The sequence below is a fragment of the Ranitomeya variabilis genome, chromosome 6, assembly GCF_051348905.1.
Source record: "Ranitomeya variabilis isolate aRanVar5 chromosome 6, aRanVar5.hap1, whole genome shotgun sequence".
NCBI lineage: Eukaryota > Metazoa > Chordata > Amphibia > Anura > Dendrobatidae > Ranitomeya > Ranitomeya variabilis.
The window spans coordinates 248640065-248712153 of record NC_135237.1 but is presented as its reverse complement, the minus strand read 5'-3'; the positions used below and the strand labels follow the sequence as shown (position 1 = coordinate 248712153).

The window sequence follows — 72089 nt, the reverse complement described above, 5'->3', positions numbered from 1 at the left end:
GTGTGCCGGTGGACATGGCAGACTGAGAGACGGTTGGAGACGGTATTGTTTCCGCCGGTGCCCTACATGCAATATTTCCTCCTACAAAACTGGTGATTCCCTGACCCTGACTGCTTTTGGCTGGCAAAGAAACCTGCACAGATACTGCCGGTGGTGCGGAAAATGGTGGCCTTACAGTGACGGAAGGGATGTTGCGTTGCTGACTAGCTTCATTGGCCGAGGGTGCTACAACCTTGAGGGACGTTTGGTAGTTAGTCCAGGCTTGAGAATGCATGGTGGTTAAGTGTCTATGCATGCAACTAGTATTTAGACTTTTCAGATTCTGACCTCTGCTTAAGCTAGTTGAACATTTTTGACAGATGACTTTGCGCTGATCAGTTGGATGTTGTTTAAAAAAATGCCAGACTGCACTCTTCCTAGACTCTGATCCCTTTTCAGGGATTGCAGACTGAGCTTTAACCGGATGGCAACGCTGTGCTCCAACAGGTTTTGGCTTTGACACGCGTTTTGGTCCAGATACGGGCCCGGCAGATGGAACCTGTTGCGATGTTGATGCCTGCTGCGGCCCCTCCTCCACCTCCGCTTCTGAACTACTGCCGCCTGCACCCTGTTCCCCCAATGGCTGCCAATCGGGGTCAATAACTGGGTCATCTATTACCTCCTCTTCGAGCTCGTGTGCAACTTCGTCTGTGTCACTGTGTCGGTCGGTGGTATAGCGTTCGTGGCGGGGCAACATAGTCTCATCAGGGTCTGATTGTGGATCTGTACCCTGAGAGGGCAATGTGGTGGTCTGAGTCAAAGGAGCAGCATAGTACTCTGGCTGTGGCTGTGCATCAGTGCACTCCATGTCAGAATATACTTGTAATGGGCATGGCCTGTTAAATGTTTCACTTTCTAAGCCAGGGACGGTATGTGTAAAGAGCTCCATGGAGTGACCCGTTGTGTCGCCTGCTGCATCCTTCTCTCTTGTTGTAGTTTTTGCTGAGGAGGACAAGGAAGCGACTTGTCCCTGACCGTGAACATCCACAAGCGACGCGCTGCTTTTACATTTACCAGTTTCGGAAGAGGAGGCAAAAGAGCTAGAGGCTGAGTCTGCAATGTAAGCCAAAACTTGCTGTTGCTGCTCCGCCTTTAAAAGCGGTTTTCCTACTCCCAGAAAAGAGAGCGTTCGAGGCCTTGTGTAGCCTGACGACGAAACTGGCTCCACAGCTCCAGACTTAGGTGGAATATTTTTATCCCCACGACCACCTGATGCTCCACTACCACTACCATCATTACCAGCTGACAATGAACGCCCACGACGACCTCTTGCACCAGACTTCCTCATTGTTTTAAAATCTTAACCAAAGTAACTTTATTTGTTGCTATCAAACAACTTACACGGTGAGCTATAACTTCAGTATGATTTCAATATCCCTTAACAGGTTGGTGAGACCACAAGGAAAATCAGGCACAATGTTACACACTCTGTTTTCTGTGGCACAAAATCACAGAGATGACACACACGCAGGACTGTCACTCAAGCACTAATGTCAATATTAATCTCCCACCTAATTTATTTATTTTTTTTTCTCAGGGAGACTTTAGAAACCAAATAATATTAAAAAAAAAAAAAAAAAGGCTTTCTATGGCCCACAATTAGAGAGAGAGAGGTGGCACAACCAGGAGTCAAGACTGGCGCACAAGCTGAAAGGGCAATATTACTCTCCCACTGTTTTTTATGTTTTTTTTGTTTTTTTCAGGGAGACTTTAGAAACCAAATAATATTAAAAAAACCAAAAAAAAAAAAGGCTTTCTATGGCCCACTGAATGAAAGGGAGAGAGGTGGCACACCCAGGAGTCAAGACTGGCACACAAGCTGAAAGGGCAATATTACTCTCCCACTGTTTTTTTAGGTTTTTTTTTTTTTTTCAGGGAGAATTAGAAACCAAATAATATTAAAAAAAAAAAAAATAGGCTTTCTATGGCCCACTGAATGAAAGGGAGAGAGGTGGCACACCCAGGAGTCAAGACTGGCACACAAGCTGAAAGGGCAATATTACTCTCCCACTGTTTTTTTATGTATTTTTTGTTTTTTCAGGGAGACTTTAGAAACCCAATAATATTTAAAAAAAAAAATAAATAGGCTTTCTATGGCCCACTGAATGAGAGGGAGAGAGGTGGCACACCCAGGAGTCAAGACTGGCACACAAGCTGAAAGGGCAATATTACTCTCCCACTGTTTTTTTATGTATTTTTTGTTTTTTTCAGGGAGACTTTAGAAACCCAATAATATTTAAAAAAAAAAATAAATAGGCTTTCTATGGCCCACTGAATGAGAGGGAGAGAGGTGGCACACCCAGGAGTCAAGACTGGCACACAAGCTGAAAGGGCAATATTACTCTCCCACTGTTTTTTTAGGTTTTTTTTTTTTTTCAGGGAGACTTTAGAAACCAAATAATATTAAAAAAAAAAAAAAAAAAAAAAAAAATAGGCTTGCTATAGCCCACTGAATGAGAGATAGCACACACAGCAGTGGCACACAAGCCCTTACTGAGGCCAATATTTTTCTCCCACTGATTGATGTAGTGTTTTTGTGTTGAGGTAGAATTTAGAACACAAATCACGGAAAAAATAAATAGGCTTTCTATGGCCCACTGAATGAAAGGGAGAGAGGTGGCACACCCAGGAGTCAAGACTGGCACACAAGCTGAAAGGGCAATATTACTCTCCCACTGTTTTTTTATGTATTTTTTGTTTTTTCAGGGAGACTTTAGAAACCCAATAATATTTAAAAAAAAAAATAAATAGGCTTTCTATGGCCCACTGAATGAGAGGGAGAGAGGTGGCACACCCAGGAGTCAAGACTGGCACACAAGCTGAAAGGGCAATATTACTCTCCCACTGTTTTTTTAGGTTTTTTTTTTTTTTTCAGGGAGAATTAGAAACCAAATAATATTAAAAAAAAAAAAATAGGCTTTCTATGGCCCACTGAATGAAAGGGAGAGAGGTGGCACACCCAGGAGTCAAGACTGGCACACAAGCTGAAAGGGCAATATTACTCTCCCACTGTTTTTTTATGTATTTTTTGTTTTTTTCAGGGAGACTTTAGAAACCCAATAATATTTAAAAAAAAAATAAATAGGCTTTCTATGGCCCACTGAATGAGAGGGAGAGAGGTGGCACACCCAGGAGTCAAGACTGGCACACAAGCTGAAAGGGCAATATTACTCTCCCACTGTTTTTTTAGGTTTTTTTTTTTTTTCAGGGAGACTTTTGAAACCAAATAATATTAAAAAAAAAAAAAAAAAAAAAATATAGGCTTGCTATAGCCCACTGAATGATAGCGCACACACAGCAGTGGCACACAAGCCCTGACTGAGGCCAATATTTTTCTCCCACTGATTGATGTAGTGTTTCTGTGTTGAGGTAGATTTTAGAACACAAATCACGGAAAAAATAAATAGGCTTTCTATGGCCCACTCAGTGAGAGATGGCACACACAGGGATGGCACTGTAGCAGAAATGCCAATCTTAATCTCCCACAAAAAAAAAACAAAAAAAAAAAAAAACTGTCCTACAATTACTATCTCCCTGCAGTAATGTAAGCCAGGTATGGCAGGCAGCAATAGGAGTGGACTGATGCACAAATTAAATAAAAAGTGTGGACAAACAAAAAAGATAGCTGTGCAGAAAGGAAGGAACAAGAGGATATGTGCTTTGAAAAAAGCAGTTGGTTTCCACAGTGGCGTACACACAGCAATACAGCTATCACGGAGCCTTCTAGGGCAGCCCAATGAGCTACAGCGCTGAGGGGAAAAAAAAAAAAAAATAGCTTCCACTGTTCCTGCACACCGAAGGTGGTGTTGGACAGTGGAAATCGCTGCAGCACAAGCGGTTTGGTGGTTAGTGGACCCTGCCTAACGCTCTCCCTGCTTCTGACGAAGCGGCAGCAACCTGTCCCTAAGCTCAGATCAGCAGCAGTAAGATGGCGGTCGGCGGGAACGCCCCTTTATAGCCCCTGTGACGCCGCAGACAGCAAGCCAATCACTGCAATGCCCTTCTCTAAGATGGTGGGGACCAGGATCTATGTCATCACGCTGCCCACACTCTGCGTTCACCTTCATTGGCTGAGAAATGGCGCTTTTCGCGTCATTGAAACGCGACTTTGGCGCGAAAGTCGCGTACCGCATGGCCGACAAGCACAGGGGTCGGATCGGGTTTCATGAGACGCCGACTTAGCCAAAAGTCGGCGACTTTTGAAAATGATCGACCCGTTTCGCTCAACCCTAGTCGTCGCCAATGTGCCGTGTCCTTTCTTGGAAGCGGTACATTGACGACATTTTACTGATCTGGCAGGGATCTGAAAAAGATCTCCGTGACTTCATGGTGTCACTTAATGACAATACATTGAACATCTATGTCACTTTTAAATATGATAGTGACACCGTGGAGTTTCTTGATGTCACACTAAAACGGGATGTACATGGGGAGATACAGACAGATATCTTCCGGAAACCCACTTCCACTAATATGCTCCTGCATGCAACTTCCTCCCACCCTGGTCACATGGTTTAGTCCATCCCCACCGGACAATTTTTGCACCTTCGCAGGTTGTGCTCAACTGATGATGACTTTTTCAGACAGGCGGAGGATCTTAAAGGCCGGCTAATTGAGCGTGGTTATAGCAATCGCAAGATAAAGAAAGCCTATAATAGGGCAAGATTTGCGTCTCAGCATTCATTGCTATATGAAGCTAGGACGGACAGAAATAATAAGGATGTGGTTCGGTTTATTACTAAATTCCATTCCCATTTCCCTCATATGAGAAGGGCATTGGAGAGGTCTTGGCACATCCTTAAAGCAGATCTGATAATTTCCAGATTCCTTCCTAAGAGGGCATCCGTCACAGTGAGGCAATCCAGAAACTTACGGGACCTTTTGGTCCACAGTCATTATGTAAGCGAAACAACTACCACCTTTTTGGATAAAATGGCGGGGAAGTATGGCTGTCCCCCTGTGGCCGCTGTGTTGCGTTCTCCAGTATTGATCGCTGCAATACATTCAGTAATGCTGATGGTTCACATCAATTTAATATCAGAAAATGGATCACGTGTATTGACAGAAATGTAATATATTATGCCGTATGCCCATGTGGTAAAATCTACGTGGGTATGATGACACGACAATTCAAAATACGGGTTAGGGAGCACGTACGCGGCATTATGGCAGCAGCTACAGAATTGGACACATCCATGTTGAAAACACCCGCCATTTTAAGGATCACCATAACTGTGATGGTGCCCTCCTTAGATTCCATGGTATTGACAAAATAGATGCCGGTATCCGCGGTGGGGGGGTCTTGAAACGCTTGGCCCAGTTGGATTTGGACATTGAACACGGTCCATCCATCTGGGCTCAACGAAAACATTAGCTTTGCTCCATTTCTATGATCATTTATCTATGCGTATCATTCACCTGTCTGCATAGTGACTATCTGTGGTTTTGGCCTTGTGGATGTTGTGATTGTTACCCTGCATTTTTATTCTAATATGTTTTTACCCATATATTATAGTCCCCTGTGTGTTATCCTCACATCTACATACGACTGGTGATCGAGTGTCAAGGTGCTAAGGGACAGATGATGGAGAAGACTTCAATAAAATTAATGACATTATGAAGACAAAATAGTCACTCCTTATCCTAACTGAATTCCATGCTCTTGACATCTATTGTGATATCTTTGATACAGTCGTGCTGTTGTCCCTTGTTTTTAATTGAAGTTGTGGTCCCATGCCTGCACACGCGGGCCCCCCTGTGTTCTGCGCCCCTGGGTGGCCTTCCGCATCATTTGCGGCGAGCGGTGTCCCTCAGGACCTGCCGTCACGTGACGCCGACGCCAGCCGGCGTCGCTGTTGCTAGGGGAATACGCGCGTCACTTCCGGTCGGGCCCGTGACTTCCGGTTCGCGGCAACGCTCTGCTAGCCGGTGCTCTGCGATAAAGGTATAAAAGGTGGGATATCATATGGGAATGCAGGCCCCCTTGGAAGAAGGAAGATCCGAAACGCCATTGGTGTGTTGGTGCCGAGAATCGCCTGCACTTTGGTAATTATGGCTATATATTTACTCTAAGGCGGTCACCCTATATTATGTATGGTGCTGTATGTATCCACTGCGGCACTGAGGGAAGGCACGTGAAGGGCTCTAATTCTTGTTAACCCCTTGTTTGTTTGGGTTTTACATGGTTGAGTAGATACTTATTTTGCCCTGGTATGAGGTTATACTATTTGCTTCGTTCATTTCCAATGTCCTGGTGCGTTCCTACTCTTACAACTTTCCATAATGTATATTCAATCTGTTGCACATCTTTCTTTTGCACTTTGAAGTTTGGCCTAATTTGGCTTTTTTAATTAATAGAATTTGTATTTTTCTACATACTTTTTGGACCCTTTTGTCATTTTCTTGTGTAGATTTTTATATAATAGACTATGGCAAACTGTATATTGTACCCAAGTAAGTATATAAAAATATAAATACAAATACAGAAGCCCCAAATACAGAGCAGCTAATATAGAATACAGCATATATCAATCATTGCATAATATCAATAACATATTTACAAGATTATACATATTATTTATTAAGTCCAAAATCAAATGCATATCCATACATACAGTACAGACCAAAAGTTTGGACACACCTTCTCATTTAAAGATTTTTCTGTATTTCCATGACAATGAAAATTGTAAATTCACGCTGAAGGCATCAAAACTATGAATTAACACATGTGGAATTATATTCTTAACAAAAAAGTGTGAAACAACTGAAAATATGTCTTATATTCTAGGTTCTTCAAAGTAGCCACCTTTTGCTTTGATGACTGCTTTGCACACTCTTGGCATTCTCTTGTTGAGCTTCAAGAGGTAGTCACCGGAAATGGTTTTCACTTCACAGGTGTGCCATGCCTGGTTTAAGAAGTGGGATTTCTTGCCTTATAAATGGGGTTGGGACCATCAGTTGTGTTGAGCAGAAGTCTGGTGGATACACAGCTGATAGTCCTACTGAATAGACTGTTAGAATTTGTATTATGGCAATAAAAAAGCAGTTAAGTAAAGAAAAACGAGTGGCCATCATTACTTTAAGAAATTAAGGTAGTCAGTCCGAAAAATTGGGAAAACTTTGAAAGTGTCCCCAAGTGCAGTTGCAAACACCATCAAGCGCTACAAAGAAACTGGCTCACATGAGGACCGCCCCAGGAAAGGGAGACCAAGAGTCACCTCTGCTTCTGAGGATAAGTTTATCCAAGTCACCAGCCTCAGAAATCGCATGTTAACAGCAGCTCAGATTAGAGACCAGGTCAATGACACACAGAGTTCTAGCAGCAGACACATCTCTACAACAACTGTTAAGAGGAGACTTTGTGCAGCAGGCCTTTATGGTAAAATAGCTGTGAGGAAACCACTGCTAAGGACAGGCAACAAGCAGAAGAGACTTGTTTGGGCTAAAGAACACAAGGAATGGACATTAGACCAGTGGAAATCTGTGCTTTGGTGTGATGAGTCCAAATTTGAGATCTTTGGTTCCAACCACTGGGTCTTTGTGCGACGCAGAAAAGGTGAACGGATGGACTCTACATGCCTGGTTCGCACCATGAAGCATGGAGGAGGAGGTGTGATGGTGTGGGGGTGCTTTGCTGGTGACACTGTTGGAGATTTATTCAAAATTGAAGACATACTGAACCAGCATGGCTACCACAGCATCTTGCAGCGGCATGCTATTCCATCCGCTTTGCGTTTAGTTGGACCATCATTTATTTTTCAACAGGACAATGACCCCAAACACACCTCCAGGCTGTGTAAGGGCTATTTGACCAAGAAGGAGAGTGATGGAGTGCTACGCCAGATGACCTGGCCTCCACTGTCAGCAGACCTGAACCCAATCGAGATGGTTTGAGGTGAGCTGGACCGCAGAGTGAAGGCAAAAGGGCCAACAAGTGCTAAGCATTTCTGGGAACTCCTTCAAGATTGTTGGAAGACTATTTCCGGTGACTACCTCTTGAAGCTCATCAAGAGAATGCCAAGAGTGTGCAAAGCAGTCATCAAAGCAAAAGGTGGCTGCTTTGAAGAACCTAGAATATAAGACATATTTTCAGTTGTTTCACACTTTTTTGTTACGTATATAATTCCACATGTGTTAATTCATAGTTTTGATGCCTTCAGTGTAAATTTGCAATTTTCATAGTCCTGAAAATACCGAAAAATCTTTAAATGAGAAGGTGTGTCCAAACTTTTGGTCTGTACTGTACATAGCGGTAAATGCCCTGAAGTTAGCCTAATATTATACAAATCAACAAACTAGAACTCAGAATGATATAATCATACATATAACTTATATAGGGTTCTCATCATAAATCAGTATATCCAGCTCACATATAGAGGCCACATACGTAGTTGAAAAAAATAAGGAGGTAGAATTCTATAACCATGGTGATCCTTCTTCCCAAAGAGCTCGTCACATGCATCAAAGTCAACAGATGTCACTAGAATACAAATATATAAAAATTAAAACACTGCATAAAAGAAATATGCAGAATGGGCGGCACAAATTGGCACACATCAACCCGGGGACTCCAGAAAAGGGGCAAACGACAAACACTCGTTCAGACCAAAGGGATGAACCATGTTCAAAGCCCAGATCCACCTTGTCTCCAGCCTAGCCAGGCGTTTAGATAAACCACCAACTCTGATGTTAATTTTTAGGGCATAGATACCACGTGCTCTTAAGAGAGTACTATCACAATCGTGAAAATATTTAAAATGCCATGGTATCGTTTTAAGGGTGGAAGCGTCCGTGTGGCCTATTGCCACCTAAATCCCTGAGATGTGCTCCCTAGTGCGGACCTTCAGTTGGCGTGTTGTAAGTCCAACATAAATGAGGTCACACGGGCACGTAGCATAATATTATTATTATTATTATTTATTGTTATAGCACCATTTATATCACGTACCTGGTGGTACACGTGATGCATTGACAAATTTTGAAGGACCTTGTGCCATCAAAGTTGGTAAAACTATCGCACCGATCAATATTAGGGCAGGCAACACATCTGCCACACGGAACGCAACCACCCCTCATTCTGAAATTATCCATAAATGTAGGCATCACCTGTTTAGGATAGTGGCTGGAGACAAGGTGGTCCCTCAAATTTTTAGCACGTCTAAAAGACATGGAGGGTTCAGATGGAATACATTTCTTTATAATCGGATCGACCCTAAGAATTGGCCATGCTTTCTCTAGAATGGAACGAACCCTACTGGACTGGGAGCTGACAACGCATCACGTGTACCACCAGGTACGTGATATATTATGCTACGTGCCCGTGTGAATTCATTTATGTTGGACTTACAACACGCCAACTGAAGGTCCGCACTAGGGAGCACATCTTCAGGCAGCGATAGGCCACATGGACGCTTCCACCCTTAAAACGATACCATGGCATTTTAAATATTTCCACGATTGTGATAGTACCCTCTTAAGGGTACGTGGTATCGATGCCCTGAAAATTAACATCAGAGTTGGTGGTTTATCTAAACGCCTGGCTAGGCTGGAGACAAGGTGAATCTGGGCTTTGAACACGGTTCATCCGTTTGGTCTGAACGAGTGTTTGTCGTTCGCCCCTTTTCTGGAGACCCGGGTAAACCTATAAAGCACTGCGCTGTGGAGTAGTGACAAATGTCAACAAAACCGGTTATCCATAATAGATAGTAAGATAATTTTAACCAGAAATCCACGCCGAAAAATAGAGGTATCAGCAAGTAATCAATACACGTTTATTAAGATACCAAATGTACATCAATACTATATATATAAACACATAATATGTGAACACAAAATATGGTGGATAGAAAGCAACAGTTAAAAAATGGCCAGCACACAAAGATGGTAAAAGGCGAGAAGATCTGTGCACCCTTGCTACAGCATCGTACTAGCATGTGCTATATGGTCATTGTAGAGTAGGTAATTTATGGGTATCACAGGTAAAGAAAAAACTCTATGAGACGAACCCAGACAAATGATCAATCAATCAAAGGTTCCTAAGGGTTAAGCTCCGATTTTTCCACAAGACCAAAAGCATATAATATAGCCCAGGCAACTGAAACGTGTGTTTACCGCTCATGATAATGCCATATTACCTTGGGACATGTTGGTCGTAAAATGTCGACGTGCTATGAGCAGAAAAGGCCTCGACGTGCGTTTCACCGTCGTGGCTTCGTCAGGAGGCGTGGCTAATAAGAGGAAGGACTGGGGTATAAATGGGAAGAGGAGAAAGCTCTCAGACGAATCGGCGCACATCCCATCATGATGTAACTATTCGCAGCCGCAGTATCACAGTTTTTTCTTTACCTGTGATACCCATAAATTACCTACTCTACAATGACCATATAGCACATGCTAGTACGATGCTGTAGCAAGGGTGCACGGATCTTCTTGTGTCTTTAGCCAGCATTACTTTTACCATCTTTGTGTGCTGGCCGTTTTTTAACTGTTGCTTTCTATCCACCATATTTTGTGTTCACATATTATGTGTTTATATATATAGTATTGATGTACATTTGATATCTTAATAAACGTGTATTGATTACTTGTTGATACCTCTATTTTTCGGCGTGGATTTCTGGTTAAAATTATCTTACTATCTATTATGGATAACCGGTTTTGTTGACGTTTGTCACTACTCCACAGCCCAGTGCTTTATAGGTTTACATGTTGTGGCCTAGAGGTATGCCCTCTGCTGGCCGAGAGGGCACCATTGTTTAGGTGTTTTTGCTGATTTTTTATTGTGTCTATAGACCCCCCTACAAGTTACATGGACTATAAGAAACGGGACAAAACCTGGGTAACACAACTCGGGACGGTGTTTGGTGAGAAACGGTTGAATGACAAAGACACACATGATATAAAAGACTTGAAACTGAAAATCAGGGATCTTCTTAAAAAAAGAACAAAAATTTGGTGGAACAAGGCCGCCCTAGAAAATTACCTACAAAAAGACATTATTCCTAGGTGCTTGCATGTCCAACTATTTCCCACATTGGATGTGGAGGATTCTTCCTTCACATCAAAGTGGGAGGAATCCCTCACTAAGTGCTCAAGGACTTTGTTGGAGCTATTGGTGGGAGTTAATAAAAGATCCCTTGAGACCCTTGAAAAAGAAATTGAGATTACACAGGAGCATATTCAAAGTACTATTTCTGGTGACGAGTGTAAAAAATTTGACCTATCCCTGGAAGAAGAATTGTCAAAGTGGGAATTGGAAATACAGAATAATAAAACTAAAAAAATATTTACGTGATTTAGAAGATTACCAAGTTAACTGAGTATATCAGTGGCGTCAGAAACAACCTAAAAAACAAGATCACAATCAATCTCCAGACGCTCTACCACCTCAAGGGGAACATGTGGAGATCATTTTTTAGACAAGGGACCAATCTCAATCAATGGCGGATCGGGAACAGGTCTTCACCCCAGTACTCTCTTACGCCAGCAACCAAAAAGAAAAAGCATTCATACAACATGAGAGACAAGAAAGTCAAGAGATTCTAAAGGTAATCAATTTATCACAATATTCATTGAGTAAAGCACAATTGGAGGTACTTTCCAAAGGCCTCTCCTTTTCACCGGTGGAGGGTTCTGACAGCTTTACTTTGATTAAGGATCTAGAGCTCTTTTCTAGAAAATTAATCATTAAAAAATATTTTGCCCCGAAATCTGACACCTCTCTATCTCTAACTGACTTACAGGTGTTAAATGATTTGGAATCTTTAGAAGCAGAGAATTCGTATGCTGAGCCTTCTCTAGTCCCAGTACATTTACACCGGCGATCACGTGCCTTCCCACCCTTGTCTGCCTGTCCTCTAGTTGAAATCTTTGTAAAACTGGTCAGGGAAGAGATCAACCAATTAAATCCGGATATTAATTATGACAATCTTACCCCTCCATTAAGGAGAGCCATCAAAGAATTGAAAACCATGAAGGATGTGGTCATAAAACAGGCAGACAAGGGTGGTAATGTCGTGGTTTGGCCTGTATCACTTTATGAGGCAGAGGCCTTTAGGCAGCTTCATAGATCCGAACATTATAAAAAACTTGACACCATACCATTACCTTCGTTCCAGCAGAGATTAAAATATCTCTTGGATGAAGGAGTAGAATGCTCAGCAATTACCCATAAAATGAGAGAGGCTCTTCTACCCGAGTTTCCTATTGATCTGACGTTTTATTTGTAGCCTAAGTTTCACAAGGACCCCTCGTGCCCCCCTGGCAGACCCATTGTTTCTTGCGTGGGGGGTCTTTGTGAACCTTTGTGCCAATTCATCGATTTTTATTTACAAAAATGTGTGGAGACCCTTCCATCAGGGGCGTAACGACCGCGGTCGCAGCGGTCGCCATTGCGACCGGGCCCCGCAGGTCAGGGGCCCCGGGCCGGCAGGTCAGAGCAGGGCCGGGCTGGCCATCGGGCACTTCTGGCAAATGCCAGAAGAGCCGATGCCAGTAGTGGGCCGCTGCACTGTTCCTCCCCCCGCCGCCGCCGCATTTAACTATACCGGCGTCTATGACACCGGTATAGTTCAATGCAATGATGGAGGAGAGCGTCATCTGATGCTTCCTCTCCCATCATTCCCCGCTCTGCCTCTGACAGTACACTGCGGGTGCGCGATGACGTCATATCATCGTGCACCTGCAGTGTCCTGGGCAGACTTCAGCCGCCAGGAGCAGCGCGGGCAAAAGGAAAGGTGAGGAGTTTTTTTTTTTCTTTTTAACCGGACTGTGGGGCCATTATCGGGGGGGGGGGGGGAGATGAGATGCGGGCTGTGCTCTATATACCCCTGTGCCGGCTGTGCTGTATGTACCCCTGTGCCGGCTGTGCTGTATGTACCCCTGTGCCGGCTGTGCTGTATATACCACTGTGCGGGCTGTGCTGTATATACCCCTGTGCGGGCTGTGCTCTATATACCCCTGTGCGGGCTGTGCTCTATATACCCCTGTGCGGGCTGTGCTGTATATACCCCTGTGCGGGCTGTGCTGTATATACCCCTGTGCGGGCTGTGCTGTATATACCCCTGTGCGGGCTGTGCTGTATATACCCCTGTGCGGGCTGTGCTGTATATACCCCTGTGCGGGCTGTGCTGTATATACCACTGTGCGGGCTGTGCTGTACATACCACTGTGCGGGCTGTGCTGTATATACCACTGTGCGGGCTGTGCTGGATATACCACTGTGCGGGCTGTGCTGGATATACCACTGTGCAGGCTGTGCTGGCACCCAACACCATGTTGCAGTGCAGGAGATTCCTGCAACAGTCCGAGGCGTATTTAGGAGAAGGGGGTGGGGGGGTGGGGGGGCGTCGCAGGGGAAGGTTGTCGCGGGGGTAGGGGGGGGGGCCCGTTTGGAAGTTCGCACCGGGGCCCATAACTTTGTAGTTACGCCACTGCCTTCCATCATTCGTGAAGGACACTACTGATGTCCTAAGAAGATTGGATGGCCTTACCCTTGAGGAGGACATGTGGTTTTTCACTTGCGACGTGGAGTCCCTGTACACGTCGATAGGCCATGACCACGGGATATGGGCTGCTAAATTTTTTCTTGATATGACTAATCTAGGACCGTAACTCATTAATTTTATTTTGGATTTATTACAATTCATATTGACTCATACATTCTTTGTGTTCAAGGACTGCCCCTTCCTACAACTCCAGGGCACTGCAATGGGGTGTCTTGTGCGCCCTCATATGCTAATTTGTTCCTGTGGCTGTGGGAGAGGGATGCGGTCCTTGACACACCCGGTCACAGCTCTGTTATCTTCTGTTATCTTCTGTTATCTGTTATTTTCTTCATATGGCAGGGCTCCACGTCGCAACTAGACACCTTTCTGAACCATCTTAATGCCAACATGTTAAATATCAGACTTACCTGGAAATATAGTCAAAAGTCCATTGATTTTCTAGATTTGGCCATTTCAAAATCATCCGATGGTACCATTATCACCGATGTCTTCCGCAAGAGTACGGCCACCAACGCACTCTTGCATTTTACTTCGTCCCACCCGCCTAGGCTTAAAAGCTCTATACCGGTGGGACAGTTTTTGTGGGTGCGTCAAATTTGTTCCGATGATGGCACTTTTCGTAAACAGGCAAGAGATTTAACACGCCGCTTCAGAGATGGGGGTTACAAATATGTAGATATCCGCAAGGGTTACTCACGGGCATTATATTCGGACAGGCCCTCTCTGCTGGCGGGACCGCCCAGGAGGTCCCTCAAAAAATAGACTCAGCACCACGATTTATCACCCAATTTAATTCTAACTGGTCTGAGATCAATAAAATCTTTAGGAGGCACTGCTCGGTCCTGCAGACAGACAGGGATCTGTCTGGTCAATTAACCCCATATCCTCTTATCACTTGGCGCAGATCTCGCACATTAGGTGATATATTATGCAATAGCCACTATGTTCCCCCGAGAAGTAACCCCTTCGGCATTAGCCAGAGGGGTCCTCCCAGGGGCTGTTTCCCTTGTGGAAACTGTTCATCCTGCAAATATATCCCAAGAACAAAAGAATTTACCAACTCTGCCGGGGATAAAATCTATAAGATTGTACACCATATCTCATGTAACACGGAAGCAGTCGTGTACTATGCTCAATGTCCCTGTAACCGTATCTATATCGGTATGACGAGACCTTTTAAAATCCGTGTCCAAGAACATATCAGGGACATCAACAATTCAGTTAATTGCCTTGAACCATTCTTGTTAAAATCCATCCCCAAGCTTTTCTTTGAGGCCCATCATAGCAACCCAAAAGGCCTCAGATTCTGCGGGATTGACCATGTATACATGGAGATTCGAGGTGGGAATATAAAACAAAAACTTCTCCAAAAAGAGACACGCTGGATGGTCACTTTGGATACACTCTCACCGAATGGCCTTAATGAGGCCATCAGTTTCAAGTCTTTTCTATAAATCCGCGCTTATTTTAATTATTCTAATTGGACTGGGGTTTTTTAACTTGTCATGTTTTCTCATTAGGTTGTCTTGTTGTTTTCTGTTTATTTATATAAGTACTTTTGGTTTTTGATCTAGACGTTGTCTCGCTCTCATCTCTCATCTCCATCTACCAGAGGGAATTCGTGGAGGATACTTCACATCTAAAGACGACAGTACTATCACATCTAAAGACGACAGTACTTGCAGTAACCTGAACATTTTCGACACTGTTGCAAGAATCTCCTTTTTTTTATGCACTGCATATTATGCACTTTGATTATTTACTACTCTTATGATATATGGGATTATTCTGTCTAAATTTGTACCTATATAATATACTGACAGATCATTTTCCCATGTGTCCAGTTTGCATTTTTCTAATTATGTTTGGAGGTGCATTCTCTTGGTCATATTTTTTTTTAATTACGGTAGGTCAATACTATTCCCTATGTTGGGTGACCCCCTGCACTTTACATATATTCGTGTATATCTACTATAATGTGGCGACCCTATAATGTAGTACATGTATGTCATTTTTATTTTGTAGTTAGATTTTGACAATTGCACATTATATTTTCTCTTATGTTTCATTTTTGGTACATATGCTGCATCTAGATGTTGGATTTATCGATTTTTTGTAATTACAGTCTAAAACATTTGATTATGTCTAAATTTGGATTACACCATATATTGTTGTGGGTAATCCCTCTAACCCCGGAGATTTAGGCTTATTGATTAGGGAATAGTTACGTCTGCAGGCGATGCTAGATCACAGTCGCCTTAAGGCATTTCCATTTATTTACTACCAATCTCAGATCATCCCTGTTTGCACGCACCCCCCGGGGCACTATCTCTGCACTTACATCAGTAATGTGTCAGTCTCCTCTCCACAACCGCTCTGAAATGAGCGCACCTCACGCATGTGCTGTGGTGGTCCTGGCGGCGTTGTGGGCTGGCCGCGTTGCCATGGGGATGGGCGGTGATGACGCACGTGCTCCTACCGATGTTCCGTGGTGCGCGGCCGCTCTCGCCGGCTGCGAATAGTTACATCATGATGGGATGTGCGCCGATTCGTCTGAGAGCTTTCTCCTCTTCCCATTTATACCCCAGTCCTTCCTCTTATTAGCCACGCCTCCTGATGAAGCCACGACGGTGAAACATGCGTCGAAGCCTTCCCTGCTCACAGCACATCAGCATTTTATGACCAACATGTCCCAAGGTAATATGGCATTATCATGAGCGGTATATACACATGTTTCAGTTGCCTGGGCTATATTATATGCTTTTGGTCTTGTGAAAAAATCGGAGCTTAACCCTTAGGAACTAACTTTTGATTGATTGATCATTTGTCTGGGTTCGTATCAGAGTTTTTTCTTTACCTGTGATACCCATAAATTACCTACTCTACAATGACCATATAGCACATGCTAGTACGATGCTGTAGCAAGAGTGCACGGATCTTGTTGTGTCTTTAGCCAGCATTACTTTTACCATCTTTGTGTGCTGGCCGTTTTTTAACTGTTGCTTTCTATCCACCATATTTTGTGTTCACATATTATGTGTTTATATATATAGTATTGATGTACATTTGATATCTTAATAAACGTGTATTGATTACTTGTTGATACCTCTTTTTCGGCGTGGATTTCTGGTTAAAATTATCTTACTATCTATTATGGATAACCGGTTTTGTTGACATTTGTCACTACTCCACAGCCCAGTGCTTTATAGGTTTACATGTTGTGGCCTAGAAGTATGCCCTCTGCTGGCCAAGAGGGCGCCATTGTTTAGGTGTTTTTACGGTTCATCCCTTTGGTCTGAATGAGAGTTTGTCGTTCGCCCCTGATGTGTGCCAATTTGTGCGGCCCATTCCGCATATTTCTTTTATGCAGTGTTTTAATTTTTATATATTTGTATTCTAGTGACATCTGTTGACTTTGATGCATGTGCCGAGCTCTTTGGGAAGAAGATCACCATGGTTATAGAATTCTACCTCCTTATTTTTTTCAACTACGTATGTGGCCTCTATATGTGAGCTGGATATACTGATTTATGACGAGAATCCTATATACTGTAAGTTATATGCATGATTATATCATTCTGAGTTCTAGTTTGTTGATTTGTGTAATGTAAGGCTAACTTCAGGGCATTTACCGCTATGTACAGTATTTATGGATATACATTTGATTTTGGACTTAATAAATAATATGTATGATCTTGTAAATATGTTATTGATATTATCCAATGATTGATATATGCTGTATTCTATATTAGCTGCTGTGTATTTGGGGCTTCTGTATTTGTATTTATATTTTTGTATACTTACTTGGGTACAATATACAGTTTGCCATAGTCTATTATATGTCTATTATACTTGTATTGGTAATTGACATCACTAAATGTGTGTTATCTACATGCATGCTGCTCCTGTATATTTCTGGCTTTTGCCCATAACTAAGATGGCCACAATTGGTGTGGTGTGTGTTGCTCAGCTGTGCCCTGCCTTTCCCTCTGGCGCCACCCACTGTCTGATGTTCCGATTACAAGGGGCCCCATGTGTTCCTGCGTCAGCGGCCAGGGTCTCGCTGATGTGTGGGTGGGACGTGTTCTCTCTTTGCTGGCCGACACACACTTCCGGACAGGCGATCTATAAAAAACCATTAGTGCTAAACTTGGGCACGCCCCCTGAGGAAGGAAGGAAACTTCCGAAACGCGCGTCGGGGAGGGTGGGAGATTGTGTGTACCCCTGCTGTATACCACTAGGTATGTGTCTTACATGATGACGCTAATGTACAAATTAATGTTATTACTATGTGGGGATCTATATGCCTGTATCCATTAAATATTCCGGGGATATCATGCTGTCTATCACCGCCTATATATATGCGGCATTGTCTGTCACTTTTAAGCCATATTTGTTGTCAGCTAACCTTTGTGTATTAATAAATGTATCTTTTGCAATATTTTTATGATTTATTCTGGACATTTTACTGAATCCTTTTTGTGGTTGCTACAATAAAATGCCGCCTGGCTCCCTCAGCTGTGAAATGGACAATCCAGTGAATGTGCCCAGTTCCACAGCTGAGGCACGGTGTAGGAAATATAATAGGACACGTCATCATGTATTCGCAGGGACTGCTGTATTTGCAGTGTGCAAGTGTTGTGCTGAGACAACCGCAAATAAAATGGCAGCTCAAGGGCTGCAGAAAAAAATGTTAAAACATATTTCATATTATAAAAATAATTATTATTTACATCAATAATTATTAAGGCTATGCGCACACGCTGAGGATTTGCCTCTGGAATTTTTTGCGTGGATTCTGCATCTTCTGGCAGAAAACACAGGCGCTGATTTAATGCGTTTTTTTATGCAGATTTTGTGTGGATTTCATGCGTTTTTACCCCTGCAGATTTCTATAATGGAATGGGTACAAAAACGCTGCAGATCCGCACAAATAAACGACATGCTCCTTCTTTTAATCCTCAGCGTTTTCCGTGCGGAATTTTCCGCACCATTAGCACGGCATTTTTTTTCCATTGATTTACATTGTACTGTAATTCACTTGCGGATCTGCAGCGTTTCTGCGTGGAAAAAACGCTGCAGATCCGCAGTAAATCCGCAAAGTGTGCACATAGCCTAATAGAGGAATAAAAATCCCAACATTCCTTTTTATTGTATGGGTTAGACCTACACAATAAGACACCTAACGTGTAATAAAGGTGTTACCCACTTTTGCACCTGTCTCATGCTACTGACTTGATATGATCAGGAAGCAGCATTACTGTGTACACTGTGTTCCAAATTATTTTGCACATAGAGTTTAGGAGTAGTGTTGAGCGATACCGTCCGATACTTGAAAGTATCGGTATCGGAAAGTATCGTCCGATACCGGCAAAGTATCGGATCTGATCCGATACCGATACCCGATACCAATACAAGTCAATGGGACTCAAGTATCGGAAGGTATCCCTGATGGTTCCCAGGGTCTGAAGGAGAGGAAACTCTCCTTCAGGCCCTGGGATCCATATTAATGTGTAAAATAAATAATTAAAATAAAAAATATTGATATACTCACCTCTCCGACGCAGCCTGGACCTTACCGCTGGTAACCGGCAGCCTTCTTTGCTTAAAATGAGCGCGTTCAGGGCCTTCCATGACGTCACGGCTTCTGATTGGTCGCGGCCGCCCATGTGACCGCCACGCGACCAATCACAAGCCGTGACGTAATTCTCAGGTCCTAAATTCCTAAATTTAGGACCTGAGAATTACGTCACGGCTTGTGATTGGTCGCGTGGCGGTCACATGGGCGGCCGTGACCAATCACAAGCCGTGACGTCATCTAAGGCCCTGAACGCGCTCATTCTTAGGAAGGAAGGCTGCCGGAAAGAAGCCGAGGGTGAGTATATTCCTATTAGGTATATACTCACCCTCGGACGCGCCCTGCTTCTTTCCGGCAGCCTTCCTTCTTAAGAATGAGCGCGTTCAGGGCCTTAGATGATGTCACGGCTTGTGATTGGTCGCGGCCGCCCATGTGACCGCTCACGCGACCAATCACAAGCCGTGACGTCATCCCTCAGGTCCTAAATTCCTAGAAGGGAATTTAGGACCTGAGGGATGACGTCGCGGCTTGTGATTGGTCGCGTGGCGGTCACATGAGCGGCACGCGACCAATCAGAAGCCGTGACGTCATGGAAGGTGCTGAACGCGCTCATTTTAAACAAAGAAGGCTGCCGGTTACCAGTGGTGATGTCCAGGGGCCTCCGGACAGGTGAGTATATCAATATTTTTTATTTTAATTCTTTATTTTACACATTCATATGGATCCCAGGGCCTGAAGGAGAGTTTCCTCTCCTTCAGACCCTGGGAACCATACACTGGAAACTTCCGATTCCTGATACCACAAAAGTATCGGATCTCGGTATCGGAATTCCGATACCGCAAGTATCGGCCGATACCCGATACTTGCGGTATCGGAATGCTCAACACTATTTAGGAGTGATAAGGTTAGAATTTTTTTGTTTGTCATTTAAACTCATTGATGGTGATGTGTGTCAGGGCTCTTTATATCACTGAAAGCAATTGCAGATACCTGTGCAAATTAGTTTGGCAGGTGTGTCCAAATAAAGGCAAGACTACTTAAGAAGGCTGTTCCACATTATTAAGCAGCCTACATTTTTGGCCAAAATGGGAAAGAAAAAAGATGTGTCGGCTGCTGAGAAGCAACAAATTGTGCAGTATTTAGGTCAAGGCATGACTACAATCAACATTGCCAAGACACTTCATCGTGATCATCGCACAATCAAGAAGTATGTAGCTGATTCCCAGCACACACGTGTGCGTGCTGATAGGAAGGATTGAGGACCCTTTCCAACAGGCAATTGCGTAAGGTTAAAAGAGCAGCTGCAAAAATGCCTTGTCATAGCAGCAGACAAGTTTTTGAAGCTGCTGGTGCCTCCAACGTCCCCAGAACAACAAGATGCAGGGTCCTTCAGAGGTGCGTAAGCCATCCTGTCGACCACCTCTATCCACTGCACACAAGCAGAAACAGCTCCAGTTGGCCAAACGATACATGAAGACTGACTTCCAAACTGTTTTGTTCACCGATGAGTGCCGTGCAATGCTCGACGGTCCAGATGGATGGAGTGGAGGATGGCTGGTTGATGAACACCTCATAAAAACACGGCTAAGGCACCAACAAGGAGGAGGTAGAGTAATGTTTTGGGCTGGAATCATAGGGAGAGAGATTGTCGGCCCCTTTATGATCCCTGAAGGGGTAAAGATGAACTCCATAATCTATGTGGAGTCTCTAAAAGCACTTCCTGCCATGGTTCAAGAGGAAGAACTGTGCTTTCCGCAGCAAGATCATTTTCATGCATGATAATGCACCGTCTCATGCTGCAAAAAACACATCTGCATCTCTGGCGGCCATAAAAGAGGACAAACTTATGGTGTGGCCACCATCTTCCCCTGACCTCAACCCCATTGAGAACCTCTGGAGCATCATCAAAAGGAGTGTCTATGATGGCGGGATGCAGTTCACATCAAGCAACAGCTCTGGGAGGGTATTCTGCCCACATGCAAAACAATTGAAGCAGAAACCATCCAAAAACTGACAAATTCAATGGACGAGAGTGTTCAGAAGCTTCTTTCGAACAAGGGGTCCTATGTGCAAATGTAACATCACCTAGAATAAAGTTTTCACTTGAAAACTGTTTGATTTCATCTAATATATAATTGCCTAGAATACTACTTCCTGCAATTTGTGCCAACTTCCGTGGCTTTGTCCGGAGCTAATGTCCGGAGCTAATGTCCGGAGATAATGTCCGGAGCTAATGTCCGGAGCTAATGTCCGGAGATAAGTGACGTCACCAGTGTCCTACACCCAGGCAGAGCACAGGGGCCCCAGGCAGCATATGGGGCCCCAGGCAGAGCACAGGGGCCCCAGGCAGAGCACAGGGGCCCCAGGCAGCATATGGGGCCCCAGGCAGAGCACAGGGGCCCCAGGCAGAGCACAGGGGCCCCAGGCAGCATATGGGGCCCCAGGCAGAGCACAGTGGTCCCATCTAATAAATAATTGCCTAGAATACTACTTCCTGCAATTTGTGCCAACTTCCGTGGCTTTGTCCGGAGCTATTGTCCGGAGATAATGTCCGGAGCTAATGTCCGGAGCTAATGTCCTTAGCTAATGTCTGGAGCTAATGTCCGGAGATAAGTGACGTCACCAGTGTCCTACACCCAGGCAGAGCACAGTGGCCCCAGGCAGAGCACAGGGGCCCCAGGCAGAACATGGGGCCCCAGGCAGAGCACAGGGGCCCCAGGCAGAGCACAGGGGCCCCAGGCAGCATATGGGGCCCCAGGCAGAGCACACACCAAATCGGAGGCCGAGGGGCCCCGCCAACCAAATCGGAGGCCGAGGAGCCCCGCCCACCAAATCGAAGGCCGAGCGGCCCCGCCCACCAAAGCGGAGGCCGAGGGGCCTGGCCCACCAAATCGGAGGCCGAGGGGCCCCGCCCACCAAATCGGAGGCCGAGGGGCCCCGCCCACCAAATCGGAGGCCGAGGGGCCCCGCCCACCAAATCGGAGGCCGAGGGTCCCCGCCCACCAAATCGGAGGCCGAGGGGCCCCGCCCACCAAATCGGAGGCCGAGGGGCACCGCCCACCAAATCGGAGGCCGAGGGTCCCCGCCCACCAAATCGGAGGCCGTGGGTCCCCGCCCACCAAATCGGAGGCCGAGAGTCCCCGCCCACCAAATCGGAGGATAAGGGGCCCCGCCAACCAAATCGGAGGCCGAGGGGCCCCGCCAACTAAATCGAAGGCCGAGGAGCCCCGCCCAACAAATCGGAGGCCGAGGGGCCCCGCCCACCAAATCGGAGGCCGGGGGTCCCCGCCCACCAAATCGGAGGCCGAGGGGCCCCGCCCACCAAATCGGAGGCCGATGGGCCCCGCCCACCAAATCGGAGGCTGAGGGTCCCCGCCCACCAAATCGGAGGCCGAGGGGCCCCGCCCACCAAATCGGAGGCCGAGGGTCCCCGCCCACCAAATCGGAGGCCAAGGGGCCCCGCCCACCAAATAGGAGGCCGAGGGGCCCCACCAACCAAATCGGAGGCCGAGGGGCCCCGCCCACCAAATCGAAGGCCGAGCGGCCCCGCCCACCAAAGCGGAGGCAGAGGGACCCCGCCCACCAAATCGGAGGCCGTGGGGCCCCGCCAACCAAAACGGAGGCCGAGGGTCCCCGCCCACCAAATCGGAGGCCGAGGGTCCCCGCCCACCAAATCGGAGGCCGAGGGTCCCCGCCCACCAAATCGGAGGCCGGTCCCCGCCCACCAAATCGGAGGCCGAGGGTCCCCACCCACCAAATCGGAGGACGAGGAGCCCCGCCCACCAAAAGTAAGTGCGGCCCCAAAAGTAAGTGCGCCCCCGGGTGCAAAAGTAAGTGCGCCCCCGGGTGCAAAAGTAAGTGCGCCCCCGGGTGCAAAAGTAAGTGCGCCCCCGGGTGCAAAAGTAAGTGCGCCCCCGGGTGCAAAAGTAAGTGCGCCCCCGGGTGCAAAAGTAAGTGCGCCCCCGGGTGCAAAAGTAAGTGCGCCTCCGGGTGCAAAAGTAAGTGCGCCCCCGGGTGCAAAAGTAAGCGCGCCCCCGGCCCCGGGTGCAAAAGTAAGCGCGCCCCCCAGTCCCGTGTGTGAAAAGTGCTGCTGTAAAGCTGGTAGCGCTGTTCAAGCACCATGTATTTCCTTCAGGAAATGCCCATCTAATATATAATTGCCTAGAATACTACTTCCTGCAATTTGTGCCAACTTCCGTGGCTTTGTCCGGAGCTAATGTCCGGAGCTAATGTCCGGAGATAATGTCCGGAGCTAATGTCCGGAGCTAATGTCCGGAGATAAGTGACGTCACCAGTGTCCTACACCCAGGCAGAGCACAGGGGCCCCAGGCAGCATATGGGGCCCCAGGCAGAGCACAGTGGCCACAGGCAGAGCACAGGGGCCCCAGGCAGCATATGGGGCCCCAGGCAGAGCACAGTGGTCCCAGGCAGAGCACAGGGGCCCCAGGCAGCCTATGGGGCCCCAGGCAGAGCACAGTGGCCCCAGGCAGAGCACAGGGGCCCCAGGCAGCATATGGGGCCCCAGGCAGAGCACAGGGGCCCCAGGCAGCATATGGGGCCCCAGGCAGAGCACAGTGGCCCCAGGCAGAGCACAGGGGCCTCAGGCAGAACATGGGGCCCCAGGCAGAGCACAGGGGCCCCAGGCAGAGCACAGGGGCCCCAGGCAGCATATGGGGCCCCAGGCAGAGCACAGGGGCCCCAGGCAGAGCACATGGGCCCCAGGCAGCATATGGGGCCCCAGGCAGAGCACAGGGGCCCCAGGCAGCATATGGGGCCCCAGGCAGAGCACAGTGGCCCCAGGCAGAGCACAGGGGCCCCAGGCAGAACATGGGGCCCCAGGCAGAACACAGGGGCCCCAGGCAGAGCACAGGGGCCCCAGGCAGCATATGGGGCCCCAGGCAGAGCACAGGGGCCCCAGGTAGCATATGGGGCCCCAGGCAGAGCACAGTGGCCCCAGGCAGAACATGGGGCCCCAGGCAGAGCACAGTGGCCCCAGGCAGAGCACAGGGGCCCCAGGCAGAACATGGGGCCCCAGGCAGAGCACAGGGGCCCCAGGCAGAGCACAGGGGCCCCAGGCAGCATATGGGGCCCCAGGCAGAGCACAGGGGCCCCAGGCAGCATATGGGGCCCCAGGCAGAGCACAGTGGCCCCAGGCAGAGCACAGGGGCCCCAGGCAGCATATGGGGCCCCAGACAGAGCACAGTGGTCCCAGGCAGAGCACAGGGGCCCCAGGCAGCCTGTGGGGCCCCAGGCAGAGCACAGTGGCCCCAGGCAGAACATGGGGCCCCAGGCAGAGCACAGGGGCCCCAGGCAGAGCACAGGGGCCCCAGGCAGCATATGGGGCCCCAGGCAGAGCACAGTGGTCCCAGGTAGAGCACAGGGGCCCCAGGCAGCCTATGGGGCCCCAGGCAGAGCACAGGGGCCCCAGGCAGCATATGGGCCCCAGGCAGAGCACAGGGGCCCCAGGCAGCATATGGGGCCCCAGGCAGAGCACAGTGGCCCCAGGCAGAGCACAGGGGCCCCAGGCAGAACATGGGGCCCCAGGCAGAGCACAGGGGCCCCAGGCAGCATATGGGGCCCCAGGCAGAGCACAGGGGCCCCAGGCAGCATATGGGGCCCCAGGCAGAGCACAGCGATATTTTGGACCACTGTGCGGTGTTTCAGACCCCCTGTGTGATGTCTGGGGCCCTGTTCTTAAGTATATTAAAGATTAAAGTAACGTATATTAAAGTATATTATAGATCAAATTTGACACGTTTATGAGCACCATTGAGTGATATACTCAAGAATGACATAATTTTTCAACATTTTATGGTTTCAAACTGTAAACACTCAGAGTTTTTTTTACTTCAACCAGAAAACCTTAACGGTTCATAAAAAACTTGACTGTTCAGGATATGATAAAATTCATAGTATTCTGAATCTTTAACTTATAAAGATTCCTTTACATGGGGTGATTATTGGTTCCAGAGAGGCTTTCGGCCGATAATCGTACACATGGCTGGTGACAGGACAATACAATATAAACGTTCAAAGGTAAACACTGATAACATTAAAATCTAATATATAATTGCCTAGAATACTACTTCCGGCAATTTGTGCCAACTTCCGTGGCTTTGTCCGGAGATAATGTCCGGAGATAAGTGACGTCACCAGCGTCCTACACCCGCTCAGGGTGGACAAAGATATATGCCTTCGTGGTGCGCGGCACTTTTCTGATTGGTTGCCGCCTGCCGCGAGCGACCAATCAGAAATGTGCCGTACTGTCAAGAATTGTCAAGAGCTGGTGAGTGCAGCCATTTTTTGTTCTTTCTTACTATTATTTATTAATTGTATTATTCTTACATTTGAATAAATAAAGTATATATGGATTCTAGACTCCCGATTCTTTAGAATCGGGCTGCCATCTAGTTTTTAATAAGCTGATAATGCTTATAACTTCACAATTGACCATTTTTTTGTTCAAAATAAAATAAAAAAGGTTGAAAACTCTGCTGTGCATAATAATTTGGAACATGCATTTTGAGTGTTTATTTTTTTTTAAAAGATACTGTTTTCATAGGCAGTTTGTTCCAAAACATTGCAATTATACTAGAATAGTAGATGACTGGAAAATAACAATAACTGCAATTCAGATAGGTCATTTAGAGAAAATATGAGGAAATATTATTTGCATAATAATTTGGAACACAGTGTAGTGCTGCCACACAGTGGCTACCACTTGCATTTTGCAGTGCATTCACTGACTCATCAGGTGTGTATAGAGGTAATCCACAAGATTCAGGCTCAAGACCTACATTGACAAGAACATAGTAGACCTTGTTTCCACTTAACATAATGATACCTTTTTCTGATGAGTATTTTTGTGCAATCCAAAGTATTTTCTGGTGTGTTCTTTTCCCTATAAGTTTTTATGGGGAGCCTGAAAACAATCCTTATATAAAATGGTTTTAAGTGGAGTATCACAACATTTTTGTACTATATAAAATGCATTTATAAGGAGAAAACTCATGAAAATGTAGCAATAATCTGAGCATATTACTTTTGCATACTTTGGTGTGGACTGCTCCAGACAAATGCAGTGAAATAAAAGCTTTGTTTTTGCATTTGGGAACATGGACGTGGGTTTTTTTTATGCTGTTTTTTAGTGAAAGTCAGACTTTAGAGAATCCAGGAAGAAAAACAAGTTAACCATTGTAAATTCATGTTTTTTTAATCATGTTTTTGCAAAACCCACACATCAGAAAATACAATGTGTGAACCAGGCTCGGACTGGCCCACCGGAGAAGGCCCAGGCACTGACACCTGCTGGCATACTTGCCAGCAGCTTACTAGGGCCCCCACTGCTCCAGGGGCCCCAAGCCAGTGGCTATGGGGCCCCTGAGTCAAGGGGGCCCGCCCTGTGCCAGCCTAGCAGCAGCTGGAGGCAGGATCCTGTCCCCGCTGCTAAAGCAAAATGAATATTCACGCTTCTCCACACCCCTATGGGCGTGGAGAAGTGTGAATACCATTTTTTTATAGCAGGCAGCGTTAGCCGCAGGGTGAGGCTAACGCTGCCCGCATGTAAAGGCCCACCACTGCACCACACACACGCACCGTCCGCACCACATACACAGGCACACAGAGTCAGACACACACAGCGCAGTTCACCTCCTGGTAGCAGCAGCACATCCCGGCGTCCTGCTTCCTGTCTGAGACAACCAAGCTGGATGACATCATCATCCAGCACGTTGCCTCACACAGAAACTGCTGGCAAAGAAGAGGCTGCAGGGAGGTGAGCTGTTAGGTGTGAGTGTGCCTGCGTGTCTGTGTGTGAGTGTGCCTGTGTCTGTGTGTGAGTGTGTCTGTGTGTGAGTGTGCCTGTGTCTGTGTGAGTGTGTCTGCATGTCTGTGTGTAAGTGTGCCTGAATGTCTGTGTGTGAGTGTGCCTGCGTTTCTGTGTGTGAGTGTGCCTGCGTGTCTGTGTGTGAGTGTGCCTGCGTGTCTGTGCGTGAGTGTGTCTGTGTGTGAGTGTGCCTGTGTGAGTGTGCCTGCGTGTCTGTGTGTGTGTGTCTGTGTGTGAGTGTGCCTGCGTGTCTGTATGTGTGTGCCTGCGTGTGTGTGCATGCGTGATGTGAGTGTTCCTGCATGTGTGTGTTGGTGGGGAAGCACAATGATATTGGTGGGGGACGCAATAGTGCCTGGCGATGGGCAATGATGGCGGTGGGGGGAGACAGTGATGGAGGTGGTGGGCAATGATGGCAGTGGGGGGAGACAATGATGGGGCAATGATGGTGAGGGGAGGCAACGATGGAAGTGACGGGCAATGTTGGAGGTGATGGGCAATGAAGGTGAGAGGAGGCAATGATGGAGGCGATTGGGCAATGATCGTGGGGGAGGCAATGATGGAGGTGATGGGGGAGGCAATGGTGGAGATGATGGGCAATGATGGTGGTGGTGGAGACAATGATGGTGATTAGGCAATGATGGAGGTGATGGGCAATGATGGAGGTGATGGGCAATGATGGTGGTGGGAGAGGCAATGATGGTGGCGATAAGCAATGATGGTGGGGAGGCAATGATGGAGGTGATGGGCAATGATGGCGGTGGGGGCAGGCAACGATGGAGGTGATGGGCAATGATGGTGGTGGGGGAGGCAATGATGGTAGGGGGAGGCAATGATGGAGGCAATAGGCAATGATGGTGGCGATAAGCAATGATGGTGGGGGAGGCAATGATGGCGGTGGGGCAGGCAATGATGGAGGTGATGGGCAATGATGGTGGTGGGAGAGGCAATGATGGTGGCGATAAGCAATGATGGTGGGGAGGCAATGATGGAGGTGATGGGCAATGATGGCGGTGGGGGCATGCAACGATGGAGGTGATGGGCAATAATGGTGGTGGGGGAGGCAATGATGGAGACAATAGGCAATGATGGTGGGGGAGGCAATTATGGAGGTGATGGGCAATGATGGCGGTGGGGCAGGCAATGATGGTGGTGGGGGAGGCAATGATGGAGGTGATGGGCAATGATGGTGGTGGGGGGAGGCAGTGATGGAGGTGATGAAATGGGCAATGATGGTTGGGGAGGAGGCAATGATGGAGATGGTGGAATGGGCAGTGATGGGGTGGTGGGGGAGAAGAAGGCAATGATGGAAGCGGTGATGAGGACAATGATGGGGGTGGAGAGGGGCTGCATTATACTTTGTGAGGGGGGCTACATTATATTCTGTGGGGGGACTGCATTATTCTCAGGGGACTACATTATATTCTGGGGGCCTACATCATACTATATGAGGGGGCTACAGTATACTTTATGGGGGCTGCATTATATTCTGTGGTGGGGCTGCATTATTCTCTCGGGACTACATTATATTCTGGGGGGCTCCATATTACTATATGAGGGGTCTACAGTGTACGCTATGTGGGGCTGCATTATATTCTGTGGTGGGGCTGCATTATTCTCTCTGGGGGTGACATTATATTCTATGAGGGGGCTACCCCTCTATGATTCTACCCCAACACCTGCTACATAATTAAGACGTGTACTACCTTATATTATACCCTGATATTAGCGTGTTTTACCACACAATTGGTGGTCTTGTATTTCTAGGTAGCTGCATAGTGGGCCCCAAGAATGATTTTCTCTGGTGGGCCCAAGGTGCTCCAGTCCGACGCTGGTGTGAACACAAACTGTGCATCATTTATTTCACCACAAAGAATACTAATTAAATCCATATTTTCCAACCAAATCCCTTAGGCTATGTGCACACATTGTGGATTTACTGCAGATCCGCAGCGTTTTTTCAGCGCAGAAACGCTGCAGATCAGCAAGTGATTTACAATACAATGTAAATCAATGGAAAAAAAAAATGCTATGCTAATGGTGCGGAAAATTCCGCACAGAAAACGCTGCGGATTAAAAGAAAGAGCATGTAATTTATTTGTGCTGATCTGCAGCATTTTTGTACCCATTCCATTATAGAAATACGCAGGGGTAAAAACGCATGAAATCCGCACAAAATCTGCAGAAAATCCTCAGTAAATCCGCACAAAATCTGCATAAAAAAACGCATCAAATCCGCACCTGTGTTTTCTGCCAAGAGATGCAGAATCCACACAAAAAATTCCAGAGGCAAATCTGCAATGTGTGCACATAGCTACAGTGAAACAAAGTATGTAATATTCTTTAATTGGATCCAGATTAGTACAACAGAAACCTGCCACACTAATCTGTCTGCAATGGAAGCTAGACTGTCATGACTCCACTGTCGGGTGACTGGGGTCCAGGAGCTCCTTCTCTGTACTTAACACTAGGGAGCGCAGTAGCTTGCCCTATTCCCCAGGATACTTCTGAAGGTGAAGATGCCGAAACCTCCATCCTTGCTTAATCTCCTGAATCAGTCTCTTCCCTTACCCCACCCAGGGAAGATGGGAGCTGTCGTGCACCGCAGAACACCAACCTGACTAAAGAGGCAACTTGAAAAAGGGGTAACTGAAAATACCAGTCATACAAATATTCACTCACATACAGGTGCTTCTCGCAAAATTAGAATATCATCAAAAAGCTATTTTATTTCAGTTCTTCAATACAGCAAGTGAAGCTCATATATAGAGTCATTACAAAGAGAGCGATCTATTTCAAGTGTTTATTTCTGTTAATGTTGATGATTATGGCTTACAGCCAATGAAAACTCAAAAGTCATTATCTCAGTAAATTAGAATACTTAAAAACACCAGCTTGAAAAATGATTTTAAAATCCGAAATATTGGCCCTACTGAAATGTATGTTCAGTAAATGCACTCAATACTTGGTCGGGGCTCCTTTTGTATGAATTACTACATCAGTGTGGCGTGGCATGGAGATGCTGACTTTGGTCTTGATAAAACACAGTGGACCTACACCAGCAGATGACATGACTCCCCATACCATCACTGATTGTGGAAACTTAACACTAGACCTCAAGCAGCTTGGATTTTGTGCCTCTCCACTCTTTCACCAGACTCTGGGACATTGATTTCCAAATGACATGCAAAATTTACTTTCATCACAAAACAATACCTTGGACCACTGAACAACAGTCCAGTTCTTTTTCTCCTTGGCCCAGGTAAGACTCTTCTGGCGTTGTCTGTTGTCATGAGTGGCTTGACACAAGGAATGCAACATATGCAGCCCATGTCCTGGATACTTCTGTGTTTGGTGGCTCTTGAAGCAATGACTCCAGCAGCAGTCCACTCCTTGTGAATCTCCCCCAAATTTTTGAATGGTCGTTTATTAACAATTCTTTCAAGGCTGCGGTTATTCCTGTTGCTTGTGCACCTTTTTCTACCACACTTTTTCCTTCCACTCAACCTTCTATTAATATGCTTGGATGCAGCACTCTGTGAACAGCCAGCTTCTTTTGTGGCTTTCGTGGAAAGTGTCAATGACTGCCTTTTGGACATCTGACAAGTCAGCAGTCTTCTCCATGATTGTGAAGCCTACTGAAACAGAATAAGGGACCTTTTTAAATACTTAGGAAGTCTTTGCAGGTGTATTTTGTTAATTATTCTAATTTACTGAGATAATTACTTTTGGGTTTCCATTGGCTGTAAGCACTTGAAATAGATTACTCTGTTTATAATGACTCTATATAATATATATCTCACCTTTTGTATTCAAGAACTGAAATAAACTAACTTTTTGATCAAATTCTAATTTGTGGGAAGCACCCATATACTGTGTGTATATATATATATATATATATATATATATATATATATATATATATACATACACATATATATATATATATATATATATATATATATACTGCTCAAAAAAATAAAGGGAACACTAAAATCCCACATCCTAGATATTACTGAATGAAATATTCCCGTTGTAAACCTTTATTCATTACATAGTGGAATGTGTTGAGAACAATAAAACCTAAAAATGATCAATGCAAATCACAACTAATATCCCACGGGGGTCTGGATTTGGAATGATGCCTAAATTCAAAGTGGAAAATGAAGTTACAGGCTGATGCAACTTCAGTGGAAATGCCTCAAGACAAGAAAATGATGCTCAATAGTGTATGTGGCCTCCACGTGCCTGTATGACCTCCCTACAATGCCTGGTCATGTTCCTGATGAGGCGGCAGATGGTCTCCTGAGGGATCTTCTCCCAGACCTGAACTAAAGCATCCGCCAACTCCTGGACAGTCTGTGGTGCAATGTGACGGTGGATGGTGCGAGACATGATGTCCCAGATGTGTTCAGTTGGATTCAGGTCTGGGGAAAGGGCGGGTCAGTCCATAGCTTTAATGCCTTCATCTTGCAGGAACTTCTGACACACTCCAGCCACATGATGTCTGGCATTGTCCTGCATTAGGAGGAACCCAGGGCCAACCGCACCAGCATATGGTCTCACAAGGGGTCTGAGGATCTCATCTCGGTACCAAATGGCAGTCAGGCTACCTCTGGCAAGCACATGGAGGGCTGTGCGGCCCTTGAAAGAAATGCCACCCCACACCATTACTGACCCACTGCCAAACCGGTCATGTTGAAGGATGTCGCAGGCAGCAGATTGCTCTCCATGGCATCTCCAGATTCTGTCACATGTGCTCAGTGTGATCCTGCTTTCATCTGTGAAGAGCACAGGGCGCCAGTGGCGAATTTGCCAAGCCTGGTGTTCGGTGACAAATGCCAAATGTCCTGCACTGTGTTGGGCTGTGAGCACAACCCCCATCTGTGAACATCAGGCACTCAGACCATCCTCATGGAGTCGGTTTCTAAACGTTTGTGCAGACACATGCACACTTGTGGCCTGCTGGAGGTCATTTTGCAGGGCTCTGGCAGTGCTCCTCCTGTTCCTCTTTGCACAAAGCCTGAGGTAGCTGTCCTGCTGCTGGGTTGTTGCCCTCCTACGGCCCCCTCCACATCTCCTGGTGTACTGGCCTGTCTCCTGGTAGACCCTCCAGCCTCTGGACACTACACTGTAATAATTATAGGGGATAAATCAGGAGACTCTTTGCGTGGAACAAGACAACAGGACACAGTTTTATAAGTGGTAAAGTTTATATTATCACATGGTGATTCAAGCAGGTGCAGAGAGAAACTCAAGTCCACAACACTTGGTGCAAATAATAAACGCAGCTTAGCAGTCTATAGGAAACTTCAGAGGTAGATGCAAACAAACAAAGTCTATGAAGCACAATTATTCTTGAGGAAACTTGACATGAATAGATCCTTGACTTAGTCCAGACACAGATAGATATGCTATTAGGCAGTTCAAATCATATCTTAGCTCAACCAGGGAGGCCTGGTTAATAGTCTCAGGTTTTGCAGAGCAGAAACAGCTTACATGTCCAGCAAATGCAGATGGAAGTAACACGAGCAGCAGATGAAGGAGGATTACTGAACACTGGTGTATGCAGCAGGAACTCAGAACAGAGTGGCAGGATCTCCAACACAGGTTCACAGGAGCAGGTGCAGGTGCAAGGCCAGGGAGTAATCAGGAGCTGGATGCAAAGCAGAGTAATCTAGCACAGACTGAAGGCTGGGGTGGAGTTTTATAGCAGGAAGACAAGTGCACATGAGACCAAAGACGCCATGTTGGAAAAGGGCAGTAATGCACAAAAGGTAAAAAATGTTCAGAGTCCTGACATACACTGACAGACATAGCAAACCTTCTTGCCACAGGTTGCATTGATGTGCCATCCTGGATGAGCTGCACTACCTGAGCCACTTGTGTGGGTTGTAGAGTCCATCTCATGCCACCATGAGTGTGAAAGCACAAACAACATTCAAGTGACCAAAACATTGGCCAGAAAGCATTGGTACTGTGATGTGGTCTGTGGTCCCCACCTGCAGAACCACTCCTTTATTGAGTGTGTCTTGATAATTGTCAATAATTTCCATCTGTTGTCTATTCTATTTGCACAACGGCATGTGAAATTAATTGTCAAACAGTGTTGCTTCCTAAGTGGACAGTTTGATTTCCCAGAAGTTTGATTTACTTGGAGTTATATTCTGTAAAGTGTTCCCTTTATTTTTTGTAGCAGTGACCAAAAGTTTGGACACACCTTCTCATTTAAAGATTTTTCTGTATTTTCATGACTATGAAAATTGTACATTCACACTGAAGGCATCAAAAATATGATTTAGCACATGTGGAATTATATACTTAACAAAAAAGGGTGAAACAACTGAAAATATGTCTTATATTTTAGGTTCTTCAAAGTAGCCACCTTTTGCTTTGATGACTGCTTTGCACACTCTTGGCATTCTCTTGATGAGCTTCAAGAGGTAGTCACCGGGAATGGTTTTCACTTCACAGGTGTGCCCTGTCAGGTTTAATAAGTGGGATTTCTTGCCTTATAAATGGGGTTGGGACCATCAGTTGTGTTGTGCAGAAGTCTGGTGGATAAACAGCTGATAGTCCTACTGAATAGACTGTTAGAATTTGTATTATGGCAAAAAAAAAGCAGATAAGTAAAGAAAAACGAGTGGCCATCATTACTTTAAGAAATGAAGGTCAGTCAGTCTGAAAAATTGGGAAAACTTTGAAAGTGTCCCCAAGGGCAGTGGCAAAAACCACCAAGCGCTACAAAGAAACTGGCTCATATGAGGACTGGCTCATATGAGGACCGCCCCAAGAGAGGAAGACCAAGAGTCACCTCTGCTTCTGAGGATAAGTTTATCCGAGTCACCAGCCTCAGAAATCACAGGTTAACAGCAACTCAGATTAGAGACCAGGTCAATGCCACACAGAGTTCTAGCATCAGACACATCTCTACAACAACTGTTAAGATGAGACTTTGTGCAGCAGGTCTTCATGGTAAAATAGCTGCTAGGAAACCACTGCTAAGGACAGGCAACAAGCAGAAGAGACTTGTTTGGGCTAAAGAACACAAGGAATGGACATTAGACCAGTGGAAATCTGTGCTTTGGTCTGATGAGTCCAAATTTGAGATCTTTGGTTCCAACCACCGTGTCTTTGTGCGGCGCAGAAAAGGTGAACAGATGGACTCTACATGCCTGGTTCCCACCGTGAAGCATGGAGGTGTGATGGTGTGGGGGTGCTTTGCTGGTGACACTGTTGGGGATTTATTCAAAATTGAAGCATACTGAACCAGCATGGCTACCACAGCATCTTGCAGCGGCATGCTATTCCATCCGGTTTGCATTTAGTTGAACCATCATTTATTTTTCAACAGGACAATAACCCCAAACACACCTCCAGGCTGTGTAAGAGCTATTTGACCAAGAAGGAGAGTAATGGGGTGCTACGCCAGATGACCTTGCCTCCACTGTCACCAGACCTGAACCCAATCGAGATGGTTTGGGGTGAGCTGGACCACAGAGTGAAGGCAAAAGGGCCAACAAGTGCTAAGCGTCTCTGGGAACTACTGAAGCTCATCAAGAGAATGCCAAGAGTGTGCAAAGCAGTCATCAAACCAAAAGGTGGCTACTTTGAAGAACCTAAAATATAAGACATATTTTCAGTTGTTTCACCCTTTTTTGTTAAGTATATAATTCCACATGTGCTAATTCATATTTTTGATGCCTTCAGTGTGAATGTACAATTTTCACAGTCATGAAAATACCGAAAACTCTTTAAATGAGAAGGTGTGTCCAAACTTTTGGTCTGTACTGTGTATATATATATATATATATATATATATATATATATATATATATATATATATATATAGTGTATATATATATATTGTATATATACACTGTTATACTGTATATATACTGTATATATATATATACACACACAGTATACTATATATATATATATATATATATATATATATATATATATATATATATATATATATATATATATATATATATATAGTAGGGGTTGTACTCATTAAGTCAGTGTGATTTTTGAAAAGAGAAAAAACAGTAGTTTGACAATAAATGGCTTCACCCAACCACTAACTGTGAGTGGAGAAAAAGTTTTGGTGTTATCATTCATATTCTCTGAAAAAAGGCCAAGAAAGCTAAAATTCTGCCGGGTATGTAAACTTTTGAGCACAACTGTATATATATATATATATATATATATATATATATATATATATATATGGTCAATTATGTTTCATTTTAAACATTACAAAAAGGAAACTGGGCACCCTTGAAGATTTGTGTGCTCTAATAACTTTGACCAAGCCTGTTTGGATTATGGCTAGTTCACTATCATCGTTAGGAAAGGTCAGGTGATGCAAATTTCCCAGCTTTATAAAAACCCATCCTCTAAACTTGTGCCAAATAGCAGAAGCCATGTGTTCTTCTAAGGAGCTGTCTAGCACTCTGAAAATTAAAATGATGGATGCCCACAATGCAGGAGAAGGCCATAGAAGATAGCAAAGCTTTTTCAAGTTGCCCTTTCCTCACTTAGAAATGTACCGTATTTTCTGGTGTATAAGACGACTGGGCGTATAAGACGACCTCCAACTTTTCCATATAAAATATGGAATTTGGGATATGCCCGCCGTATAAGACGGGGGTCATCTTATACGCCCAGTCATCTTATACGGCGTGTGGTTCCCAGGGTCTGGAGGAGAGGAAACTCTCCTTCAGGCCCTGGGATCCATATTCATGTAAAAAATAAAGAATAAAAATAAAAAATATGGATATACTCACCCCTCCGACGAACCCTGGCTGTCACCACTGCAAGCGTCTGCCTCCGTTCCTAAGAATGCAGTGTGTAGGACCTGCGATGACGTCGCAGCTTGTGATTGGTCGCGTGAGCGGTCACATGAGCGGTCACGCAACCAATCACAAGCCGCGACATCATGGAAGGTCCTTCACTCTGCATTCTTAGGAACGGAGGCAGACGCTTGCAGCGGTGACAGCCAGGGGCCGTCCGAGGGTGAGTATATCCATATTTTTTATTTTTATTCTTTATTTTTTACATGAATATGGATCCCAGGGCCTGAAGGAGAGTCTCCTCTCCTTCAGACCCTGGGAACATCCAGGATCGCTCCCTGCACACGCCGTACCCGGCGTATAAGACGACCCCCGACTTTTGGGACAATTTTTAGGGGTTAAAAAGTCGTCTTATACGCCGGAAAATATGGTAATTAAGAATTGCCCATTATCAGGAACAGTGGAGGTCAAGATAAAATCTGGAAGACCATGCACAATTTCTTGAGCACTGCATGTAGGATTGCTAGAGAGGCAAATCAGGACCCCCGCTTGACTGCAGAAGACCTTCTGAAAGATTTAGCAGACTCTGCAGTTGTGGTACATTGTTGTACAGTTCAGAGACACCTGCACAAATATAAATACAAATGAAGAAAGGACAGCGCCACTCCAGGATGTGAAGAAAGCAATTTACATTTTAATCTGCCTCCTGCGGCAACGTTTCGGTCCGAGGACCTTTGTCAACCTTTTGCTTGACAAAGGTCCTCGGACCGAAACGTTGCCGCAGGAGGCAGATTAAAATGTAAATTGCTTTCTTCACATCCTGGAGTGGCACTGTCCTTTCTTCATTTGTATTCGGAATTGTGGACTGGGTTGGACCCCCTGGTAAGGATGTGCGCTTCTGAGTCCTGAGAGACTATGCTATTCTAGGGTGCGGCCCTACAACCATTGAAAAATAACCTGCACAAATATAGTCTTCATAATAGAGTCATCAGAAGAAAATATCTCCTGTGTCCTCGCCATAAAATTGAGCGTCAGAAGTACGTAAAAGAACATCTAAACAAGCCTGATGCATTTTGGAAACAAGTCCTGTGGACCTATGTGGTTAAAGTAGAACCTTTGATATTGGCCACAATGATCAAAGGTATGTGTGGAGAAAAAAGGGCATACAATTTTCAAGCAAAGAATAGTGATGAGCGAGCATTAAAATGTTCGGATGCTTGTTACTCGAATCGAGCAATTCCTAATGCTCGGATAATCGTTTCAAGTAATGAGTATAATGAGAGTCAATGGGAAATCTGAGCATTTTTCCAACAGACCCTACAAGAAGGTCTGGAGCACAGTCAAGATTTCTCCCGAATATCCCCCATCCTCTGGAATTCCATGCCTCAACACGTCCGACTATCCACCACCCTCGGATCCTTCAGACGGAACCTGAAAACCCATCTCTTCAAGAAAGCCTACAGCCTGCAATAACCATTCTGCCGCCTTGCCATCGCCAGAGCAGCCGCCTCACCACCGCCAGAGCTGCAGCACCTCTGACCTTCTGTCTCTTCCCCACTATCCCATAGAATGTAAGTCCGCAAGGACAGGGTCCTCTCTCCCCTCTGTACCAGTCTGTCTCTGTAAACTTGTTTACTGTAAACGATATTTATAACCCTGTATGTAACCCCTTTCTCATGTACAGCACCATGGAATTAATGGTGCTATATAAATAATAATAATAATAATAATAATAAATAGATGGAAAAAATGCTGAATGGAAGGAGAACAGCATGTGGAAGGCCCTAGAAGCATATCTGACTCCCAGATCATTGCTGAGAACATTGGTGTCACACTTTTACTCCACTTTAGGGTTTGACAATAAAACATTCAAAATCAGAGAGAAATTGGAGTTTACAGGAAAAAAGTTAAGAAACAGTCTTTCCTGTTTAATGACTTGTATAAATGTAAAAATGATTTAAAAAAAAATGATAATTTAATTAAACCAAAATTGATTTTTTTATTTAAAAAATTTAAATGTCAGTGTAATTTATGAAATAAGCAAAAACTGTCAAAAATTAGATGGAAGAAGGACTCAGATACACCCTGTAGTTGACATAACAGAGGGCCTCATACATATTCTGTTCAAATTGTCATCTAATGGTACTCCTAGATTCACAAAAGCTATGAACCAAGTGCAAAACCTTCCAAAAATTATAACCAGGGTCATCCTTACACCCTTGAAGGCACCAGCTGTAGTGCCTGATAAAAAAAATCTATACATTCATGAAGGCACTAACTGTAGTGCCCCATTCAAATATTGTGAATAAAGTGTAGTTGTGATGCTTATAACACTCACAAAGGTTCTGCACACAGTGCAAAGCTGGAAAAAAAATATAAGCCGAGTCATCTATACACGCTTGAAGGCACTAACTGGAGAGCCTCATTCAAATATTAACAAATTGTACTTGTGGTACTTCTGCACTCATAAAGGCTTTGCACATAGTGAAAAGCCAGAAACAAATTGTAAGGAGAGTCATCCAAACACCAGGGTGAACAACCAATACTCTTTTTTGGCCAATATAAATATAATGCAAGGGTCACAGTAAAGTCAGCAGTGCATAAAGTCTGCCATATGTGATATGTTCCAAGCTCCCTACAGCCAATACTTCCCTGTCTCCACCTTGATTTTTATTTATTTATTTATTATGCTTTGCTTATATAGCACTATCATATTCTGCAGAGCTCACAATCTAAATTCCCTATCAGTATGTCTTTGTAGTGTGGAAGGAAACCGGAGAACCAGGAGGAAACCCATGCAAACATGAAGAGAACATACAAACTCCTTGCAGATGTTTTCCTTGGTGGGATTTGAACCCAAGACCCCAGTGCTGCAAGGCTGCAATACTAACCACTGAGCCACCATGCTTCCCATGATGGCAAAGCTCCATCTCCTGCTCATCCCTCTCTTCCTCTTCATTTCTCTCCTCAGCCTATCCACGTTGGAGAGACAGGACAAAGCTTGTGTGGATACTAGCCTCTGTTATGCTAGCAACCAGCTCCTGTTCCTCCTCCGCCTTGACCTCCTCATTAGTGATGAGCGAATATTTCAATGATCGGTTCAGAATAAGATTGCAGGTTTTGCAATATTCTCTGATTTATTCGTCGAATATTCACTGAAGATAATCAAGCGTCATTGAAGTCAAAGGGAGGCAAAAACAAGCACATACACAACACCTTCAAACAGGCCCAAAAGCTGCCATAACACATCAAATTAGGGGCAGATACTGGAAAGTGGCCTAAATTAACCCGCACTACAAATTTTAGAATGGCATGGCAGAAATCAGCCGTGCATGAGGTATCAGGGTCTGGGCCAGCATTTACAGCTTTGAATAGAAATTCAAATTAAGACAAGGTGGGTTAGGCATTGGTGTAGGCCTGCTGTGCTGGGAGCCCTGATACCACATGCAACAGCTCAACCTGCTTTTTCCTCAGCCACACTCATGTGGCACCAATATCAGTTTAGTAGACTATTGTCAGAAAATTGGAAGGATAGTAACAGGGGAAGTTGACACAAAGGAAGCGGAGGCCTGTTGGTCTCGGAGGCCTAGTGATAAAGGCAACACACATGAATGAGACCCAACCAGGAGATTACACATTTCCAAAAATTAGTGGCAGACACTACCAAAGTGGCATCAATTTCACCAGAGTAGAACTAATATAAGGGGGACCGACACCTCTTCCACTGCAGCCAACCCATCAGATGGACACCCAACCAGGAGTGTACACATTTCAAACAGTTCGTGGCAGACATCAACAAAGTGGCACCAATTTTACAAGAGTAGAAAAAGTCTAATAGGGACAAACACATCTTCCACAACAGCCAACCAAGCAGATGGACACCCAACTAGGAATGTATACATTTCAAACAATTATTGTCAGACACTAATAAAGTGACATCAATTTAATCACAGTAGAAATAGTATAATGGGGAGTGACATCTCTTCCACAACAGCCAACCCAGCAGATGGACACCCAAGCAGGAGTGTTCACATTTCCAAAAATTAGTGGCAGACACTAACAAAGTGGCATCAATTTCATGAGAGTAGCTAAAGTATAATAGGGACCGACACATCTTCCACGACAGCCAACCCAGCAGTTGGACACCCAAGCAGGAGTGTACACATTTCCAAAAATTAGTGGCTGACACCAATAAAGTGGCAATCAATTTCACCACAGTAGAAATAGTATAATGGGGAGTGACATCTCTTCCATGACAGCCAACCCAGCAGATGGACACTCATGCAGGAGTGACAGACACCAACAGAGTGCCATCAATTTCACGAGAGTAGAAAAAGTCTTAGGCCGGCGTCACACTTGGCGTAAGACAATACGCCACATATTATACGTCCGTACTACGGCCGCAATACGGAGAAATGTTCCCAAAATATTGATCCGTAGTCAGGGTGTGTCAGCGTATTTTGCGCATGGCATCCTCCGTATGTAATCCGTATGGCATCCGTACTGCGAGATTTTCGCGCAGGCTTGCAAAACCGACATCTAATGGATTTATGTGCTCAAATGTTCGGGAAAACATATATACAGTATATATATATATATATATATATATATATATATATATATGTCATTGAGACACATATATATATATTCTGTATTTAGATTTCATTCAGCGCGATATCTGTGAACAGCCGGTAATTCAATTGCCGGCTTTTCATTTCTCCTGCACAAACCCGACAGGATATGAGACATGGTTTACATACAGTAAACCATCTCATATCCCCATTTTTTTTGCATATTCCACACTACTAATGTTAGTAGTGTGTATGTGCAAAATTTCAGCACTGTAGCTGCTAAAATAAAGGGTTAAATGGTGGAAAAAATTGGCGTGGGCTCCCGCGCAATTTTCTCCGCCAGAATGGTAAAGCCAATGACTGACGGCAGATATTAATAGCCAGGAGAGGGTCCATGGTTATTGGCCCCCCCGTGACTAAAAACATCTGCCCCCAGCCACCCCAGAAAAGGCACATCTGGAAGATGCGCCTATTCTGGCACTTGGCCACTCTCTTCCCACTCCCTGTAGCGGTGGGATATGGGGTAATGAAGGGTTAATGCCACCTTGCTATTGTAAGGTGACATTAAGCCAGATTAATAATGGAGAGGCGTCAATTATGACACCTATCCATTATTAATCCAATAGTACGAAAGGGTTAAAAAACACACACACACACATGATTTAAAAGTATTTTAATGAAATAAACACAGCGGTTGTTTTAATCATTTATTGCTCTCTCAATCCATTTCCAGGCCCTCGCTTGGCAAAATAATAAACGCACAAGATACATACCCTCAGCTGAACCGTCACGTCCCACGAAGTAATCCATCTGAAGGGGTTAATTATTTTACAGGCAGGAGCCCTGCTAATGCAGCGGTGTGCTCGTGCTTGTAATTCCCCGGCGAATGAATGAAATGTAGGTCATTGACCTACATTTCCTTCAGTCGCGGTGATGCGCCCCCTGGTGGATGTCCTCATATGACCTGGAGCGTGGGAAAAAGTTCCCAGGCTGCAGTTCATGAGAACATCCAGCAGGGGCGCATCACCGTGACTCAATGTAAGTACAGATCCAGCTTTCCTTTCAGCACCCGGGGATTACAGGCACGAGCGAGTGGTTTATCGCAGCTCGTGCCTGTAATATTAGTTAACCCCTTCAGATGGATTACCTCGTTGGACGTGATAGGACATCAGAAGGTATGTATCTTGTGCGTTTATTATTTTGCCAAGCGAGGGCCTGGAAATGGATTGAGAGAGCAATAAATTATTAAAACAACTGCTGTGTTTCTTTCATTAAAATAATTTTTAATAATGTGTGTGTGTTTTTTAACCCTTTCATACAATTGGATTAATAATGGATAGGTGTCATAATTGACGCCTCTCCATTATTAATCTGGCTTAATGTCACCTTACAATAGCAAGGTGGCATTAACCCTTCATTACCCCATATCCCACCGCTACAGGGAGTGGGAAGAGAGTGGCCAAGTGCCAGAATAGGCGCATCTTCCAGATGTGCCTTTTCTGGGGTGGCTGGGGGCAGATGTTTTTAGCCACGGGGGGGCCAATAACCATGGACCCTCTCCTGGCTATTAATATCTGCCCTCAGTCACTGGCTTTACCATTCTGGCGGAGAAAATTGCGCGGGAGCCCACGCCAATTTTTTCCGCCATTTAACCCTTTATTTTAGCAGCTACAGCGCTGATATTTTGCACATACACACTACTAACATTAGTAGTGTGGAATATGCAAAAAAAGAGGGGATATGAGATGGTTTACTATATGAAAACCATGTCTCATATCCTGTTGGGTTTGTGCAGGAGAAATGAAAAGCCGGCAATTGAATTACCGACTTTTCACTAACACCGCTGCGTATTTCTCGCAAGTCACACTGCTGGTCCGTGTGTAATCCGTATTTTTCTCGCCCCCATAGACTTTCATTGGTGATTTTTTTGCGCAATACGCTGACAAACGCAGCATGCTGCGATTTTGTACGGCCGTAGAAAGCCGTATAATACTGAACCGTAATATACGGCTGATAGGAGCAGCCCCATTGAGAATAATTGTGCCGTATGTTATGCGAGTTTTACGGACGTAGTTTCTGCGCTCTTACGTCCGTAAAACTCGCCAGTGTGACGCCGGCCTTATAGTGATCGACATGTCTTCCACTACAATCAACCCAGCAGATGTACACCAACCGTGACTGTTCACATTTTGTCAAATTAGTGTTAATATCTTCAGCAACAGCAGACACAGAAGCCACACTGAAGATATCACAGACTGCAATTATATGAGATCAATGCAGCACACTAAAAACTTCAACATCGCCTAGTCTGTGCAGTCTGCGATTGTGGTGCAAAAGTCATTGGAGATCCATGACTTGTTCATCTTGATGAAAGTTAGACTTTCAGGGGACAGTCGGCTGCACTGGTCCATCCGGACACCACCAGCAGCGCTGAAGACATGTTCTGAGAGAACGCTGGCTGCCGCACAAGATCAAACCTTTAAGGTGTGAGAGGCGAGCTCAGGCCACTCATCCATTTTTGAAGACCAAAACATGAAAGGGTCCAAACCCTTCCCTGATGGTATTAATATTCAGTTCTAGATACTCCTGCTCCACCCTCTCCATTCATTCACCACTTCTTAGACTTGGACTCTGCTGTACTGGTGCATGAGATGGTCTATAAAATGTGTCATAGGACTCACAGAAATTGCTTCTGTTGCTTACAGTACTGTTGCTGCTAATGTTTTGGCATTATTGAATTGACATGCCAGAGGTTGTAAGTCTCCAACAGTGTGCCTCACTGCTGTATTGGGGAAAACCTCTCTTAAGGTTGTGTGAAAGTGTGTTTCAATACTCCAGCATTCGTGGATCACTTTCCGGGGCGGGAAGCATCTGGTAAAATTTTGTCTTATAACGAGGATCTAACTGAGTGGCAACCCAGTAGTCAGCACTATTTGGAATCATAACTATACGAGAATCATGTTGCAGATAGTGCAGCAAGAAGGCACTCATATGTCAGCTCTTCTATGAGGTCCATGCCCATGCTGTGTTGGTGGCTGGGTAACACTGAGACTTGTTTCCTCCATCCCCTCATGCCAATCACGAATAACAGGGAGGGAATGATTATCTTCTTCATCTCCTGACAGTGGCTCGTCCATCACCTCTTCCACCTTCATTTGTTCCTCAGCTATTCCACCTTTACTAACAATTTGTCTGGTATCACCAGCCTCCTTCAATCGCAGTAATCCACCCTCCCTTGGCACCTGCCTGGGTGTTGACAGTCTGGAACTTTGAGACAATGTTATCCCTTCCACATCCCCCTCTGCTTCCTTCTCTTCCTCTGTAACTGACTTAAGTTAGGATTTAACCCCTGGAGCTTTTTTCGGTTTTGTGTTTTTGTTTTTCGCTCCCCTCCTTCACTGAGCATAACTTTTTTAGTTTTCCGTCAATATGACGATGTGGGGACTTATTTTTTGCAGGACGAGTTGTACTTTTGAACAACACCATTGGTTTTACCATGTCGTGTACTAGAAAATGGGAAGAAAATTCCAAGTGCGGTGAAATTGCCAAAAAAGTGCAATCCCACACTTTTTTTTTGTTTTGCTTTTTTGCTAGGTTCACTAAATGCTAAAACTGACCTGCCATTATGATTCTTCAGGTTATTAGGAGTTCATTGACACTAAACATGTCAAGGTTATTTTTTATTTAAGTGGTAAAAAAAAATTCCATACTTTGCTAAAAAAAAAATTAGCAATTTTCCGAGACCTGTAGCATCTCAATTTTTCGTGATCTTGGCTTGGGTGAGGGCTTATTTTTTCCATGCTGAGCTGCCATTTTTAATTATACCATTTTGGTGCAGATACGTTCTTTTGATCGCCTGTTATTGCATTTTAATGCAATGTCTTGGTGACCAAAAAAACGTAATTCTGGCATTTTGAATTTTTTTCTCGCTACGCCGTTTAGTGATCAGGTTAATTCTTTTTCTTATTGATAGATCGGGAGATTCTGAACTCGGCGATAACAAATGTGTGTATGTTTGATTTTTTTTTATTGTTTTAGATTGAATGGGGCGAAAGAGGGGTGATTTGAACTTTTATATATTTTTTTGTCATATTTTTTAAATATTTTTTTTACTTTTGCCATGCTTCAATAGCCTCCATAGGAGGCTAGAAGCTGGCATAACCTGATCAGCTCTGCTACAAAGGAGCGATGCTCAGATCACTCCTATGTAGCTAAATTACTGCATTGTTATGAACGCCGACCACATGGTGGTGCTCACAGCAATCTGTCATCAACAACCATAGAGATCTGCAGGAGACCTCTGGTTGTTACCGTATTTTTCCGACTATAAGACGCACTTTTTCCCCAAAATAATTGTGAGGAAAATGGGGGGTGCGTCTTATAGTTGGAACGTAGGCTTACCGGCATTGTGGCGGCGACAGAGGTGCGGGGATGATGTGGTGCGGTGACCGGTATGGCGTGAGCAGGGTCCCATCCACATTTGAGGTGAATCCGCGGCCCCGTATTGAAGGAGAGCAGCAGAGCTGGGTGAGGTACGGTTTTCCCGGTGGCGGCCGCCATCTTCCTGAGGCCGCGCGTGCGCAGATTGAGTTTTCTGCTCCCTGGGGCTTCAGGAAAATGGCCGCGGGAGGCCGCGCATGCGCAGATGGAGATCGCGGCGGCCATTTTCCTGAAGCTGAGTTCGCAGATTGAGATCTCAGCTTCAGGAAAATGGCCGCTGCGATCTCTGTTGTGAATTCCGTTCTCGGGCTCCCTCCTGTGGTCATGAGTGGTACTGTGTGAGTTTGTTCTTGGGCTCCCTCTGGTGGCCTTTAGCGATATGGCTGGTCTTGGCTGGGCTCAGCTGTTTCATCTCCTGCTAGGCTGGGCCTATTTAACTCACCTGGACCTTTACTTGTCACCTGCTGTCGGTGTATTCAGTCCTGATCCTGTGCTCTCCTGAATATTCCTTGTGACCAGTCTCCTGTATGAGAAGCTAAGTTTGCTTGTTCAGTTTCTCATTATTTCCTTGAAAACGTTTCTCATTATATTATGAGTTCAGCCCAGCTTGCTTTTATGTGATTTTTTGCTTGCTGGTTAGTTCTGGGGTGCAGAGTGCGCCCCTCACATCGTGAGTCGGTGTGGAGGTTCTTGTATTCTCTGCGTGGTTTACTTTTGATAGTTTTGTACTGACCGCACAGACACCTATCTATTTTCTGCCTATCTAGTATTAGCGGGCCTCATTTGCTAAATCTGTTTCATCTCTATGTTTGTGTTTTCCCCTTGACTCACCGTTATTATTTGTGGGGGGCTATCTAAAACTTTGGGGATATTTCTCTGAGGCAAGTGAGGTCTTTGCTTTCTCTCTAGGGGTAGTCAGTTTCTCAGGCTGTGACGAGACGTCTAGGTTTTCAGGTAACGTTCCACAGCTGCCTTTAGTGTGTTTGGATAGGATCAGGATTGCGGTCAGTATAGCTTCCACATCCCCAGAACTTGTCCTATATACTCAGGGTATATTTGTCAGGTCAGTTTGAGATCCTACCACCAGGATCATAACAGTACAGCAGGCCCGAAAGTGTTAATGCAGCTAAAGAGGGAGAAGAGAAATCTTAAGGTCATTTTTTTTTTTTTTTTCCTCTGCACTGTGTTTTGCCTCTCTCCTCCCCTTAATCTCTGGGTGGTTCTGTATGCAGCTACTAATATGGACATTCAGAGTCTGTCTTCTAGTGTGGATCATCTCACTGCAAGGGTACAGGGCATTCAGGATTATGTAGTCCGCAGTCCTATGTCAGAGCCTAAAATACCTGTTCCTGAGCTGTTCTCCGGAGATAGATCTAGGTTTTTGAACTTTAAGAATAATTGTAAGTTATATCTTTCTCTGAGACCTCGCTCATCTGGCGACTCTGTTCAGCAAGTCAAAATTGTTATTTCTTTGTTGCGGGGTGACCCTCAAGATTGGGCATTCTCTTTGGCGCCAGGAGATCCTGCATTGCTAAATGTGGATGCGTTTTTTCTGGCGCTTGGAGTGCTTTATGAGGAACCAAATCTGGTAGACCAAGCAGAGAAGGTTTTGCTGGCTCTCTCTCAGGGTCGGGATGAAGCAGAGGTTTATTGTCAGAAGTTTAGGAAGTGGTCAGTACTCACTCAGTGGAATGAGTGCGCCCTGGCGGCGATTTTCAGAAAGGGTCTTTCTGAAGCCCTTAAAGATGTTATGGTCGGGTTCCCCACGCCGGCGGGTCTGAATGAGTCAATGTCTTTGGCCATTCAGATTGATCGGCGTTTGCGGGAGCGCAAACCTGTGCACCCTCTGGCGGTATTTTCTGAGCAGAAACCTGAGCCTATGCAATGTGACAGGATTCTGACCAGAGTTGAACGGCAAAACCACAGACGTCAGAATGGGTTGTGCTTTTACTGTGGTGATTCTGCTCATGTTATCTCAGCATGCTCTAAGCGCACAAAAAGGGTTGCCAAGTTTGTCACCATTGGTACTGTACAGCCTAAATTCATTTTGTCTGTTACTTTGATTTGCTCTCTGTCATCCTACCCAGTTATGGCTTTTGTGGATTCAGGTGCTGCCCTGAATTTGATGGATTTGTCATTTGCCAGGCGCTGTGGTTTTATCTTGGAGCCTTTACAATTCCCTATTCCGCTAAAGGGAATTGATGCTACACCATTGGCCAAGAATAAACCTCAGTACTGGACTCAATTGACCATGTGCATGGCTCCTGTACATCAGGAGGTAATTCGCTTTCTGGTGTTACATAATTTGCATGATGTTGTCGTGTTGGGTCTGCCATGGCTGCAGGCTCATAATCCAGTCCTGGATTGGAAAGCAATGTCTGTGTCAAGTTGGGGGTGCCAGGGGATTCATGGCGATGCTCCTTTGGTGTCAATTGCTTCTTCTACTCCTTCTGAAGTCCCTGAATTTTTGTCGGACTACCAGGATGTATTTGATGAGCCCAAATCCAGTGCCCTACCTCCTCATAGGGATTGTGATTGTGCCACAAAATCTGATTCCTGGTAGTAAGTTCCCTAAGGGATGACTTTTTAATTTGTCTGTACCAGAATATACCGCTATGCGGAGTTATATAAAGGAGTCCTTGGAGAAGGGACATATTCGCCCGTCCTCGTCCCCTTTGGGTGCGGGGTTCTTTTTTGTGGCCAAGAAGGATGGTTCTCTGAGACCCTGTATAGATTATCGCCTTCTAAATAACATCACGGTCAAATTTCAGTATCCCTTGCCACTGTTGTCCGATCTGTTTGCCCAGATTAGGGGGGCCAGTTGGTTCACCAAGATAGATCTTCGTGGAGCGTATAATCTTGTGCGCATAAAGCAGGGCGATGAATGGAAAACAGCATTTAATACGCCCGAAGGCCATTTTGAGTGCTTGGTGATGCCTTTTGGGCTTTCTAATGCCCCCTCTGTGTTTCAGTCCTTCATGCACGATATCTTCCGAGAGTACCTGGATAGATTTATGATTGTGTACCTGGATGATATTTTGGTCTTTTCTGATGATTGGGAGTCTCATGTGAAGCAGGTCAGGATGGTATTTCAGGTCCTGCGTGCCAATGCCTTGTTTGTGAAGGGCTCTAAATGTCTCTTCGGAGTCCAGAAGGTTTCCTTTTTGGGCTTTATTTTTTCTCCTTCTACTATCGAGATGGATCCAGTCAAGGTCCAGGCTATTTATGACTGGACTCAACCTACATCGGTAAAGAGTCTTCAGAAGTTCTTGGGTTTTGCTAATTTTTACCGTCGCTTCATCACTAATTTTTCTAGTGTGGTGAAGCCTTTGACGGATTTGACCAAGAAGGGTTCTGATGTGACGAATTGGTCTCCTGCGGCCGTGGAGGCCTTTCAGGAGTTGAAACGTCGGTTTTCTTCGGCTCCTGTCTTGCGCCATCCCGATGTCTCTCTTCCCTTTCAGGTCGAGGTTGATGCTTCAGAGATTGGAGCAGGGGCTGTTTTGTCGCAGAGAAGCTCTGATGGCTCTGTGATGAGACCATGTGCTTTCTTTTCAAGAAAGTTTTCGCCTGCCGAGCGGAATTATGATGTTGGTAATCGAGAGTTATTGGCAATGAAGTGGGCATTTGAGGAGTGGCGACATTGGCTTGAGGGAGCCAAGCATCGTGTGGTGGTCTTGACGGATCACAAGAATTTGACTTATCTCGAGTCTGCCAAACGGTTGAATCCGAGACAGGCTCGATGGTCGCTGTTTTTCTGTCGTCTCAATTTCGTGGTTTCATATCTTCCGGGTTCGAAAAACGTGAAGGCTGATGCCCTTTCTAGGAGTTTTGTACCTGACTCCCCGGAAGTTTCTGAACCGACTGGTGTTCTCAAAGAGGGGGTGATTTTGTCTGCTATCTCTCCTGATCTGCGACAGGTGTTGCAGGAGTTTCAGGCCAATAGACCTGACCGTTGTCCACCAGAGAGACTGTTTGTCCCAGACAGATGGACCAGTAGAGTTATTTCCGAGGTTCATTCTTCGGTGTTGGCGGGTCATCCTGGGATTTTTGGTACCAGGGATTTGGTGGCGAGATCCTTTTGGTGGCCTTCCTTGTCGCGGGATGTGCGTTCCTTTGTGTAGTCCTGTGGGATTTGTGCTCGGGCCAAGCCTTCGTGTTCTCGTGCCAGTGGATTGCTTTTGCCTTTGCCTGTCCCGAAGAGGCCTTGGACGCATATTTCCATGGATTTTATTTCGGATCTTCCTGTCTCTCAGAAGATGTCTGTCATCTGGGTGGTTTGTGATCATTTTTCCAAAATGGTCCATTTGGTACCCTTGCCTAAGTTGCCTTCCTCCTCCGATTTGGTGCCATTGTTTTTTCAGAATGTGGTTCGTTTACATGGTATTCCGGAGAACATTGTGTCCGACAGAGGATCCCAGTTTGTGTCCAGATTTTGGCGATCCTTTTGTGCTAAGATGGGCATTGAATTGTCTTTTTCGTCAGCCTTCCATCCTCAGATGAATGGTCAAACTGAACGAACTAATCAGACCTTGGAAACTTATTTGAGATGTTTTGTTTCTGCTGACCAGGATGATTGGGTGACCTTTTTGCCATTGGCTGAGTTCGCCCTCAATAATCGGGCTAGTTCTGCTACTTTGGTTTCACCTTTCTTTTGCAATTCTGGTTTTCATCCTCGTTTCTCCTCGGGTCAGGTTGAGTCTTCTGACTGTCCTGGGGTGGATTCTGTGGTGGATAGGTTGCAGCAGATTTGGAACCATGTGGTGGACAATTTGACTTTGTCCCAAGAGAAGGCTCAGCGCTTTGCTAACCGCCGTCGCTGTGTGGGTCCCCGACTTCGTGTGGGGGATTTGGTATGTTTGTCTTCTCGTTATGTCCCGATGAAGGTTTCCTCTCCTAAGTTCAAGCCTCGTTTCATCGGTCCTTATAAGATTTTGGAAATCCTCAACCCTGTGTCTTTTCGTTTGGACCTCCCAACATCGTTTGCCATTCATAATGTGTTCCATAGGTCATTGTTGCGGAGATATGTGGTGCCTGTGGTCCCTTCTGTTGATCCTCCTGCTCCGGTCTTGGTCGAGGGGGAGTTGGAATATGTGGTGGAGAAGATCTTGGATTCTCGTATTTCGAGACAGAGGCTTCAGTATTTAGTGAAATGGAAGGGTTATGGTCAGGAGGATAATTCCTGGGTTGTCGCCTCCGATGTCCATGCGGCCGATTTGGTTCGTGCCTTTCATTTGGCTCATCCTGATCGGCCTGGGAGCTCTGTTGAGGGTTCGGTGACCCCTCCTCAAGGGGGGGGTACTGTTGTGAATTCCGTTCTCGGGCTCCCTCCTGTGGTCATGAGTGGTACTGTGTGAGTTTGTTCTTGGGCTCCCTCTGGTGGCCTTTAGCGATATGGCTGGTCTTGGCTGGGCTCAGCTGTTTCATCTCCTGCTAGGCTGGGCCTATTTAACTCACCTGGACCTTTACTTGTCGCCTGCTGTCGGTGTATTCAGTCCTGATCCTGTCCTCTTCTGAATATTCCTTGTGACCAGTCTCCTGCTATGAGAAGCTAAGTTTGCTTGTTCAGTTTCTCATTATTTCCTTGAAAACGTTTCTCATTATATTATGAGTTCAGCCCAGCTTGCTTTTATGTGATTTTTTGCTTGCTGGTTAGCTCTGGGGTGCAGAGTGCGCCCCTCACATCGTGAGTCGGTGTGGGGGTTCTTGTATTCTCTGCGTGGTTTACTTTTGATAGTTTTGTACTGACCGCACAGACACCTATCTATTTTCTGCCTATCTAGTATTAGCGGGCCTCATTTGCTAAATATGTTTCATCTCTACATTTGTGTTTTCCCCTTGACTCACCGTTATTATTTGTGGGGGGGCTATCTAAAACTTTGGGGATATTTCTCTGAGGCAAGTGAGGTCTTTGCTTTCTCTCTAGGGGTAGTCAGTTTCTCAGGCTGTGACGAGACGTCTAGGTTTTCAGGTAACGTTCCACAGCTGCCTTGAGTGTGTTTGGATAGGATCAGGATTGCGGTCAGTATAGCTTCCACATCCCCAGAACTTGTCCTATATACTCAGGGTGTATTTGTCAGGTCAGTTTGAGATCCTACCACCAGGATCATAACAGATCTCCATCTGCGCACGTGCGGCCTCCCGCGGCCATTTTCCTGAAGCCCTGGGAAGCAGAGTACTGAATCTGCGCACGCGCGGCCTCAGAAAGATGGCTGCTGCCACCGGGAAAACCGTAACTCACCCAGCTCTGCTGCTCTCCTTCAATACCGGGCTGCGGATTCACCTCAAATGTGGATGGGACCCTGCTCATGCCATACCGGTCACCGCGCCACATCATCCCCGCACCTCTGTCGCTGCCACAATGCCGGTAAGCCTGCAGCCACCGGGAAAACCGTGACTCACCCAGCTCTGCTGCTCTCCTTCAATACTGCCGTGGCGTCACCTCAAATGTGGAAGGGACCCTGGCAGCCGCCACCTGAGGAAGTGATCGCACATCTGCCGCCGCCACAGCACTGCCGCAACCTCCCCATGGACACCAGGCCATGGCGTCGCCCACCTAAGCAGGATGGGACCCTGCTCAGGTGCACGCAGTTCCGCCCACCGTAACTCAGCATCACCTCACCTCTGCCACCACCATGCCTCCTGTGACCCTGCTCTGCCACTGCCTGCCCTCAGGTAAGAGATCTTAAATTTGGACAATAAGACGGACCCCCATCTTATAAAAAAATCTTTTTTTCTGCAATTTTCACCCCAAATTTGAGGTGCGTCTTATGGTCCGGTGCGTCTTATAGTCCGAAAAATACGGTATGCCAATGCATCGATGACCCCGATCATGTGATTGGGTCACCGGTGCATGCATTTCTGGCTGGATGGCCGGAAGCACTTGTTAAATGCCGCTGTCAGAGTTCAACAGCGGCACTTAGCTTGTTAATAGGTGTAGGCGGATGGTGATGTCCCAGCTTTGATGCGGGCTCACCACCACAGCCCGCATCAAAGCGGGGGTTCTGCCATTGGATGTACTATTCCATCCGATGGCAGAAAGGAGTTAAAGCAACAGCAGCTACTTGCTTGATTGCCATCTTTCTGGCTGCTAGAAAAGCTTCCTCTTGTTGCACCTCCTTAAGCAATTGATACTGTGCCATATTGTGTTTAATAAGATACTGAGATAATACTTTCGTCATATACTCATGCACTTCTGGGGGTGTTCGATTCTGGGCTTGCATGCGTTCCAGCAAGCTCGACCTGGAAGTGCTTTTTTACATCTGGGGCATGATGATTGCGACATGCGCCGATAGACCCAGACAGCTGATTTGTTCCCCGATCAGTATAGTACTTTGCATCTGTAGTTTCATTGGCTCTATGTCCACATAATTAGGCCATCCCTCCTCATCCTGACATGCCCCCGGAAGACGCTCAGGGCAAAACACGCGTCGGGATGAGGGGAAACATTCTGACTATCCTGCTCTACGTGTGGTCCCCGTGGGATGAGATAATATGATCCATATACTCTGATATTCAGCGGTCCTGTCTATATATTTTAAGTTTTGATACATACTTACTGTACCTGATTTATCGGTTACCATTGGGCCACCATTTATTCTCTGCACCCCTCGTTCATTGCAGTACATAAGTCCTTACTATGGGCTATTTACAGGATGTCATGCTTTCTTTGATTTGATGTTACTAAATTAATATTGTGATTTAATAGTATAGCATGTAACTCTCTGATTTAGAACAAGGTTAAAGACAGTATTGCTGCAGTATTTGCCATCATTTTTTGAAAAGGATAGTACCGTAGTTCCCCCTACAGGGTACTTCTTTTGTGTTCTATAGTCTTTATTTAGCCTTTTTATTTTTGTATACCATTTTATAAGCTGATAATAAAACTTTTTTGGTTTTAAGTATAATTTGGATCTCTTCTTCTGACCGACTATTTATACTGGTTTCTGTTGTCTTTTGTCTATTTCCAAGGTGTCTTCCCATACGGCAACCCACAAAGTATGATGTTACAAAAAAATTACAATGGATACTCCTTCTTATGAACCAGATGGATGTTCTCATTAGAAATACTCTACAGTTTTTAGTGCTAAAAATGGATTTTGTCTTGGATTTTCTCATTGGAGTTTTCAAGCTTAATTTTAGAATAAATTGCTGTGTTTGAATAAGATGGGGTGCAAGTAACCCACCAAGTGGACCTACAGTTTTACGATGTATGTGTAATTTAACATAAAAATAAACAAACATTTCAAAATAAATACAATTCCTCCAATCTGTTATTCAAATTTCTCATACATTAGAAGTAATGTACTGCCTATTAAACCTGGATTAAAAAGTGCAAAGATTCATTGTGTAGAAATTAGGAAATTCAGAAATTAACATTTAAATTTGATATTTGGCTATTTGCAAAGAGAACAATATTGTATTACTTATGCATATGTGGTGCCCCAGGGTCCTGGTCGTCACAGTGACATTGCTTTAATCACGGGGAGAGTGATGTTACGCTTAGAAGCGATGAAGGATATATCTTTAACAGGTAATCACAATGCACACAACATGTTCACACTCCAGGCCACAAGGGGGAGCTTTTGTTCCTATTCCTAGGTGACTCCCCTATATATATTGTGGTTTGGAGGGAAAGTCAGTTAGTTCCTGTCAAAGAGACAGGGGAGAGAGCAGACCGACAGAGTGTCAGAAGGTCTGAAGGGGTCCTGTAGTCCTAAGTTCTACAGCCCCTGGAGAAAGAGACATACAGAAAGAAAGAACATCGTTCAGTGAGCTTGAAGGAGAGCGAAGCACAGGAGAGAGACATCAGGAGAGACCAGCTGCGAATGAGCTGCCTCCCTCTGACGCGCACATAACCGGTAGACGGAATATCGAGTTTGTAAGGGACTCTAAGGCTTACATCAGAGACCGGCAGGACAGCTGAACTGCAAGTTACCTGTCCTCCTCAATACCCAGGAGGCACAGTGATGCATAGAGCCCAGGTCATGATAGAGATCCTGTAAAAAGGCTCGAGTCACCTGTCATATGGGTTTGTGTCCTATATGGGGGACAGAGAAGATCTGTGAGGACCTTATCAGAAGCCATAGGCAGTAAGGGACTACAACACCACCACGCTAGAGGAAGGCTTTTAACTCCAGGGGAACTCTGGATTCACTTCCAGGCCACCGTTCTCTGCCTGTACCTGTGATCTGGTGCCCTAGACTGTGGCTGCCTGCTGCCATCAGTAAACAAGGCAAAGAGACTGCAAACCTGTGTCCTTGTTCTTTACTGCGCCACTCACCATCTTCCATCTACACACCAGGAGCCCTGGGGATATACTTCACCTGTGGGAAGTCATACCATCTAGCTGCCATAACATCACCACAGAGGACCCCTTAAAGCAGCGTTGGTCCCCACTGACCGAATACCACAGGTGGCGTAACGAACATAAACTTTATTCAATCTCCCTTTTACATGGGCAGCCAGGGCCACGGACCGGGTTGCCACCGTGACATCCCCCTGTGAGCACCAGACCCGGTTTCGGGTACCCCACGGCCCTGACGGGCGACTCACATAGTCATAGCTTCTAGTTCTATTGTAGATATAATAAAAATATTAAAGAAGAGAAATAATTGAGCAGCTTGGCTTATTCATTTGTGTGTATTACTGTATTTATTTTTAAGTGGCTGTCTGGTCTTCTGATAAAAGTGTGCAGTCACACAGAGTGAATCGTGACAACATGAAGTTAGGGAGGTTGGTCACATGACTGCAGGAATACAATTAGTATACATACAGTCACGTGCGGACTAGACGGCTTCTCTCACTTCACTAGTATTGAGCCAGGCACATCTAGTTGGAGTGTGTACATCACATACTTGCAGTCACATGACCATCTGCTCTCACCAGCAATATCTGACAGTATGCACACTACAGGCAGAAATCTGCAGTCACATAATGTGACTGCAGACTTTTATCAGAAGGCCATACCACTAGTGATGAGCGAATATACTGATTACTCGAGATTTCCCGAGCACACTCGGGTGACCTCCGAGTATTTTTTAGTGCTCGGAGATTAAGTTTTCATCGCCGCAGCTGAATGATTTACATCTGTTAGCCAGCATAAGTACATGTGGGGGATGCCTGGTTGTTAGGGAATCCCCACATGTAATCAAGCTGGCTAACAGAGGTAAATTATTCAGCTGAGGTGAGGAAAACTAAATCTCCGAGCACTAAAAAATACTCGGAAGACACCCAAGCGTGCTCTGGAAATGTTGAGTAACCAGTATATTCGCTCATCACTACATACCACCCATTTAAGCTTGCTGACAGATGCCGTGATAGTTGTGCTGTAGGTATTTTGCCACTTTGAGAATTATCTTTTACTTATTTTACTCATTTTTGGAAACTGTTTGTACTATAGGTAGCACTGTTTATGATTCGTGACCATCTTCTCTGTACTGCTTTTGTAGTGTCTTGTGATATTACACTTGTAAAGCCTGACAAATACAGAATAAGTAGCACTGCAAAGAATATCGGTGATATTGTCTCTATTGATTTTAACAAATTGTTTTAATTTGCCAGAAAAAGAAATGATAATATCCACCAGACTAATTGGCCCTCACATCTTGAAAATAATTTTAATGGCTATTTCAAAGCATGAAGCTTTTTAGTGACTAAGTGGGAATGAATCAATACATTTATACTTGTTATGTAAAGAGGTTGATCTTTATTTCTACCTTTACTTTACTTTCCATACGGTTTATTTATTTCATGTAAAGGCAACTATTAACGCCTAGTTAAGTCTTAAAGGAATATTCTAATCACAGTGGATTATTACCTATGCACTTGCCAGGAACAGTTGAATTGAGGGGCAAGTTGCAAAAGGTGTTCCATTCAAGTCAATGGCTCTGATAGCACAGTCCAGAATAAGGTTATCTTTGTATCATTAATGCCATATCCTTTGAATAGAGTGACAGGGTAAATGTGTAACCTAAATGCTTCATTCAACTCCAAGAATACCCCTTTCCCTTCAGGGAGGCACATGAGTAGATTAGAAAGGTATGTCTTTGCTACTAACAACCTTATCTTAGACTATATCACAGCGAGTAAGGCTTAGGCCATGTGCACACGTTCAGTATTTTTCGCGTTTTTTTCGCATTTTTTCGCTATAAAAACGTGATAAAAATACGAAAAAAAAATGCTTACATATGCCTCCCATTATTTTCAGTGTATTCCGCATTTCTTGTGCAAATGTTGCATTTTTTTCAGCGAAAAAATCGCATCACGGAAAAAAAAGCAACATGTTCATTAAATTTGCGGAATTGCGGGGATTCCGCACACCTAGGAATGCATTGATCTACTTACTTTCCGCATGTGGCTATGCCCACCATGCGGGAAGTAAGCAGATTATGTGCAGTTGGTACCCAGGGTGGAGGAGAGGAGACTCTCCTCCACGGACTGGGCACCATATAATTGGTTAAAAAAAAAGAATTAAAATAAAAAATAGTGATATACTCACCTTCGATGGCCCCGGAGTCTTCCCGCCTCTCAGTGGTGCACGCTGCCGCTTCCGTTCCTATAGATGGTGTGTGTGAAGGACCTGCGATGACGTCGCGGTCTTGTGATTGGTCGCGTGACCGCTCACGTGACCGCGACGTCATCGAAGGTCCTGCACACACACACCATCTATAGGAACGGACGCCGCTGAGGAGATCGGCTGTCTGCAGGTGAGCATAACCATTTTTTTTATTTTTTAAATTATTTTTAAACATTCTATCTTTTACTATTGATGCTGCATAGGCAGCATCTATAGTAAAAAGTTGGTCACACTTGTCAAACACTATGTTTGACAAGTGTGACCAACCAGTCAGTCAGTTTTCCAAGGGATGCTACAGATCGCTTGGAAAACTTTAGCATTCTGCAAGCTAAATTCGCTTGCAAAATGCTAAAAAAAAATGCAAAAAAAAACGGGAAAAAAGCGCAAAAAAAAAATGCGGATTTCTTGCAGAAAATTTCCGGTTTTCTTCAGGAAATTTCTGCAAGAAATCCTGACGTGTGCACATACCATATGGCTATGTGCACACGTCAGGATTTCTTGCAGAAAATTCCTGAGAAAAACCTGAAATTTTCTGCAAGAAATCTGCAAGAAATCTGCATGCGTTTTTGCCGCGGTTTTGCCGCGTTTTTGCCGTGGTTTTGGTGCGTTTTTTCCCGGACATTTCCCAATGCATTTTATAGTGGGAAATCCGCAAAAAACCCACAAAATTAATGAACATGCTGCGTTTTTTACCGCGATGCGTTTTTTTCACGGAAAAAAACGCATCATGTGCACAAAACATGTGAAATTCATTCTAAATGATGGGATGCATATTGTATGCTTTTTTTTGCAGTTTTAGGCTGTGTGCACATGTAGCAGATTTTTTGCGTTTTTTTCGCGGTTTTTCGCTATAAAAACGCTATAAAACGCGAAAAAAACGCTAACATTAAGCATCCTATGTAACAGAATGCAATCCGCATTTTTTGTGCACATGCTGCATTTTTTTCCTGAGCGGAATCGCAATCCAGAAAAAAACGCAGCATGTTCATTAAAATTGCGGAATCGCGGCGATTCTGCACACACGTAGGAGTGCATTGATCTGCTTACTTCCCGCACGGGGCTGTGCACACCATGCGGGAAGTAAGCAGATCAAGTGCGGTTGGTACCCAGGGTGGAGGAGAGGAGACTCTCCTCCATGGACTGGGCACCATATAAGTGGTAAAAAAAAAAGAATTAAAATAAAAAATAGCGATATACTCATCTTCTGGCGGCCCGACCTTCTCAGCGGCTTCCGAGGTGTGTGTGTGAAGGACCTGCGATGACGTCGCGGTCACATGACCCGCGGTCACGTGACCGCTACGTCAATGGAAGGTCCTGAACACACAGCATTAGGAACAGACGCCGCTGAGGTGAGTATAACCTTTTTTTTATTTTTTTTATTATTTTTAACATTCTATCTTTTACTATAGATGCTGCATAGGCTGCATCTATAGTAAAAAGTTGGTCACACTTGTCAAACATTCATACATTACATACAGTACACACATATAGACATACAGTACATATAACCTAGATTACATGCTCACCATCACTTTTCACTTTGTGCCCCGAAGCCAGTGTCATCTGTAAAAAATATGAAAATAACAAACAAACAATATACTCCCAGATCCGCAGAAATCCACTAGTGTCCCACGACGATCTCCCGTGGAGAACGGCAGCATCAGCTGGTGCGACCGCTCTCTAGAGGCTCCAGGAATACAATGACGGGAGGAAGATATCCTTCCGCACTGTATTCCTGTAAAAAAAATAGTCACCTAGTCTCACTTTTGGCATTGCTGTGTGAGAAATTTCCCACGCGGCAAATGCCATAAAGTGAGACTCTGAACTAAGGTAACCTCTCAGTGATGCACTGCAGGAGCCATTGTCTCCTGTCAGTGTGTCACTGAAGGTCTTATAGAGCAGTGACATCACCCGATGTCACTGTTCTATAGGGGAGATCGTCGTGGGACACTCGTTATTAATTGGACTATGGCAGACAGGTAGTATACTGTTTATTGTGTTACGTTTTTTGCAGGCGCTGAAGTGTGGTAAGTATGGTTAAATGAAGAATATTAAAATACTTTTTTCTGGCTGTGTCTTTATTTATTATTTTTTTTAACTCTTTCACTACACTAGGATTAATAATGGATAGGCATCTTATTGACACCTCTCCATTATTAACCCGGCTTAATGTCACCTTACAATAGCAAGGTGACATTAACCCCTTATTACCCCATATCCCATCGCTACACGGGAGTGGGAAGAGAGGGGCTAAGTGCCGGAGTTGGCGCATCTTACAGATGCGCCATTTCTAGGGCGGCTGCAGACTGGTATTTGTAGCCGGGGGGCCAATATCCATGGCCCCTCTCTAGGCTATGAATATCAGCCCGCAGCTGTCCGGCCTCCGAATCCATTTTTTCATGCATGTTTGTATTCAAATCATGCACATTTTCCGTTTATTTATTTATTTCCAAAAACTGCATCAAAACCGGGCAAAAACCGCACCAAAAACTGCATCAAAACGGCACCAAAAACTGCATCAAAAACTGGTGCAGATTTGATGCAGTTTTTGGTGCGGTTTTGGTGCAGTTTTTGGTGCGGTTTTTGATGCAGTATTGGTGCAGTTTTTGGTGCAGTTATGATGCAGTTTTTGATGCAGTTTTGGTGCAGTTTTGATGCAGTTTTTGGTGTGGTTTTTGCACGGTTTTGATGCAGTGTTTGGAAATAAATAAATGGAAAATGTGCATGATTTGAATAGAAACATGCATGAAAAAACTGATTCGGAGGCCGGATTCATCATTTCACATCTCAGTTTCATACGTTTTCCGCCGGATCCATCGCTGTGCGCTTTTTCACCAGACAGAGAAACCGTTCCTCTGTATGTGTTTTCTTTCCGGCGGAAACAGCTTTTTTGACGAATCCGGCAAAAAACGGATGAAATGTGTGGCCATCAGGCACAATCAGGCGCTAATACAACTCTATGAGAAAAAAATGGATCCAGCGGAAAAAAACGGATCATTTTTTTTCAAAACTCGCCGAATTGTGTCTGACGGCAAAAACCTGATGTGTGAAAGCAGGCAGATATATGGATAGATAAACATCTATGCCGATGTTTCTAAGGCTACCGTCACACTTGCGTTTTTAGCAATCCGTCGCAATCCGTCGTTTTGGGAAAAAAACGGATCCTGCAAATGTGCCTGCAGGATGCGTTTTTTACCCATAGACTTGTATCAGCAATGGATCGCGACAGATGGCCACACGTCGTGTCCGTCGTGCAACGGATTCGTCGTGTTTTGGCGGACCGTCGGCACGAAAAAACGTTCAAGTGAATGTTTTATTGTCTGTCGCGTCTGCCATTTTCTACCGTGCATGCAAGGCTGAAACTCCGCCCCTTCCTACCCGGACTTCAGAATGGGCAGCGGATGCGTTGAAAAACTGCATCCGCTGCCCACGTCATGCACAAATTTCACAACGTGCGTCAGTACGTCGGCCCGACGCATAGCGAGGGACCCATACCGACGCAAGTGTGAAAAAGGCCTTAATGAGCGTGTAATTAAAAAAAAAACTGAAAAAAATGGCGTGGGCTCCTGCGCAATTTTCTGCACCAGAGGGGGAAAGCCGACGGCTGGGGGCCACTATTTGTAGCCTGGGAAGGGGGTAATACCCATGGCCCCTCCCAGGCTATGAATATCAGCCTGCAGCTGTCTGCGTAGCCTTCACTGGCTATTAAAATAGGAGGACCCCCCAAAAAATGACATGGGGGCCCCCTATATTTTATAGCCAGAAAGGCTACGCAGACAGCTGCAGGCTGATATTCATAGCCTAGAGAGGGGCCATGGATATTGGCCCCCCGGCTACAAATACCAGTCCGCAGCCGCCTCAGAAATGGCGCATCCGTAAAATGCACCAATTCCGGCACTTAGCAATTCTCTTCCCAATCCCGTGTAGCGGTGGGATATGGGGTAATAAGGGGTTAATGTCACCTTGCTATTGTAAGGTGACATTAAGCCGAGTTAATAATGGAGAGGCGTCAATAAGACGCCTATCCATTAATAATCCTAGTGTAGTGAAAGAGTTAAAAAAAATAAAGACACAGCCAGAAAAAAGTATTTTATTATTCTTCATTTAACCATACTTACCATACATCAGCGCCTGCAAAAAACGTAACATAATAAACCATATACTACCTGTCCGCCATAGTCCAATTAATAACGAGTGTCCCACGACGATCTCCCCTATAGAACAGTGACATCGGGTGATGTCACTGCTCTATAGGACCTTCAGTGATACACTGACAGGAGACAATGGCTCCTGCAGTACATCACTGAGAGGTTACCGTAGTTCAGAGTCTCACTTTATGGCATTTGCCGCGTGGGAAATTTCTCACACAGCAATGCCAAAAGTGAGACTAGGTGACTATTTTTTTACAGCGGCAGAGGAATACAGTGCGGAAGGATACCTTCCTCCCGTCATTGTATTCCTGGAGCCTCTAGAGAGTGGTTGCATCAGCTGATGCTGCCGTTCTCCACAGGAGATCGTCGTGGGACACTAGTGGATTTCTGCGGATCTGGGAGTATATTGTTTGTTTGTTATTTTCATATTTTTTACCGATGACACTGGCTTCGGGGCACAAAGTGAAAAGTGATGGTGAGTATGTAATCTATGTTATATGTACTGTATGTCTATATGTATGTACTGTATGTAATGTATGAATGTATTGTATGTAGTATGTATGTAGTATGTGTGTAGTATGTTCTATATAGTATGTTGTATGTATGTAGTATGTATGTATGTAGTATGTAGTATGTATGTAGTATGTATGCAGTATGTATGTAGTATGTATGCAGTATGTTGAAGGTATGTTGTATGTATGTAGCATGTATGTATGTATGTTGTATGTATGTAGTATGTATGTACTCTATGTAGTATGTATGTAGTATGTACAGTACAGACCAAAAGTTTGGACACACCTTCTCATTTAAAGATTTTTCTGTATTTTCATGACTATGAAATTTGTAAATTCACACTGAAGGCATCAAAACTATGAATTAACACATGTGGAACTATATACTTAACCAAAAAAGGGTAAAACAACTGGAAATATGTCTTATAATCTAGGTTCTTCAAAGTAGCCACCTTTTGCTTTGATGACTGCTTTGCACACTTTTGGCATTCTGTTTATGAGCTTCAAGAGGTAGTCACCGGAAATGGTTTTCACTTCACAGGTGTTATTTCTTGCCTTATAAATGGGGTTGGGTCCATCAGCTGTGTTGAGCAGAAGTCTGGTGGATACACAGCTGATAGTCCTACTGAATAGACTGTTAAATTGGGAAAACTTTGAAAATGTCCCCAAGTGCAGTTGCAAAAACCATCAAGCGCTACAAACAAACTGGCTCACATGAGGACCGCCCCAGGAAAGGAAGACCAAGAGTCACCTCTGCTTCTGAGGATAAGTTTATCTGAGTTACCAGCCTCAGAAATCGCAGGTTAATAGCAGCTCAGATTAGAGACCAGGTCAATGCCACACAGAGTTCTAGCAGCAGACACATCTCTACAACAACTGTTAAGAGGAGACTTTGTGCAGCAGGCCTTCATGGTAACATAGCTGCTAGGAAACCACTGCTAAGGACAGGCAACAAGCAGAAGAGACTTGTTTGGGCTAAAGAACACAAGGAATGGACATTAGACCAGTGGAAGTGTGCTTTGGTCTGATGAGTCCAAATTTGAGCTCTTTGGTTCCAACCACTGTGTCTTTGTGCGATGCAGAAAAGGTGAACGGATGGACTCTACATGCCTGGTTCCCACCGTGAAGCATGGAGGAGGGTGTGATGGTGTGGGGGTGCTTTGCTGGTGACACTGTTGGGAATTTATTCAAAATTGAAGGCATACTGAATTAGCATGGTTACCACAGCATCTTGCATGCTATTCCATCCGGTTTGCGTTTAGTTGGACCATGATTTATTTTTAAACAGGACAATGACCCCTGTCATGATCTCAATGGCAAGAGATCATAGCATAAGCATATATAGGAACTAGCTCTTGGAAGATGGGAACTGAGCTGACCATGAACTAAACCTAACGCACAACTAGCAGTGGCCGGGTAGCATGCCTACGTTGATTCTAGATGCCCAGCACCAGCCGGAGGACTAAATAATGCTAGCAGAGGAAAATATAAGTCCTAGCTCACCTCTAGAGAAATACCCCGAAAGGAGACAGAGGCCCCCCACATGTATTGGCGGTGAATAAAGATGAAATAACAAACGTAGTATGAAAATAGGTTTAGCAAATTTGAGGTCCACTTACTACATAGCAGAAGACAGAAAGGACACTTTCATGGTCAGCTGAAAACCCTATCAAAACACCATCCAGAAATTACTTTAAAACTCTGGCATTAACTCATAACACCAGAGTGGCAATTACTGTTCACAAGAGCTTTCCAGACACAGTAACGAAACTACAGCTGTGAGCTGGAACAAAAATGCAAAAACAAACATGGACAAGAGTCCAACTTATCTAGTAGTTGTCTAGGAGCAGGAACAAGCACAGAGAGGCTTCTGATAACATTGTTGACCGGCAAGCAACTAACAGAGCAGCAAGGTTATATAGCGACTCCCACATCTTGATGGGAACAGGTGAACAGAGAAGATGAAAACACCAGTTCAATTCCACCAGTAGCCACCGGGGGAGCCCAGAATCCAAATTCACAACAGTACCCCCCCCTCAAGGAGGGGGCACCGAACCCTCACCAGAACCACCAGGGCGATCAGGATGGGCCCTATGAAAGGCACGAACCAGATCAGAGGCATGAACATCAGATGCATTCACCCAAGAATTATCCTCCTGGCCGTATCCCTTCCACTTGACCAAATACTGGAGTCTCCGTCTGGAAACACGAGAGTCTAAGATTTTCTCCACAACGTACTCCAACTCACCCTCAACCAACACCGGAGCAGGAGGCTCAACGGAAGGCACAACCGGTACCTCATACCTGCGCAATAATGACCGATGAAAAACGTTATGAATAGAAAAGGATGCAGGGAGGTCCAAACGGAAGGAAACAGGGTTAAGAATCTCCAATATCTTATACGGGCCGATGAACCGAGGCTTAAACTTAGGAGAAGAGACCCTCATAGGGACAAAACGAGAAGACAACCACACCAAATCCCCAACACAAAGCCGAGGACCAACACGACGGTGGCGGTTGGCAAAAAGCTGAGTCTTCTCCTGGGACAACCTCAAATTGTCCACCACCTGCCCCCAGATCTGATGCAATCTCTCCACCACAGCATCCACTCCAGGACAATCCGAAGATTCCACCTGACCAGAGGAAAATCGAGGATGAAACCCCGAATTACAGAAAAACGGGGACACCAAAGTGGCAGAGCTGGCCCGATTATTGAGAGCGAACTCTGCCAATGGCAAAAAAGCAACCCAATCATCCTGGTCAGCAGACACAAAACACCTCAGATATGTCTCCAGGGTCTGATTAGTCCGCTCGGTCTGGCCATTCGTCTGAGGATGGAAAGCGGACGAAAAAGATAAATCTATGCCCATCCTAGCACAGAATGCCCGCCAAAATCTAGACACGAATTGGGTCCCTCTGTCAGAAATGATATTCTCAGGAATACCATGCAAACGAACAACATTTTGAAAAAACAGAGGAACCAACTCGGAAGAAGAAGGCAACTTGGGCAGAGGAACCAAATGGACCATCTTAGAGAAACGGTCACACACCACCCAGATGACAGACATCTTCTGAGAAACAGGCAGATCTGAAATAAAATCCATCGAGATGTGCATCCAAGGCCTCTTAGGAATAGGCAAGGGCAACAATAATCCACTAGCCCGAGAGCAACAAGGCTTGGCCCGAGCACAAACGTCACAAGACTGCACAAAGCCTCGCACATCTCGTGACAGGGAAGGCCACCAGAAGGACCTTGCCACCAAATCCCTGGTACCAAAAATGCCAGGATGACCTGCCAACGCAGAAGAATGAACCTCAGAGATGACTCTACTGGTCCAATCATCAGGAACAAACAGTTTATCAGGTGGGCAACGATCCGGTCTATCCGCCTGAAACTCCTGCAAGGCCCGCCGCAGGTCTGGAGAAACGGCTGACAATACCACTCCATCCTTAAGGATACCTGTGGGCTCAGAGTTACCAGGCGAGTCAGGCTCAAAACTCCTAGAAAGGGCATCCGCCTTAACATTCTTAGAACCCGGTAGGTATGACACCACAAAATTAAACCGAGAGAAAAATAATGACCAGCGCGCCTGTCTAGGATTCAGGCGCCTGGCGGTCTCAAGATAAATCAAGTTTTTGTGCTCAGTCAATACCACCACCTGATGTCTGGCCCCCTCAAGCCAATGGCGCCACTCCTCAAAAGCCCACTTCATGGCCAAAAGCTCCCGATTCCCAACATCATAATTCCGCTCAGCGGGCGAAAATTTACGGGAAAAGAAGGCACAAGGCCTCATCACGGAGCAGTCAGAACTTTTCTGCGACAACACTGCCCCAGCTCCGATCTCAGAAGCGTCGACCTCAACCTGAAAAGGTAGAGCAACATCAGGCTGACGCAACACAGGGGCAGAGGAAAAACGGCGCTTAAGCTCCCGAAAGGCCTCCACAGCGTCAGGGGACCAATCAGCAACATCAGCACCCTTCTAAGTCAAATCGGTCAATGGCTTAGCAATATCCGAGAAACCAGCAATAAATCGACGATAAAAGTTAGCAAAGCCCAAAAATTTCTGAAGACTCTTAAGAGAAGAGGGCTGCGTCCAATCACAAATAGCTTGAACCTTGACAGGATCCATTTCAATGGAAGAGGGAGAAAAAATATATCCCAAAAAGGAAATCCTCTGTACCCCAAAAACACACTTAGAACCCTTCACACACAAAGAATTAGACCGCAAAACCTGGAAAACCCTCCTGACTTGCTGGACATGAGAGTCCCAGTCATCCGAAAAAATCAGAATATCATCCAGATACACAATCATAAATTTATCCAAATACTCGCGAAAAATATCATGCATAAAGGACTGGAAAACTGACGGAGCATTTGAAAGACCAAAAGGCATCACTAAATACTCAAAGTGGCCCTCGGGCGTATTAAATGCGGTTTTCCACTCATCCCCCTGCCTGATTCGCACCAAATTATACGCCCCACGAAGGTCGATCTTAGAGAACCACTTGGCCCCCTTTATGCGAGCAAATAAATCAGTCAGCAACGGCAATGGGTATTGATATTTTACAGTGATTTTATTCAAAAGCCGATAATCGATACATGGTCTCAAAGAGCCGTCTTTTTTTGACACAAAGAAAAAACCGGCTCCTAAGGGAGATGACGATGGACGAATATGTCCCTTTTCCAAGGACTCCTTTATATATTCTCGCATAGCAGCATGTTCAGGCACAGACAGATTAAATAAACGACCCTTTGGGTATTTACTACCCGGGATTAAATCTATGGCACAATCGCACTCTCGGTGCGGAGGTAATGAACCAAGCTTGGATTCTTCAAAGACGTCACGATAGTCAGACAGGAACTCAGGAATTTCAGAGGGAATAGATGATGAAATGGAAACCACAGGTACATCCCCATGAGCCCCCTTACATCCCCAGCTCAACACAGACATAGCTCTCCAGTCGAGGACTGGGTTGTGAGATTGCAGCCAAGGCAATCCTAGCACCAAATCATCATGTAGATTATACAGCACCAGAAAGCGAATAATCTCCTGGTGATCCGGATTAATACGCATAGTTACTTGTGTCCAGTATTGTGGATTATTATTACCCAATGGGGTGGAGTCAATCCCCTTCAGAGGAATAAGAGTCTCCAAAGGCTCTAAATCATACCCACAGCGTTTGGCAAAGGACCAATCCATAAGACTCAAAGCGGCGCCAGAGTCGACATAGGCGTCCGTGGTAATAGATGACAAAGAGCAAATCAGGGTCACAGATAGAATAAACTTAGACGGTAAGGTGCAAATGGAAACAGATTTATCAAGCTTTTTAGTGCGCTTAGAGCATGCTGATATTACATGAGTAGAATCACCACAATAGAAACACAACCCATTTTTCCGTCTAAAATTCTGCCGCTCGCTTCGGGACAGAATTCTATCACACTGCATACTCTCTGGCGACTTCTCAGTGGACACCGCCAGATGGTGCACTGGTTTGCGCTCCCGCAAACGCCTATCGATCTGAATAGCCATTGTCATGGACTCATTCAGACCCGCAGGCACAGGGAACCCCACCATAACATCCTTAATGGCATCAGAGAGACCCTCTCTGAAAGTCGCCGCCAGGGCGCACTCATTCCACTGAGTAAGCACAGACCATTTACGGAATCTTTGACAGTAAATTTCCGCTTCATCTTGCCCCTGAGATAGGGACATCAAAGTTTTTTCTGCCTGAAGCTCCAAATGAGGTTCGTCATAAAGCAACCCCAAGGCCAGAAAAAACGCATCCACATTGAGCAACGCAGGATCCCCTGGTGTCAATGAAAAAGCCCAGTCTTGAGGGTCGCCCCGGAGCAAGGAAATCACAATCCTGACCTGCTGTGCAGGGTCTCCAGCAGAGCGAAATTTCAGGGACAAAAATAATTTGCAATTATTTCGAAAATTCTGAAACCCAGATCTATTCCCCGAGAAAAATTCCGGCAAAGGAATTCTCGGCTCAGATACAGGTGCATGAAAAACAAAGTCTTGCAAATTTTGTACCTTCGTGGCGAGATTATTCAAACCTGCAGTTACACTCTGAAGATCCATTACAAACAGGTGGACACAGAGCCATTCAAAGATTAGGAAAAAAAAAAAAAAAAAAAAATTCTCAGCAGACTTCTTATTTCTCTCCTTTCTCAGCCAAGGAATTTAACCCTTTAGTGGGCCGGTCAAACTGTCATGATCTCAATGGCAAGAGATCATAGCATAAGCATATATAGGAACTAGCTCTTGGAAGATGGGAACTGAGCTGACCATGAACTAAACCTAACGCACAACTGGCAGTGGCCGGGTAGCATGCCTACGTTGATTCTAGATGCCCAGCACCAGCCGGAGGACTAAATAATGCTAGCAGAGGAAAATATAAGTCCTAGCTCACCTCTAGAGAAATACCCCGAAAGGAGACAGAGGCCCCCCACATGTATTGGCGGTGAATAAAGATGAAATAACAAACGTAGTATGAAAATAGGTTTAGCAAATTTGAGGTCCACTTACTACATAGCAGAAGACAGAAAGGACACTTTCATGGTCAGCTGAAAACCCTATCAAAACACCATCCAGAAATTACTTTAAAACTCTGGCATTAACTCATAACACCAGAGTGGCAATTACTGTTCACAAGAGCTTTCCAGACACAGTAACGAAACTACAGCTGTGAGCTGGAACAAAAATGCAAAAACAAACATGGACAAGAGTCCAACTTATCTAGTAGTTGTCTAGGAGCAGGAACAAGCACAGAGAGGCTTCTGATAACATTGTTGACCGGCAAGCAACTAACAGAGCAGCAAGGTTATATAGCGACTCCCACATCTTGATGGGAACAGGTGAACAGAGAAGATGAAAACACCAGTTCAATTCCACCAGTAGCCACCGGGGGAGCCCAGAATCCAAATTCACAACAGACCCCAAACACACCTCCAGGCTGTGTAAGGGCTATTTGACCAAGAAGGAGAGTGATGGGGTGCTTCGTCAGATGACCTGGCCTCCACAATCACCAGACCTAACTCCAATCAAGATGGTTTGGGGTGAGCTGGACCACAGATTGAAGGCAAAAGGGCCAACAAGTGTTAAGCATCTCTGGGAACTCCTTCAAGATTGTTGGAAGACCATTCCCGGTGACTAGGGTTGAGCGAAATGGGTCGGCCATTTTCAGTATTCGCCGACTTTTGGCAAAGTCGACCCGACCACTGTGTGGGGTCGGCCATGAGGTCGGCGATCTTCTGAATCTGGTATCTGAATTCCAATCCCGAGTTCCGATATGTTTGCGATATCGGAAATCGGTATCGGAATCCACATTTAAGTGTAAAATAAAGAATTAAAATAAAAAATATTGATATACTCACCTCTCCGGAGGCCCCTGGACATCGCCGCTGGTAACCGGCAGCCTTCTTTGCTTAAAATGAGCGCGTTCAGGGCCTTCCATGATGTCACGGCTTCTGATTGGTCACGGCCGCCCATGTGACTGCCACGCGACCAATCACAAGCCGTGACGTAATTCTCAGGTCCTAAATTCCTAATTCTAGGACTTTAGGACCTGAGAATTACGTCACGGCTTGTGATTGGTCGCGTGGCGGTCACATGGGTGGCCGCGACCAATCACAAGCCGTGACGTCATCTAAGGCCCTGAACGCGCTCATTCTTAAGAAGGAAGGCTGCCGGAAAGAAGCAGGGCGCGTCCGAGGGTGAGTATATACCTAATAGGAATATACTCACCCTCGGCTTCTTTCCGGCAGCCTTCCTTCCTAAGAATGAGCGCGTACAGGGCCTTAGATGACGTCACGGCTTGTGATTGGTCGAGGCCGCCCATGTGACCGCCACGCGACCAATCACAATATTTTTTAAATTTAATTCTTTATTTTACACATTAATATGGATCCCAGGGCCTGAAGGAGAGTTTCCTCTCCTTCAGACCCTGGGAACCATAGTATCCCATTGCACTGCATTGGGTTTCGTGTTTCGGCCGACCCCGACTTTTTTATAGGATCGGCCGATTTCACTCGACCCGACTTTTGAGAAAGTAGGGTTTCGTGAAACCCGACCCGATCCTATAAAAATAAAAGTCGCTCAACCCTACCGGTGACTACCTCTTGAAGCTCATCAAGAGAATTCCAAGAGTGTGCAAAGCAGTCATCAAAGCAAAAGGTGGCTACTTTGAAGAACCTAGAATATAAGACATATTTTCAGTTGTTTCACATTTTTTTGTTAAGTATATAATTCAACATGTGTTAATTCATAGTTTTGATGCCTTCAGTGTGAATTTACATTTTTCATAGTCATGAAAATACAGAAAAATCTTTAAATGAGAAGGTGTGTACAAACTTTTGGTCTGTACTGTATGTAGTATGTATGTATGTTGTATATATGCATGTATGTAGTATGTATGTAGCATATATGTAGTATGAATGTAGTATGTATGTTGTATGTATGTAGTATGCACGTTGTATGTATGTAGTATGCACGTTGTATGTAGTATGTTTGTTTGTGGTTTTTTTTACATTCAACACATTAGCCGGATGATGGGACTACTACTGTCAACCCATCAGAACCCAAAAGAAGCAACTACTGGGATACAATGGTAGTTATGGCAGATAGAGTTCAAATAATGTATGGTCTTAGACCCTGCCATAAGCCCTGATATGAGGCAGAAGTACAGTTTAACAGGCATTTTGCTAGTGCAAAACTGACAGATCTAATGCATTGCAATGCATGTGTATTGCAGTGCATTAGACTAGAGATCAGATAAATAAAAGTTAAATCTCATAGAGAGACTAAGAAAAAAGTAAAATAAAATATTGCAGAAATCATTTATTGCATGGCACTTTACATGTGAAAAGAGGTATACAAGAGGACCCACCTCTTCCGACAAGCCTACAACCTGCAGTAACCACCGATCAACCAAACCGCTGCATGACCAGCTCTATCCTCACCTACTGTATTCTCACCCATCCCTTGTAGATTGTGAGCCTTCGCGGGCAGGGTCCTCACTCCTCCTGTACCAGTTATGACTTGTATTGTTTAAGATTATTGTACTTGTTTTTATTATGTATACCCCTCCTCACATGTAAAGCGACATGGAATAAATGGCGCTATAACAATAAATAATAATAATAATACATAATAAAAAACAATAGATAAAAAAAATTAATAGAAAACATATGCTTAATAAATGAATATTAACATCATTCTATAATGAAAAGATCAATATATTGCACATCACCCAAAGCATATGCATGGACAAGTTCCGGACAGACTGCTAACACATAGAACACAATACAAAAAAAGAAAGAAAAAACAGTCATAGGCCGGCGTCACACTGGCGAGTTTTACGGACGTAAGAGCGCAGAAACTACGTCCGTAAAACTCGCATAACATACGGCACAATTATTCTCAATGGGGCTGCTCCTATTAGCCGTATATTACGGTTCAGTATTATACGGCTTTCTACGGCCGTACAAAATCGCAGCATGCTGCGTTTGTCAGCCTCCTGCGCAAAAAAATCGCCAATGAAAGTCTATGGGGGCGAGAAAAATACGGATTCCACACGGACCAGCAGTGTGACTTGCGAGAAATACGCAGCGCTGTTAGTGAAAAGTCGGTAATTCAATTGCCGGCTTTTCATTTCTCCTGCACAAACCCGACAGGATATGAGACATGGTTTACATACAGTAAACCATCTCATATCCCCCTTTTTTTTGCATATTCCACACTACTAATGTTAGTAGTGTGTATGTGCAAAATTTCAGCGCTGTAGCTGCTAAAATAAAGGGTTAAATGGCGGAAAAAATTGGCGTGGGCTCCCGCGCAATTTTCTCCGCCAGAGCGGTAAAGCCAGTGACTGAGGGCAGATATTAATAGCCAGGAGAGGGTCCATGGTTATTGGCCCCCCCGTGGCTAAAAACATCTGCCACCAGCCACCCCAGAAAAGGCACATCTGGAAGATGCGCCTATTCTGGCACTTGGCCACTCTCTTCCCACTCCCTGTAGCGGTGGGATATGGGGTAATGAAGGGTTAATGCCACCTTGCTATTGGAAGGTGACATTAAGCCAGATTAATGATGGAGAGGCGTCAATTATGACACCTATCCATTATTAATCCAATTGTAGGAAAGGGTTAAAAAACACACACACACATGATTGAAAAGTATTTTAATGAAATAAACACAGGGTTGTTGTAATAATTTATTGTTCTCTCAAATCCATTTGCAGTCCCTCGCTTGGCAACATAATAAACGCACAAGATACATACCTTCTGATGTACTGTCAGGTCCAACGATGTAATCCATCTGAAGGGGTTAACTAATATTACAGGCAGGAGCCCTGCTATAATGCAGCTGTGCTCCGTGCTTGTAATTCCCCTGCGAATGAATGAAATGTAGGTCATTGACCTACATTTCATTCATTCGCGGTGATGCGCCCTCTGGTGGATGTCCTCATATGACCTGGAGCGTGGGAAAAAGTTCCCAGGCTGCAGTTCATGAGAACATCCACCAGAGGGCGCCTCACCGCGAATGAATGAAATGTAGGTCAATGACCTACATTTCATTCATTCGCAGGGGAATTACAAGCACGGAGCACAGCTGCATTATAGCAGGGCTCCTGCCTGTAATATTAGTTAACCCCTTCAGATGGATTACATCGTTGGACCTGACAGTACATCAGAAGGTATGTATCTTGTGCGTTTATTATGTTGCCAAGCGAGGGACTGCAAATGGATTTGAGAGAACAATAAATTATTACAACAACCGCTGTGTTTATTTCATTAAAATACTTTTCAATCATGTGTGTGTGTTTTTTAACCCTTTCCTACAATTGGATTAATAATGGATAGGTGTCATAATTGACGCCTCTCCATCATTAATCTGGCTTAATGTCACCTTACAATAGCAAGGTGGCCTTAACCCTTCATTACCCCATATCCCACCGCTACAGGGAGTGGGAAGAGAGTGGCCAAGTGCCAGAATAGGCGCATCTTCCAGATGTGCCTTTTCTGGGGTGGCTGGTGGCAGATGTTTTTAGCCACGGGGGGGCCAATAACCATGGACCCTCTCCTG

At 45.1% G+C, this 72089-nt stretch overlaps 1 long non-coding RNA gene across 1 annotated transcript; it reads left to right on the top strand.

Annotated features, from left to right (window-relative positions):
• The first annotated feature begins 16008 nt into the window (after positions 1-16008).
• LOC143781082 (uncharacterized) lies at positions 16009-52841 on the top strand. The gene is made up of 3 exons (XR_013216536.1): positions 16009-16241; positions 16945-17095; positions 52731-52841. It is a non-coding gene; the product is annotated as an uncharacterized LOC143781082 (long non-coding RNA).
• The last annotated feature ends 19248 nt before the right edge of the window (positions 52842-72089 follow it).